Source organism: Coffea eugenioides, chromosome 2 (genome assembly GCF_003713205.1).
Source record: "Coffea eugenioides isolate CCC68of chromosome 2, Ceug_1.0, whole genome shotgun sequence".
NCBI classification, from domain to species: Eukaryota; Viridiplantae; Streptophyta; class Magnoliopsida; order Gentianales; family Rubiaceae; genus Coffea; species Coffea eugenioides.
Window position 1 is genome coordinate 48446673 of NC_040036.1, and position 72089 is coordinate 48518761.

A 72089-nucleotide genomic window follows, 5' to 3' on the forward strand; every position below is an offset into this window, starting at 1 on the left:
AGGGGGTATATATAGATGTTTTTGGCAGAGAATTGTGCTCATAATGTTGTCATAAAGTTGTTCTTCACTTTTTTAATACAAGTTTAGCTGGATCCAACCATATTTTTTCAGAAAAAATTTGTCAACAAAGCAATATAAAATGAGTGCAAGTTGTAGAGCAATTTGTACCAATGGTTCAGAGAAGTGCGAGGTTTACTTCACAAATCACCTCGCAGATCCACTTGCTTAGCAGGTTTGCACTTTTTGCATTAATCTTCAGTATTGTTTTGTTGTTGGACCAACATCAACTAAAATTTTCTTGATGATGGAAGCTGAATTAGCTTTTGTACAAAACATGAAAGTTGTATCTCTTTGAGTTATCTTTCCAATGCATCAAGAATCATATCATCTAGATGTTTGTATTCTAAGAAATGACTAAAATACCCCTAACTAGTCAATCGCCTATTTTAACTTTGGACAACAAATTTGTCTGATTATATTTTGACATTTTGACCAAGGAAGCTCATGAACTAGACTTAGATATCTCTCACGAAATGAAGAGCTATGTCTTAACTTCAAAATGATTTAAGAATCACCTCAATCAAACAGATGTAGTTCAAATTATTGCCGAAATACCAATAGGTGTCAAATCTGTCAAACTTTCCTTCTATTGCACTTACATGATATTCACACTTTGAACATTTTGCACTACATATTCACTTCCAATCATGATTGAGGTTAATTTATCTAATTCTATTAATTCTTGGGTATTAGATATCGGAAGCGATTCTCATTTTTGTTTAAATATGTAGGAACTAAAAGGAAGTAGGATACTAAAGAAGAATGAAGTTTAAATCGAGTTTCAAAAAACTGCCTCCTACACTTTAAATTGAGTTTCAACAAAAAAATGTTCCTTCTACGCCATATGAGATGTAGAAAGGTAGAAAATCAAATCTTTCGCATATAAAGATTTGGTGTTGTCCAACTTATGTGAAGCGAGACATGTCAAATAAGTTAAAACCCAAATCTGACAAATGTTGGGGTATTCTAAAAAAAAATAAGAGGATAATATTTCTGTCACCCCATTGAACAAAAATGTTTATTGCTTAGACTGCTGTCTTTCTAGAAAAAGAATTTATTTTAGAATGAGGTAGTGGGAGTAAGATAGATCTTGAAGAAGTTCAAGATGTGAAGTAGATAACGAATAGTTAATGGAAATGGAGCAAGCTACTCATGATGATCAGGCACAACGGAAAGCTCCGAATACACAAGATCTTCATAAGTCAAATAGAACAAGTCATGCACCTGAAAAATATGATGACTTATTCATCTTAGAGGAAAATAATACTCCAATGACCTACATAGATATTCTAAGGAGTAAAAACTCTAAGAAATGGTTTGAAACCATGAAGTCAGAAATGGATTCCATCTATGAAAACAAGGTGTGGACACTAATTGATCCACTTGAAGGGATAAAACCCATAGGGCGTAAGTGCGTATTTAAAACAAAAAAAAGACTGACATGGATGATAAAGTAGTTACCTATAAAGTTAGGTTGGTAGTTAAAGGTTACAATAAAAAACAAAGTATTGATTTTGAGAAAACCTTTTCGCTAGTAGCCATGCTTAAATCTATTTAGATTTTACTTGATGTAACTGCATACTTTAGTTATGAGATATGGCAAATGAATGTTAAAATCGCTTTCCTTAATGGAAATCTTCAAGGGGAAGTGTACATGACACAACCTGAAAGTTTTACATCTAATGATGCTAATAAAGTATGCAAGCTGCAAAGATCTATTTATGGTCTTAATCAAGTTTTTAGGAATTGGAACATTCATTTTAATAAAGTAATCAAAGGGTTTGGTTCCTTGCAAAATCAAGACATGAAGGTTAGTGCAAGTTTAGTATATTTCCTTATATTATATGTGGATGACATAATAATCATGGGAAATGACATACCTATGCTCCAAACAGTAAAGGTATGGTTGTCAAAGAATTTCTCCATGAAGGATCTTGGAAATGGAATCTTTATTTTGGGAATGAGGATCTATAGAGATAGATCAAAAAGACTACTAGATATGTAGATAAGATGCTAAAGAGCTTTAGTATGAAAAATTCTAAGAAAAGATTATTACCAATGTATCATGGCATCTACCTTTCTAAAAATATGTGCCCTAAAACGGAAGATGAAAGGTGTTAGGCTCGAAAACAACCTAAAAGGGGGTGAATTAGGTTGATTAAAAAACTAATCAGATTATGGGCACTTTTTGCTCAATACGAAATTTACCCTCTTTAAATCAATCAATAAAGGAGCAATATCACTTGAGAGAAATATAAGACATATGCAATTTAAGGATCACAAGCTAATAGATAAATAAAAAGATAGGAAATGCAAACCAATTGACTACCAAGCTCCTCTTAAACTCGAAGATCAATTCACAAAACAAGTTTCTTCAAATTGATGAATACAACCAATCTTGTGTACAAAGGAAGGCTCACTTCCTCCTTGCCCCAAATTTCACTCGGTCAAGTTAGGAAGTTTTACAATCCCTCAGGATAACCCTCACAAAGCTACACTATTGAAGTATTGTCTAACAAATGAAAAGCTTACAAGGAGTCTTACACCACAAAGAGTACAAATGTTTCTTAGAGAGTATTTTCTCACTAAAACTACTCTTGATCTTTTGTATTCTCAGTGTGCAAGCTATTTTGAAGTTTCTGACCATGCTCTATTTATAGGAGATCAAGAAAGTGTTTCATTAAAGCTTCCAACGAATAGAAAGTAGCTGAAGAGTCAACTAGCCATTGGGAGTATCAGACGTCCAATACTTCTAATACTTGCGTCCAAAAACAGATAGAGATTCAATTCTTCCGGACATCCGGTGATGATGTTCTTCGACCGATATGATCGTCCGGTACCTGCCCTATCTATCGACGTCCGGTGTTGTCATTGTGAGCGTCCGATAGCTTTCGACTTCTTTTTTCTTCTTTCATTTGCTTTTTGAATTAAATTTCTTCAGAGTTGAAAAGCTTTCTCATTGAAAAAATATTAGTTTACATTATCCAATTGTTTTGTAAACATCAAAAAATTGGGATCAAGATCATCATTCTCCCCTTTTTGATGATGATGAAACAATGGATGATATTTTGAAAAAAATTTGAGCAAAAACTCCCCCTTACATATAGCATCCATAACCAATTCAAAATCATTCAGTACCAGCATGAGCAAAGTCATAAGCAAAGTAATTTCTATCATAGTCAACATAATATCATCAAAAACTCCCCCTTCCACATAGCATCCATAACCAATTCGAAATCATTCAATAATTTTCCCCCACTTTTGTCATCATAAAATCAGAAAGTAATTGCCATCAAAAGTAACATCATCAGCTAACATCAAAATCAATCAATGGCAACCATCACCAGCCAATATCAACAGAAAAATAATATCAAAGGATATCAATGAACATTAATGATACCAACATTCATATCAACCAAAATCCATTAATGGTAACATTTAAAAATGTCAAAGGAAACACAGTACCGAACATCAAAAACATCAAAAATATTACAAAAGAAAAATTGAAAATGCATCCTAATATGAAGTGCAAATGACCCTAGAGTACTGTCGGACGCCCGTTCATCAACTATCGAACGTTCGATAAAGCTTGACCGAAAAAAAAAATTTTAGTTAGTCTTTTCCAAAACGCCCAATTTTGTCCTTAAAAATATAAACTGATCCAAAGGTAAAGCTTTTGTAAGAATATCAGCAATTTGGTCTTTCGAACAAACATATTTTACACAAATTTCACTCTTTTGGACAAGATCATGAATGAAATGATGTTTTATGTCTATGTGCTTTGCCCTAGAGTATTGAATGGGATTCTTTGTCAAATTTATGGCACTCATGTTATCACAATACATAGGCACACAGTCATACACTAGTCCAAAGGCATTCAAGGTATGTTTCATCCATAACAATTGAGCACAACATGCACCGGTGGCTACATATTTCGCTTCTGCCGTAGATAAAGAGATGGCATTTTATTTTTTGCTAAATCATGATACCAAACAATTACCAAGAAAATGACATGTTCCACTACTACTTTTTCTATCTATCCTACACCCACCGAAATCAGCATTCGAAAAATCACATAAGCCAAATTCATGACATTTAGGATACCAAAGACCATAATTCAAGATTCCGTTTAAATATCTAAAAATTCTTTTAACAACAATTAAATGAGATTCTTTAGGGTAAGATTGGAAACGAGCACACAAGCAAACAGCAAACATAATATCGGGTCTACTTGCGGTTAAATAAAGTAAGCTACCAATCATACTTCTATATTTCTTCTCAGCAATTTTCGTACCTTCTTCATCTTTGTTAAGTTTGGTGGATGTACACATGGCGTTCCAACTTGCTTCGAATCCTCCATTTTGAATCTTTTGAGAAGTTCCTTTGTATACTCTTCTAATGGAGTATTTTCTTCATCTTGAATCGTGAACTTCTTAAATCCTTCTTGAACACCTACATCATCATCTTTACAGCAACTCTTGGAAATATCATCATTAGTTTTATCAAATATGACATGTATGGTTTCTTCTATAACAAGAGTCCAAGAAATAATATTTGGTACCCTATAATATTTTGGGTTCTTGAGAGTTAGCATCATGTCTAACTATCCACATGCATTTTATACCTCTTCTCATGTTCTTCCTCACATAACAATCACTTTTCATGTAACCTTTTTGACAACAAAAACTACACATAACCAAAGAGTTATTTACATGAAAAGGTTTAATAGATCTTACTTCTCTTCTTTTATAAATAGTAAATTTATTTGCACTAGAATTTAACTTCTTTTCATGAGTGTCAAGATGAGGTTTTGATCCATTTCTTTAAAAACAGTTTTATTTTTTATGTTGGAGAAAGTCATTTAGATTGTCCATTCTTCTTTTCAAATCACCTTGTTCCTCCTTGAACATTTCACAAAACCTTGTTTTTCTATCAAACTCATTTTGTAGATCAATCTCACTTTCTTTCAAGTAATCATTTTCAGTTTTTAGCTTTTTGTTTTCTTGAAAAAGACGTGCATTGTCCTGAAGAAGAAAACTAATTTTGTGTTTTAATTCCTTATTTCTAACATAAGATTCTTTCAAACTATCATGCAATTTTTCAATGAAGGATTCAAGATCATCATTAGTTTCATCATCACTTTCAAGTTGAGGGTTACAAGTTGTTACCTCATTATTTCCAATGGCCATAAAAGCCATTTGAGCAGATTCTTCTTTCTCTTCTATTTCACCATTTGAGTTGCACTCATTCCATGCGAATAAGAGTTGTTGAATCTTGGTTTTCTTTCAGCTCTCCTTTCTTTATTCTTCTTCATTAGACACTCACTCATGCAGTGACCGCATTCATAGCATTTGCACCTTACTTTTTGTTGGCCTCTTGCTTTCCTTTGTTTATTGCATTGTTGAATTGATTGGAATTCGAATTGCTAGGTCCTCCTTTTCTGAATCTCCTTTTGTTGAGGATTCTCTTGAAATTTTTTGTGATGAGAGCTAGGTCATTGTTATCAACATCCATATCTTCACCATCCAATGAAACCGAGTCATCTTCATCTTGGGATGCTTTTAGAGCAATGCTCCTTTTTACTTTTGCATATTCTTCTTCTTGTACCTTGGTCTTAAACTTCAACTCATAAGATGTTAGAGCGTTTATAAGAGATTCAATAGACATTGAATTCAAATCTTTCGCCTCTTGAATAGTAGTCACTTTATTTTCCTAATCTTTAGACAAAGCATTCAAGATTTTTCTGTTTTTCTCTCCTAAGAAGTATTCTTTTTCCAGAACCTCTAAATCCTTAATAAGATCATTAAATCTATAATACATTTTATCAATATTTTCATAAGGTTCCATCTTAAACGACTCATATTTAGTAATCAATATAGACTTCTTTTGTTCTCTAACATTCTCACTACCTTCATGAATTTCTCTCAATTTGTCCAAAATCTCTTTAGCCGACTTACAGCCTTTGACACTAATAGATTCATTTGACTCTAAAGTACTATATAACACATTCATAACTTTTGCATTTAAGGTGAGATGAGCTCTATCCTCTGCAGTTAATTCATTTCTTATTTTTGGTCTGGGTCTATGAGTATTTTCATCTTCTATTGAGGCATCATATGGACCTTCATTAACAATAAACCACAGTTGAATGTCAATTTATTGCAAGAAAATAACCATTCTCTCTTTCCAACTCACATAATTTGACCCATTAAATATTGGAGGTCTAGTTACAGATTGTCCTTCAAAAAATATAGCATTGTTGGTTGTCATCTTTGCTCTTAAGCCGCTTGAACTTAATCTCTAGGAGACCAAACTCTGATACCAATTGTTAGACCCGAAAACAACCAAAGAGGGGGGTAAATTAGGCTGATTAAAAAATTAATCAGATTATGGGCACTTTTTGTTCAATACGAAATTTACCCTTTTTTTTAAGTGATCACACAATGAATCAATCAATAAAAGAGCAATATCACTTGAGAGAAGTAGAAGAGATATGCAATTTAAGAATCACAAGATAATAGATAAATAAAAAGATAGGAAATGCAAACTAATTGACTACCAAACTCCTCTTAAGCTTGAAGATCAATTCACAAAACAAGGTTCTTCAATTGATGAAATACAACCAATCTTGTGTACAAAGAAAAGCTCACTTCCTCCTTGCCCCAAGTTTCACTCGGTCAAGTTAGGAAGTTTTACAATCCCTCAGGATAACCCTCACAAAGCTACACTATTGAAGTATTCTCTCACAAATGAAAAGTTTACAAGGAGTCTTACACCACAAAGAGTACAAATGTTTCTTGGAGAGTATTTTCTCACTAAAAGAACTCTTGATCTTTTGTATTCTCAGTGTGCAAGCTATTTTGAAGTTTTTGACCATGCTCTATTTATGGGAGATCAAGAAAGTACTTCATTAAAGTTTCCAACGAATAGAAGGTAGCTGAAGAGTCAACTAGCTATTGGGAGTATCGGACGCCTGATATTTTCGATGCTTGCGTCTGAAAGCAGACAGAGAGTTTGAAGAATTATTTCAATTCTTTCGGACGTCCGGTGATGATGTTGTTCGTCCGATATGATTGTCCGGTACCTGCCCTGTCTATTGGATGTTCGATGTTGTCATTGTGAGCGTCCGACAGCTTTCAACCTCATTTTTCTTCTTTCAATTGTTTTTTGAATCAAATTTCTTCAGAGTTGAAAAGCTTTCTCATTGAAAAAAAATATTAGTTTGAATTATCCAATTATTTTGTAAATATCAAAAAATCAGGCTCAAGATCATCAAAAGGCATGCATGAATAGAACACCCAATGCTTTAGCAATAGGTTCTATCATATATTTTATGATGCGTACTAGGATTGATGTCTCTTATGTTTTAAGTTTTACAAACAGATGCCAGGCAAATCTCCGTGATGGACATCAGATGGCCGTCAAGAATATTGTCAAATATTTGAGAAGGACTAAGGATATAATCTTGGTATATGAAGAAAATAATTTGCAAGTGGAGAGATACAATGATGCCAACTGTCAATCTGATAAAAATGATAGCAAATCTCAGTCTAGAGATGTGTTTACTCTAAATAGTAGTGTTGTGACTTGGAAAAGTTTCAAACAAGAGACCACAACAGATTCTACATCTGAAACCAAATACATTATAGCAGTTGAGGCAGCTAAAGATGCCCTTTAGATCAAGAAATTCATCATTGAGTTTGAAGGGGTTCCATGCATTAAAGATCTAATACTTTTATATTGTAATAATAATGGAGCTATTACTCAAGCAAAGAAACCAAGGTTTCATCAATGGTTAAAGCATATAAGGCGTTTTTACCTAATTAGAGAGATCATTGGTAGAATGAATCCACATGTAAAGATAGAATGAATCCACATTATAACTAATATGCATATTCTTTAATAAGAGATAACATTGAATCACATATTTAACATTCTTCCATTTTAAGGAGATGGATAGTACCAATCGGAATCATCAAATTCTATTCCATTATTAAAGTATTTAATAGGTACTGGGTTTGCATCAAATTCGACATCAGAAAAATAATCTTCGTAATTATTTAAGGAAATATGTAGATTATTTCTGGGAAGTGTGAGATCATTTATGGGGATTATGGGATCATTTATGGGCTCTGATACTATTTCGGTGCCCAAATTTAAGTCCAAATTTAAACTTGGGTTGGCTAACAAGATATTCATATTTATCATTCTAGATGCAAAAGATATTTTTATTTCTAAAGTATATTTAGGATGTGTAATATTTATTGATAAGGTACTAAATGGATTTGAAATATTTTCCATAAAATTTTTTGCAAGAGAATAGAGTGCAAACCATATCAAGACTAACAATTTTTTATTAACAAAAGAAATGGGTCCAACACGCTTCCATACGTTAAATCTGATTTTTTACAGACAAAACTCTGGCTACCTCTCCGAGGACTTCTTACTTGGGCGTTGCAGCCTCCAACCACCAAGGTAACTTCCTTTAAGGGTCGCTGTTTTGCAGCACAGCTTAGTTTCATTTTCTACCTCTAAGCGTACTCAGATGTAAATATAGAAAGTTGTGAAGAAACTTGCTTCTTTTATTAATGAAGAAAGTTTAGTACATGATATAGGCTAAGCACACTACTCTCTCTCTATCTCTTCTTATTTACTAAAGATGAGAGAAAATTTTCAAGACAATCGGTAAGGTTGAGTTGCCAAAGTAGAACTCTTGATTCCTTCAATTGCCTTCTTCATATGGCATGCTCCTATTTATATAGGTGTTTGGCGGACTTCAATGCTGGATTTGAATTGATATTTCCACGGATTTCTACTGGCTTCAATTCCATAGACGGACTTCAATTGGTTTCAATCCCGCGGACTTGAGTAAAATATTTTGGATTCCGGTAGTGACGTAAGTGCCTGCGTCTTATTCCATACTTTGACTACTTGATGTCGTGTCCTTATTTTTTTTTTGGTACAGGCTGAACACGTATTATTTTTGCGCTTTCTCATCCTACACAAAGTTTTGATAGTTTTGTCGTTGGATTTTATTTGACTGCTTTCCAATAAGCATGTCGCGCCCCATTTTTTATAAGAAAAATAAATGGTTTAAAAAGTGAATTTTGGTTTGATTTTTGATTTGAAAAAGGATTTTTGATTTAAAAAGAAAATGGGCCTAAATGGGGTTTGTAATGCGACGATTTAGGCCCAAATTATAGTTTAAAAAGGGTTTTTGAAATAAAAATCGGAGTCGCCACTTGGTATTGAGTTAAGGTGTACCAAGTCACCTAAAAATGAATTTTTTAAAGAAAAAATAGAAAAATCCCTTTTAAACGACTCCAAGTCTACGTAAATCAAAGAAAAAGGTTCGGGAGTCACATTTGAAGAAAGGGAAGGCAAGGATAAAAATCCGAGGCACCCTTTCGACCTAACCAAGGCTAGTTGCGTAATTTAGTCAAAGATTTTCTTATTCTTAACCTAAAAATTTATCACATTTGGACGTACTATATGAATGCAAACCCTAGATGTGACAGCTCCACCTTCCCCTAAGGCGAACCAAAGGGGTTAGCGGACTGCCTGCCCAACTCTCGCCAGGACTAACGGTGCAGTTTAGAGCGATCTATCGCGTTCCGGAACTTATAAACGCGCGTAAACAAGTCAAAATGGCAAAATAACCCAAAATAAAAAAAATGAAATCCGGAGTCGGCCATGAATAGTAACCGACCCGTCAGAACCCAACCAAATAACAAGCAAACATTCACATCTTGAAATTTAGCATTTACAAGCCAAAGTGGCATACAAAAGTATTCAAAAGTGGATATATACACGGTTTGCCAAATCAAAAGAGAAAACTCCCCAAAAGTACATTTAGGGTTTCAATCAATAAGCTATGCAAAAGATATGTCCAACTAGCTCAATTCGGCAATCAACTATCAATTGCAGTGCAAAAGTATTTATTTTCCTGTAAGGAAAACAAAAGGAATAGAGTGAGCTAATTGTCCAGTGAGATAATTGTGACGACCCCACTTCCCCCTAAGGCGAACCAGAGGGTTGGCGGGCCGTCTGCCCAGCTCTCGCCAGGACTCACGCAAGCATTCTAGCTTAAAATCCTCCAGGGATTAACCTAAGCTACTACAAAAATAATTCTTCCGAAATAAATCAATTTCTATCACCTCATTAGCTTCAAAGATAACGGCATACAACTTAGCCAAACGACGGCTCTTAACCACTTCACACATTACTCGCAAGGTTAAAGACATACTATACTAATAAAAAAAACATACAAACCGAATATTAGAATTTGGGATTACATTTTTCCAGCTTCAAGTGGCAACCAAAATAAAAGGTACAGAACTTAACGTAGAATTCATTACAAACCGAAATCTAAATTCAAGCTATTCAAATACATTCATAGGAAATATAAGCAGCTCAAATTCTTTCAACTTCCAGACCTGTAAGGAAAACAAATAAACGTGGGGTGAGCTAAAGCTCAGTGGTGCCCCAAAACATGCAGTCACGCAAGTCAAACAGCGAGTAATAACTTAAACAAATTTAACAATTAGGAAAGCGTATAACAGCACAAGGTAGGATACAGGGGCTCTCAGGAGCCATTTTCCTCGCTTGATCACCATTCATCGTAGTTGACCCTCCGTCAACTCTCACTACTTATAGTCCATGTAGATCCACTCATTTTAATCCTAACCCGTCACCATTCATACCTCCGCTTCGGGCCCGAACTTCGTCTACCGACGCAGTATACTCGAGATATACCCGTAATAGAATTAGTCGAGAGATTCACGAATCGACGTTTTTGTAGTTGATTCAAGTGTCGAGGGATTCACCCAACGACGTAACTACTTTTAGATTCAAGGATTATTGTAGTTGATTCAAGTGCCGAGGGATTCACCCAACGACGTAACTACTTTTAGATTCAAGGATTATTGTAGTTGATTCAAGTGCCGAGGGATTCACCCAACGACGTAACTACTCTTAGATTAAGGATTCACGAGAAAAATGATTCACGCAAGTCACCACTCGAACGGCTAGTGCGATAAAGTACACACTGCTCACTTCGATGGATCAAAAACTCATTTTACAATTCATCACATATCGAGTCAAGAAAGCACTTAATTCAAGTAGGAAAAGAACAGGCAGGGACACTCACCAAGAGTGGAGTTCAGATATCGAGTTGGGAATCGAATTCCGCGTCCTCGCAATATCCTAAAAACCAAAATTTGAAACTATAAGTTTCTACTCAACTTTTAAGCTTATAGACATCGAGGTATATTTAATATACTACTAGTCTACTTTTCCTTAGAAGAATCAAGAGTTTCCGTAGGTTGAATCTTGACGAAAGTAGAAGAAATGTTTATTATAGTTTTCCTTAAGATACTTTTCCTGATAAAAGGTAACTAGTTTTATTTTCTTGAAATAAGTCGACAAACTTTTTAATATGAATGTTAGAAAGTTACTTTGAACATTTCTCTAAAGTTACGGCTTTTGCAAAAATTATCCTTAAAAACTATTTTTCCTAAAATAGGGTTTCTTGCCGAGCAAGTTTCCCAAGCTTTTCACTAAGATTAGTAAAACTCGTATTTTGGAACTTTTCCTATAGTTAACTATCCAAGTGCAAAGCTTAAGGAAAGAAAAGGAATTAAAATAAGACTTAGAGTTTTCAAAAGCTATAGAACTTATTTACTATAGCTATCAAGGCTAGATTGAGCTAAAGAAAATTATCGAGTTGGAAAGTTTTAGGCAAAACACTAGATATGGAGTTTTATAATATAATACTAGCTGGAAAAATATTTTTGATTAATTTGATCACAGTTACTCGAGTTCGCAAGGTCGATACAACTTCCACAGCTCCGATTCCGTTTCGAAATCATAATATGGATCAAAATATGGCAAAAATCACATAGCAAATTACTAGAGCTTCGTCAATCATTAGCCCTAGCTTTCAACAATTGCATTACTGAATAAAATAAAATGATCAACCAAGGCTTCATCAATCATTAGCACTTGGTTTCAGCAAACCCATCATAAGCAAATAAAAATAAAGGTAAAGCCCCAAGACATTCCAGCAATTAACTTCCATCATCCAGTAATACTTTATAAAATCATTCAAATGGCCAAGGCTTCGTCAATCATTAGCCCTTGACAACATCATTCACTTCCAACAACAATTCAATCAAGAATTCAAACCACAAATAAGCTAAATGTTCAATCCAAGTCAAAATTCAGTTTCATAAAGAAACAGGATATTCAAGCAGGACAGTCCACTTTGGGGAGTCACGGACAGCAGTACATATGGAGGAAAAATATGAAATTTCTACAGAACAAAGGCTCATGAATCTAGTTTCAAATGCCACTGACGGCACTTCAATCGGATTTTCCTACACCAAGATATATGCATTTTTCCTAGGCTGGTCAGTAAATCCGAAAATCTGGATGCTCTTGCTCACTTGTGGAAAAGCTCCTTTTTCTCTTTTTAAAACCGTAAGGCTTTTATTCTAACCATCCATACAACTCTTGTAAAATTTTAGCACCACATTTTCCAGGCAATTTCAACCATTATGAACTCAAAGAATAATTTCATTTTCAAGCTGGGGAATTCTTACTCAAACTTTGGCAACTACAAGGAAAATTTCCAGCATTCGTATACCCACGTTTTTGGTTAAATCATTCGTGATATCAAATGTTTCATTGCTAAACAACACGTATGTCTTAAGATACACCATTTTCCTGTGTTTCGAAACCATTTTATGCTAAGGAAAATATTCAAACATCAACTAGTGAAATCCGGAAACAATTCAATATTTTCTGCTCCAACGTTTGGTTAGCTAAATTTTCCAGCAACCATTTATCTTGTATTAAAAATTTTCCTTGGTTTAAACATGGTGTTAGGTACTCAAGTCCAGCATGTAAACACTTAGCTAGTTATCAAAAATTTCCCATTTCAAAACCAGATTCATACAGCAACTAAAATCATCCAGAAAAATCCAGAAATCTGTCCAACTAGTCACGGTTGAACATGCATGAAGAAACTTTCTGTTTTCATTTTATTTTCTTGGTTAAAACATGCTTTTAAACTCTCAACTTCCTCATGCAATTACTTAGCTAGAAAATAAACATTTCCAGTTCAGAAATCGAGTTCAAATCACAGTTATAATTATCTCCAAAATTCCAGAAATTTTCCAGCTATCCTCGGATGATCAAGCATGCAGCGGATTTCTGTTTCAATTAATTTTTCTGTTTTAACCCAATTAATTAACTATATGAAAAGCTTACTTATCTTGTTATTACCCAGCTAATCATGGTTATAAGCTCAGAACAACAGAATTAAACCAATTGAGGCTGCATTATTCAAGTCAAGCACTCGGCTATCACAAAAAAATGCCAGCTGCTAATGGTCATAAGATGTAAGCTTTTCCTTGGCTGGATCATTATATTAGGCACCCAAAATTGACATGCAAGACTAATAAATGAAATCACTATCAATTCCAGTTTAAAACAGGGTCGGTCACCAACAAAATGTATCCAGAATTCCAGAATTAATTCCACTATTCGCTGATGACATGCATGCAGCAGATTTTTGTTTTCCCTTCAAATTTCTGGCTTATACACAACTAATTGATCTCATGCAGGGCTTAATCATCCAATATTTAGCTAGTTAAACACACAACCAAGAGAGTCAAATACTTTTCTAGTAAATTTCATACTACAACATCCATACAATTCCCAGCTCAAACTCACGGCCATCAAAATTTTCCAGAACTTAAATGTTCATAGATCCAATATTTCTTCGGCCAACATAATGTATTAATTACTCAAAATCATCATGCAAAGCTTTAACCAGTTTAATCAGCTAGTGATTAGTTGATTACGCACCAATACAAGCTCAGATTACTATGACTAAACAGGGTTACATCTGCATTTCTGATTAAAGCTCACGGCTATTCCATTTTACCAAGGCAGATTTTTCTCAAGCTCCAAATTTCATTATCCGAATGCTTAATCCAACATGCAAAGCCGTAACCCTCTTGTTTTTACTTGGTTAATCCCCATCATCAGTTTTAGATTATCGTGATATAGCAGGTTAAGGTCTGCATTTCCAATTCAAGACTCGGCAGACCCAAAATTTGTGCACATCAGATTTCTTCTTCTCTAAATTCATCATCCGATGGTTCCACAGTACATGCATGCTTCAAGATAGCTCAAACTACCTCTGATTAGTCCTAAAATGATCCAGAATTTTACCTCACAGCAAGCTAATCTGCACAGAAAGTTGAAGATTTTACTTCCTCTCGGCTTCACGTACGCAGCAAATTTTGGTTGCAGCTTATGGTGTTTGGACTGAAGTTGACGAGGATGATGCTGATCAGCAGCTCCTGCGACTTCCACTAGCTCTTCCTTTCTTTTCTCTAACTCACGAACAGAAATGGAAGATGTGAAGCTCGGCCTCTCGCTCCCTCACGGTCGATACTCACGAGGTAAGTCTCTCCCTCACTCTTGTGTCGTTGATCCAAGACAGAATGGGGTTGTGAAGGGTGGTGGTGCTGCAGTATTTAGGTGAGGAGGTTGAGTGTTAGCAGAGCTTGTGTACGGCAGTGGTGAAGATGCCGGTTGGTCGGCTGGGGTGGTGGTTGATCATGAGGCCCGAGGAGCTGTTTGGTGTTGCATGGAAATGTTATGGATGTGTGGTGATTTTGTGGAATGGTGAAGGGTATTTTAGTCTTTTCACTTTGCTCCCTAATCTCAACTTAAATTCTCAATTCCAACTTAATTCTAAAAATTATCCCCAAGTGTGATTTGAACGCTTAATTACACCCTACTATACCCAAACCATTTTTATCGAATAAATATCGATTAAACTTGAATATTATGGTTCCTAATAATTCTTATATTAATTAGCGATTAAATTAGTTATTAGAATTTCCAATTATTATTGCTCAAGAAATAGAGTTAGTCTAACTCGAAATTTATCGATTTAGTTATGGAAAGTCAAATGAAATAATAATTTAATCCAAGGGTGTCAATTTGCACACAAAAATTATTTTTTTACACACTTATTAGAAAACAAAGAAAGATAAAGATATATTTATCGAAATTTTCACGCATTAAGTATGTTTGGTATATTAGTATCAGGTTTATCTAAAATTCATTGGTTTTCATCTTAACGCGGAAATTTCTATTAACACTTAACATTATTAACGATTAAAACTAGTTATCGGAAATCAAAGAATTTATTTTAAAGTAATAGAATTAATCCAACTCAAGAAATATTAATTTAGTATGGCAAACCGAATAATTCAATATTGGCACAATTATATTATTTATTTCATAGAAATTATCTTTACACTTTTATTTCAAAACAATTAATTACAATACTAGAATTCAAAGAAATTAATTCTTAGATCAATGAAATAGTTTACCATTGAAATATGAAGTTAATGTAACAAAACTAAGAAGTTTAGTAGTTCAGCACAATTCTTTTATTTTGCACCTGACGTTTATTTCTACGTACTCATTTAAAGACAATTGGACTTAGTGCTAAAATTTATTAAAGAATTAAAATGTAAATAAAATATGCACTGATGTTTATATGTCTATTTTCAGGGTTCTCACAATAATACTACTCAAGCAACCAAGTTCATAAAATTATAAAGCTTTTCATTTCAATTCATCAAAAGTAAGCAAAGGCACACATTAATGGTGGAGATAAAAGGATACGGGCGGCTCTCAAGAGCCCTTTTCCTCGTTTGCATTCTTGATCGAACCTCATTGACTCTCCGTCAATGTTTAAAAGTAACCAACCGTAGACTCCACTTTACTTCCATTCCTTCCACCCAACATACCCCTACCGGGCCCGAACTCCAAACACTTGCACTGTGGTATTACTCGAGTATACCGGAATCGAGAGTCTCTCATACTACAAGATTCCATTAACAGTCCCCAAGGTTCATTAATTGGCACGACCAAGCCCTCGCCGGCTCGATTCAATCAATTACCAATGGGGTTGAGCTCAATGGTAACAATCATGGTCGTTGGATACTCGTCCAATCGACACCAAGTCAAGTACTTTTCATTTCATGTAACATTCCATGTAACATTCCAATAACATGAGAAATAAGTGAGAGTGATAAAGTACACCCTCACTTCAATCAATATCGATGGTGCAATAACATTTAACTCATCAAGTTCAAGTATCAAAGCCATATAGTAACACACAAGTGAGTAGTACACTCACCAAGCTTGCAAATGGTGTTTCATGCACTTCCGTCAAAAGAACGTCGTGAACCACCGTCACGCCCTAAAACATGCAAACAAGTACAATGAGACTCGATAACGAGTCATAAACCAATGCCAAACACGACCCCAATAGGGTTCCATAAGCATATACAAGCATTAGGGGAAACCAGAAAATCCGGAAATGGCATTAGCTTTAGCCCTGAAGAAAACATTTTTTGACCTCATTTTACGGTAATGGCACCAAAGGCACTACAATTATCGGATGAAGGTCCAAGACCCACCTTTTCGAAGCTAAGAGATAGGGATACAATATTTCAGAAGGTTACTCAACCCCGTTTCGAGTGTAACCAGGTCAAACATGCAATCTACTATACCAGAACCGCAAAAACAGATTCACAGAACGCATTTTAGTGTAAACATCATAAAACAGCCTAAATAAGTCCAAATCCAGAAATTCCAAAGCCATCTGAAAGCTAAGAAATAGGGATACATTTCATCAGAAGGCCTCAACAACCAATTCGGAAGCATTCCTAACCAAAATAACCAATTACAAAAGAAATTCCCAAATTCGGGTAAAACCAGGACAGCAAGGGTAATTTCTACTTTTCTCAAGCTACGCTACTCCGATTGACCTGAAATTTTGTAGGCACCTCTAAAATATCATTCCCTACAACTTTAATGTTTTAAGACAAGGCCAATTCGGCCTCTAACTATGAGCTACAAAACCGGGCAGAATGTAATTTCATAAACCCTAACTTTCCAAAATTTCTTCCAAAACAGAAATTGCTTGCAATTATCCACTTTTTCCACCTCCTAGGTCCCTTACACACCATTTCCAATCATCATACATAGCCACACAATCATATTCATATTAAAACAGAAAAATCCCCAATAATTACAAAACTTCATCAATTCAACCAAAAATCACAATATAATCCATAAAGTTGCATCTTATACCACCACTAAGCATAAATTAAGCATCATTAGAGGGAGGAGAGTGGTTCTTCATAACTCACCTTAGCAAGACAAGAAAGAGGGTAACTAGTCCTCTTAGCTTTCCAAACAACTCCACCAAACCCCACACAAACACTCACTTAAGGTTTTCTATGGAACAAAAGTAAGATTAAGTGGTTGTTTTGATGATTTGGAGCAAGATGGAATCAAGAACTTGGAGAGTTTCCTTCTTTCTTCTTGAGAGAGAGGGCCGGCCAAGATGAAGAGAAAAATGGTGAATTTTTGGTGATTTTTGTGATTTATTTGGTCAATTGGACAAAAGGTGAATAGTGGTCTTACTTAAGACCAAATCCCATGGTGACACTTGTCACCTTCATTAATGCTTGCCTAACTTTTGTCTCTCTTATACCAATCCACTTAGCATCCTCTACTTATCTCTTAACACCCGTAAATTAATTCCAGTATCCAAAACTTAACCTAGTTGGTCGAATTTTTCTGAACTTTTCGCACTAGTGGGTCCCACGTCCGGTATACGCTCTTAATTTCTTAAAAACTATTCGATACTAGAAAAATCATCTAAAAACTATATCTGCTCCTTAAAAGTATTTAGAAATTTTTCTAATCACGAAAATGCAGAAAACAAGCCATTAAAGAGAATAAAACCTAGAAAATGAAAAAGTTACGGTTCTCACACTAGACCTAGGAGGGTGTCGGGGGGTCGAAATGTATCTTCAAAACTTATTTGGTACCAATCACATTAATTGTGACACCTAATGAAGACTCTTCGAAAAAGTCACGAATAATGCAAAAATATGAGACTCTAAGAAAAGAAAAGGAATAAAATAATTATACAACTATACATGTCTTAAATGAGTGCATCATGTCGGGTACGGGGGACTAATGTTCGTGACTCAATTTTTCCTTTAATAGAGGGAATACGAGTGTGCTAAGACTAGAAAGCCAAACTCGTCCATATCCCATATCCAAGGGGGTTATTCCCTAATCTAATCAAGCAAATGCACTACCCTAATCCTAATTCTAAAATGAAATGCAAATCTAATGTTATGTATCATGCATAGGGGTATATATATATAGGGAAATTAGGGACAAGGGATATACGTATAAGGGGAATATCATACAAAATAATAATAAGACCCTAGAAAGTGAAAATATGCATAAGATGAAGTGATTTTATCATACAATCATGATCTAACGTGCGAAGAGCTCCTAAGGGTCTAGCATTGGACTAGCCCATATTTCTACTTTCTCACTAGCGTTGGACTAGTGAGAAATCGGACAATAGGAACCACAACTAGCGTTGGACTAGTATGGTATCGAGACAGGAATCACAGCTAGCATTGGACTAGTGTGATAACATGCATTTATTACCGTCTAAGAAATCAGATAAAGCATAATAAAGCAAATGAACACATAAATCACATAAAACACATAGCACATAGGCATGATATCTAGATGCACGTCCTAAGAAAGCGGTAACACATAGCATATAAGCATGCAAATCACATCAAGCAAAGAAAGCAAACAAACCCTATCTATTACATTAGGGGGAGGCCCTACTACAATCTAATGGGGGATGAATAAAAAGAAAATAATAAATAAATAAACCCCTAACTATTACAACTCGGCATTTAAATGCCTTTCAAATGATCAAAAAATAAAATAAAATAAATATACTAAATTAAAACAAATAAAGCGAATAAATAAATAAATAAAATGAAAACATTTAAAAGGCATGCAATCAAGCACATAAAGTCACGTAAGGGCGCACATAGGATCAAATAAAGTAAAAATAAGGGATAGAGTGTACCTTCCTTGAGTTGGGGCCCTAATGAAGTGAGATTACTTATTTACCCTCCAAAAACAAAGAAAAGGTCAAGGCATCACAGATAACCACATAAATATGAAATTGAATCATCAAAAGCCTTTAAATAATAAAACAGCCTATGTTCACCAAATTAGAACCCAATTAGAAGGAAAGGAAAAGTTTGAGGGATCAATTTGATTAATTTTTTCAATTGCTTGGGCCGTAGTAGAATTAGACAAGAATCCAGGGGTTGGAATGCAACTATTGGAAGCTTTTCATGCAACCCATGCAATCCACGAAGGAAAACAAGATTCTGTAACTACTTTCTATACTTTTATGCTTCAGCAAACAATGCTTTTAAGCTTCAGCGACTTGCAAGCAATGGCAGATTCACACAACCATCTCAAACCACAAACCCAACCTCAAGTTCTTATCTAGCTTATCATGCATGCAAATGGCAGAACCAGAATGAGGAAAATTTTCATGCAAACTCCATGCAGAAAAACGAACAAAGCTTTCTGCTAAAAATTCCAGCAGCTGATGAAGCTTTCTGCAATTCTAAGCTAGCTGCAACATTTCTCATTCCAACCGAAACACATTGATGAAACAACTCAAACCAAACAAAAATGCAATGACCCCAAGCCCATGTTGTTAACATCAACCAAATGCCATTGTTTACCCCACTAAAATCAAACAAGGGAGCTGAACATGAAAACAACAAAGAAAATGAACTTGGAGCAGCGAAGGTTTCGCTCATTTGCAAAACAATGTCTACCTCTATTGGTGCAACAAGCCAGGAAACTCCCTTTTCCAGAAAAATTATGACTGAACATTTCCTAAACTACCAAGCAATGGTCTTGACAGTTCGACAAAAAATGCAGCCTGGTCGAGTTTTTGATGCAACTCCCAGACGCAATCCTAAATGCACCATTAACTTCTCGACCCAACTCACTTTGAACCAAACAACAAAACCACTAAATGTTCTCCTCATTTTCACTATAAAAACACATGTTTAAGCAGAAAAAAAATAAAATAAAATTCAGACAAAAGATCATGCAAGCATCAAGTAACAAAATTCAGCAATTTTCCAGCTACGATTAGCTACACTTGTGGTGTGCTTCAGATGTAATTTTTCATTCAAACACGGTCAGCTTCTCAACCAAACAGCAAAGCCATGATCTTATCAACAAATTCACAAAACTCACATCCAAACAAGCAAAAACATAGAAGGAAATAATGCAAATTCTGGAAAACTTCATGCAAAATGGTTCGGCAGCAAGCTTGCGGCACAACTTTCATGGTTTCTGATGGAATTTCTTTTCATCCGAATACAACTAATGACTTAGACAACAAAGACTTAGACTATAGTAGCAAATTTTCCAAACATTTTCCAAAATCCTTATATGTAAACACAACAGTTCACAGGAAAAGAGCATGCCCAAATCTGGGAAAATTATGAGATTATGCTGGTTCGACACAATCAAGAGAAACTCCACAGAAGACCAGAAAAACAACTATTGGAGCCCATGAATAAAAAAAAGACAGAAAATGGATCGAGCACAACAAAAGGCAGCGGGCATGGTTCAACAATCCTCGTAGATTCATCAGGTAAGACAGAGACAGAAACCCCAAACCCATTTCTTTACAAAAATCATCTCAAGAACCCCTACCAAAATCAGGAATCATGCATAAACCTCAGAAAAGATAAAAAAAATTTCCTTTTCACTACCGAAAAGGGAAAGAAACAAATAGGTTAAATGACTCTCATTTCAAAGATTAAAGGTAAGAAAAGGGTAAGAAGGCATTACAGTGCTCCTCCAATGATGGTTATCGGCGATGGTGGTGGATTGTAGTGTGGTGGTGGCGGTCGTTTGTCCCTCTGCTCCTCAGCCTTGCCTTTTCCGAAGCTTGTTTTCCTTTCCTTTTGTTCAGCCGAACGCCTCCCTCAATCTCCCCTCTCTCTCCGTTGGTTTTGCCTAAAACCCTCAAGTTCTCACTCAACCATAGCTCCTCCAGTCCGTTACCCTTTTTCTCTCTAGCTTTTTCTCTCAGCCGTCACCTCTCTATCACTCTCTATCCTCCTGCCGTCAGTCCTTCTCTTTGTTTTCACTCTCCCGCCGTCACTCTTATGCTTTCCTTCAAACTTTCTCGGCCCTCCCTAGATTTTCTCGTATGTATCCTTTTATAACGCTATAGAATCCCCCAAAACCTAGAACTAAGGGAGGAGATTGGAGTTGCATTTTTCTGATAGCAATTTTAGAGCCGTTTGATTGTTTTTCTTTTGGAATTTTTTTGGAGCCAGCTGGCTTGGTGTTGGAATGATCAAACGGAGGAGAAAAATGAGTGAAAAAAGAATGGAGAGGAATTTTGCAACTGGATTTTTGTACTCGTGCCTCCCTTCTGCTTGCTCGATTAGAAGAAGAAATAGCGCGCGTGCCGTGCACACGCGCGTGACTCTTCTTTTCTTTTTTTTTTTTTTGATTGATGATTTTCCTTCTCTCTTTTTTCAGTGGATTAATTAATAAAAACAAAAACAATTTTCTTAACAAAAATGAGAATGAGATAAACTAAGCAAGAAATAAAAATAAAATAAATAAATAAACAAAAATCACCTAGAATAAAAAAAGCTAAAATTTTGGTGTCTACAAAGCGTATTTTCCAATCCAAATAATTTATTGCTGCTTCCGGAGTCTTCCCTGCATATGTAGTCATTATTCAAGAAAATGTTCCATTTCCTCCATATGCACGAAATCCTTGTTTGGGGGTATTTTCAAGATTTTGCAAAACAATCCTTATCCCCAGAGCTCTTCGATAATGTATTTTATCTTCAGAAAAATATTCATATTCCTTCCTTTGAGGGTAGACTTTTATCTCCAACTCGTCAAATTTCATAGCTTTGATATGATGAAAGGCATCATATCTATTTGATTCTTCAAAATCTGGTCTAGCTGAAATAATCTTGAGTATTAAAATGTCTTTGGGACCATATGTGGGGTTATTTTGATAAATATGCCTAACTCCTTCTTGAATCCATCGAGGAAGTTTGGAAATTTTAGGAAATGTAGGAGTAGTCGTATAGATAGCATTGATTACTCCAAAATTGTACCATTTTTGAATCAAATTGCTATCACATCTCTGCACACAATTTGTTCGAGGATAGATCCCTGTGAAATCCATATAGTATGTTTCTGTATTTTGAAATGCATATAATTCTCTCATGAGAGAATTGTATTCAGTGTGACGATCCCACTTCTCCTTAGGGCGAACCCTAGGGTTTCGGTGAGCCGCCTGCCTAACTCTCGCTAGGATTCACTACGAGTCAAGCTCTTAACTTAGAACTACTAAAACAACAAATTACTAATATATATATAGAAGAAGTCACTTCCTTCAAAAGTCGTTCAATTCTACACCATAATATTTCCAGAATTACATCAAGCGTCCCAAAATATACAACTATCAAAAGATCAGTTAAATCATTTACATCCATAGTTAAACCAAAATATAGTCAAGGCCAGCTTCTTCAAAAATCTCTCCACTTCAAATTCCTGTTAAGGAAATCAAACTTAAAGGGGTGAGCTAACGCTCAGTGAGGTCAAGAAAAGCAGGCAAGCAAACAAGTACAGCTAGCATTAATAATATGCAAAGCAAGAACGGCAGTCATAATGTTTTACGTAAATTCACAAGAGAAAACAAAAGCACAATCACTGAAGGATACAGGAACTCTCAGGAACTAAATCCATGATTCATGCTACATCGATACTTTTGAACCACGATTTCCAAATGTTGACACTCTGTCAACCAAGCAAATAACAAGTTTGTAGAACTCCACTTTTCACCAATCTCCATCCACCATGACACCCCCTGCCGGGCCCGCACGTCAAACAATATGTGATATTACTCGAGTATATCCAAGCAAGTCAAGTACACGAGCCCAAGGTTCACCAAACTCCTCAACCAAACTGTTGCTGGCTCGAGTTGAATGGCTAGCCATTGGGTTTTGGGGCCCCTAAGATCAAGTACAAGTCGATGAGATTGCTCTCAAATCGATGCCAAGGCAGGCACAAGCACAAGGATAATTGTCAAGTACGAGCAAGTAAATTATCAAATCAAACAGGAGAGGACGAGTGAGATAAAGTACACACTCGCCTCAACAAATTTAATTCACACAATCAACAAGTATCATCAAGAATCAATCCAAGTAGAGTGCAATAGGACATGCACTTGACACTCATCAAAGCCAAAAGCAAGCAAGCAAGCAAGTCCTTTACTGTTCCGTGCCGGGATTCCTTTGAAAATCCTCTTGGACACCTGAAGCAATATCAACCAACCATCACTAAAAGCAAACCATCTTTAGCCAAATCCCCCCCTTAAACCATCACTCACGTAGACCCTAAGTTACTTAGCACACAAGGAGGAAAAATTCATTTGCTTAATCAACTAAGACAATACACCAAGAGAGGTTTAAATCCTTTAAAAACCAAGATTCAAAACAAGGGGTTAAAGTCACAAGAGACCTTGTATCTATCCATTAAATCAACTTGAAACGGAATAACAATTTCAAAGGAAAGTTGTAAGTTCTTAAAAGAGCATTTTTTAATTAAACCACAAAATTCAGCTTTGCGCGATGCTACGTGAAAAATCATATCTTGAGTTTCGTAAGTTCAAAATTTGCAAACTTTATACTGCTGGAAACTAGACTCAAAGGACTACATTTTTCCCAAAAGACACATTTGTTAGACTCTGTCCACAAATCAGTCAAATTCCAGTCTCAATTTGCTGCTTCATCAGGTAGAAAAACAGAACAGGTGTGAAATTTCAGTCAAATTTGGAAAATCATAGATATTCATAGAAATCGAGAAAAATTCTGAAATTTGTACGGTGGAAAGCACTGTGAATCTAGTTTCAAACGCAACAAGCAGAACTCAATTTGGATTTTTTTACACCAAGATATGACTGATTTCCAAGACTGCTTAAAGTCTCCTGCGAGAAAAATTTTTAGTAATCCTTGACCCAACCTTCTCACTTAAGCTCATGTTTTTTGGTTCAAATCCAACTTGAAATCAAAGTTTAATGTCTACACAGTTTGTGGAGCAAGATTTTCCCCAAAATTTCTTGAAAAATAAGGGCTAACAACACTCAAAAATTTCGGCTAGCTTGAAGCTCTCAAAATAAAATTTTTTCCACCACCATTTGCAACAAAATCCAACCAAGATTTAAGCTTTCCAAGAAATATACACACAAGCCACAATATCAAGTTTTAAAGCACTAAAATCTATCACAACATTCATCATAAAAGCACAAGAATGAACCTCAAGTCCTCTACCTAGCTTGCCATGGAGACACAAAATTTTTTTTCTCAAGTCCTCTACCTAAAACAAGGTTTTAAAGAAACCTATCAAAGATTCAACCTTTCAAGATACAAATCTACTAGAATCTAGTCCACAATTGCTTGAAAACAAAAGAGTGAAGTAGATTAATCACTTACCTCTTCAAAACTTCAAACCCTAGCAAGATTAACTCAAGGTGATGGCAAGATCAACCCTTAGGAGCCTCTTTCTCTCAAGATCTTCCAAAGGTGCAATCTGGTTGGTGGAAGGAAAGCTCTTCAAAATTTTCAAGAAGGATGAAATTTCTCTCTCTCTCTTCCTCTCTCAAGTTTCGGCCAGCCAAAAAGGAAAAATGAGGGTCTTTTGGTTGTTTTTGGAGATAATATAAAAGCCACAAGAAGGGTTTGCAATGTCAACTTTGAATAGTGACCAATAGTGTCTCCTACTTAAGTTTTCTTACTATCCACCCTTAGCTCCTCTAACCTTCTTTTAACTCCCAAAAATCTTTTTTTTTTAACTTTACTAATGTCTCAACTTATAGTCTCCTAGGGTTTCGGTCAATTCACCAATAATTCGCAAAATCAACAATTTTCAAGAATTTAATCGCTCGAAAGTTAAAATAAGCAAGTAAGAGAAACTCTTTTATCAATTAACAAGTAAAACACTTAATGAATGCAATTTTTGCAAAAAAACATAATTTAAATAGAAATGCAAATAGTTGGGATGTGGGAAAATAAACTTTTTTTTTTCTTCTGGGTCATCAAAATTCAGTGGCGAGTGGGTGCTCATTAATTATATTATCCATTATGGGTATCCTTTAAAATGTCTGTTTTGACTAAAATCCGGTTTCAAGGATATCCCATCATTGAAAGAATTTTTTCCAGATCTATTAGTCTGTTGACAATCTCCTTATCCCGATGAAGGGGGAAGATTTTCTATTTCATATATTTTGAATTGGTCATATAATAATTCTTCAACCTTATCGTAAAGGCTGATTGTATTTTGCCCTTTTTCGACATGCTTGATAAGAAGTTTAGAAACTTCTTTATTTATATCTTGATAATTCATAATATCCATTACAGCGTTGAATGACGTTTGCAATTGAGAAATTTTCTCAGATAATTCCGAGACTTTATCTAAGAGAATAGTTTACTTATTCATTTGGCCTTCCATCTCTAGTGAGAAAATCTACAAGAGAATTCTCATCAGATTTTATTAGTTCAATTTCAATCGTAAACTCAAATAATGCCATTTGCCATCTAATTAAATCTTTTATTTTGAGGCAGAGGTTTAATATTATTTTTAATAAATGCTCTTACTTGAGAATTATCCGTTCGTAACTTGAATTTCTTGGGTAATAAAAAGTAGTAAAATTTATGACATCCTCTTATTACTGCAAATAATTCTTTTTCATTTGTGTGATATCTTTTTTCTGTATCTGAGAACATTCCAGATGTATATCTACATAATAGATTATTTTCTGTTTTTAAAACTGTACTCCAAACTTCTTTGAAAGCATCAGTTTCTAATATAAGATTATCTTCATCAGATGGTAAAGTTAAAAATGGTAAATTTTTACATTGCTTTTTTATTTTCTTTACTAGACTTACATGGTTTTCAAAGAATTCATATTTATTATTTTTCTTTAGCAATATTTGTAATTATTTTCTTTTATCCGCTAAGTTGCAGATAAAATCAGATGCATAATTTAATGTTCTTAAACATCTTTGCAATTGTTTTTTATCTTCTAATTTATCAAGAAATGCTTGTATTTTTTCTAAAATATGTGGTTGCATTTTTATTCTTTCACCATTTATTTCTAGTCATAAAAATTCAATTTCTTTTAATCATATTTTTTCTTCTTTTCTGATAATCCAATTTCATGTTTTAGACATAAATTAGAAAATATATTTAAATGTTCTAAATGTTCTTCTATTGAATCTGAGGCTATTAGAATATCATCAACACATACATATACGAAAGGATAATCTTTGAAGATTTTATCCATTTTTCTTTGATATATTTTGAGGGGCATTTTTTAATCCAAACGGTATAACTAACCATTCATATTATCCTTGAGGAGTACTAAATGTTGTGTATTTAATACTGTCAGAATGCATTTTTATTTGCCAAAAGCCACTTTTACAATCAAATTTAGAATATATATTTTTTCTTTTACTCATATTTATTAGAGTTTCTTTATGTGGTAAAAAGTATACATCAAATATGGTTTCACTATTTAATTATTTATAATTAACACCATTCTAGGTTTATTTCTTACTATTTCAGAATGGTTTCTTACCATAAATGCATGTGAAGAATGGGAAGAATTACTTTTTCTTATGAAAGGAATTTCTAATAATTCTTTAATTTATTTTTTGAATTCATCTTGATCAATAGGATTATATCTCATGGGTTTAACTCTAGTTATATCAATAGGATTCATCTTGATCAATTGAATTCTCTAATGATTGCATTTAGTACAAGTGGGAGATTGAAAGTATGTATGCCCTAAAAACAATCGTTTTTAGGAATTTTATATCTACTTGAACTATTTATACATTAATAAATGACATCTTTATCATATTGATCGTTTGTATATCTATACTTGTATGATAAAGTCCCTAGAATAAATTTGATCAATGAAATCATAAAGTGTTACGATGGTGATATTCATTTGATAAAATATAAAGTTTATTCTTAAATATCTCTAGTCAAAGTATTAACATAATTGAAACATTGTTCATACGGTTAGATTAGCATATACTATACCACTTCCATTAGGAAAATAGTATACCTCATCTATTGTGGTGTATGAGACATCTAATCTAATATATGGATGCTTGATAGAATGATCAAATTCAATAGATTGATCCACATAGCGATATCTCTAAAAAACGTTTTATGTAAGTGATCCTTTGACTTAAAATTATCATGGTACCTTGAGTATGGATAGTTATACCATATATTATATATTTACTTCCGTAAAAGAGAATGCTCAAAACATTAACATACATGTATATAATTGAAGTACAGAAAGGTAGTGAATAATCTTTAATGATTTACCACCTCTTGTGAAAAAGGACTTATCTCATTTATAGCTAGTTGTAAAAATATAACTCAAGAAATTTTTGTACTAAGTGAATGAGTCCAAAAAAGGTATTTTTAAATACTTGTTGTTTTGGGAATTATATTTTGACACAAAAATAGAACATTAATCATATAATGGAATTGGCACGACTAATTCCATGATTAATGTGAGATAAGTATAGTAAAAAGATATTAATTACATGGTAAACATTCATTAAAAGATGCAGTAATCCACTTGACTTTTCTCATTACATGGGTGGTTATGATTCATTGCTAGATGCCAATTTTGATATATAAGAATGAGTTGATTGATTAGTTGAATCAATAATAAATTAAAGGAGTTTTAATTTATCTAGTTCTTGTTATTAGGAAGTATGACTCATTCTTATTGTCAACATATTTGAGAATCTAATGGGTCCCATACATTAAGAACTTCTTTAGTTGGATTAAATGAATTTCAAGTGGGAACTTGAAGCTGTCAAAATGTTGAGTCAAGCCTTGTTCTACATCAATACATTATTGGTGAACCACCCAGTAATTCTTAACTCATTGGAAGGGTTCGCTCTTGTTAGGCGTGCCCGCGTCTAACTTGATCATATTCTTTACTTTTAGTCTTTTCATAGTTGAGTCTTTTATCAATTGAATAAACTAATTCGATCAATGCTTGTTGGATTCGTTGGATAGTTAGTGTCATTTAAGTTGTTTGGGCCTTTTTCATATAGGGTAATAAAGTCGGCCAGCTTATATCAAAGTTGAGTTCTTAGTTGGTTAGTTAAGTAGTTAAGTCTTGACTTGTTTGGATTTGTACTTTGGCTATAAATAGCCTTACTATAACTTTGAAAAGTTAGACATCGATGAATAAAATTTGAGAATTTTCTCTTTCTTGTTCCTTTGATATAAAGTGAGTGTGTCTCCTTCGTTTTCAAGTTTGGCTTAGCAATCAATGACTATGATTGATTGTGGCGTCTTTCTACCTATACCGAAGTTCACATTCTTTTGAAGGTGTTAGGTTGAGATAGTATCAATAGATTCGCATTTTTGATGATTTATCGGGTTAAGGTTTTCTATCTAGTTATTCTATAACCTGGTCAAGATAAATCCTTCTGCTGCTTGTGTAAATCGATTCTTCAAAAGTGGGAGATTGGAGATTCGAATTCACATCAGGACTTGAAAAATAAGTTTTATAACTTATAGTTTAATTTGTGAGACAAATTAATCTTGAAGGACTTATAGTGGAAATGAGTTTAATTCTTCCAAATATAAATGTTGTATTAAAATAAGAAAGTTGAATTCTATTGGAAACTGGTTTCAAGTTTCCATAAGGGTATGGACAACCTATTTATCTATAAATACTCATTAAACTTTTGCTAGTAAGACTAATCAATACACAAATTATCTTATGAGATTTTTGAAAAAAATCTTGAGAGTAAAATATCCAAAATTCGTCCATAAAATAAGGAAAAAAACCACATCTCTTATTTTTCTCATAGGGCTAGTTTTTTATGATGAAAATTTTGGATTTTTCTCAATCAATTTTTCGGAGGTATCCTAACAATAGCTAACACTAATCTAATTCGACTTTGAAGATTTTGGTTAAAGGGTTCGTGTGGATCACCATTAAAAACCGAACACTTGAATGACTAAGTGAATTTCTCGTCTTTCTCTGCATCAAACGCTCCTACTATTCGCGTATTTCTTCGTTGATTGAGGTAATACATTTGAACACCTTTTTTAATTGCATATGTTTTTATCAAAACTGAAGATCCTTTAACGAATTAAAATTAAATTTTTTCACTGTTTTTATCTTAATGATTCTTTACATATACTGCAAACAAACTATTGCATTCCAGTAGGGAGAGGGATGAGTTGAAAGGCACCGCGGGATAGAAATAAGGCGGGGGATGGGACAGGGGCAAAATATTTCTCCCCGCCTTAAAATGAGGCAGGGCAACATACACTCGTCCCATCCCCCACCCCGTCCCCCGCATACAATAAAAAATATATATATCTATATATATAAATATATCCTATATATATATATATAGGATATGAACATACCACCATTTGTTTTTATTTGTTTTGATTATGCTAACTATCCATGGTCAGTTATACCGCCTGAGCTACCAAACTAACTTGTTTTTACATTTCATTTATATTTTGTTTATACATGGCTGGTTCAACCGCCTATACTAACTAGTGGCAGTCCGACTGCAACCCACTTCCTAACTCTTATGCTTTCATTTTACTTTATTTTCTTGGTTAAAGGGGCTAACCCCTCGTCCCGTCTGGTATCAAAGCCCTAAATTTCTCAAAGTTGCACCCTTACTTACAAGTACAACGCTGGTCAGTGCTAACTGCCACATCGCCACAACAACTGAAGAAATTTCTTGGACTATTGTTGATTTGTTTCCAAGGCCCCCCCTCCCCCAAAGACTAAGCTATCCAATTCCAACCTGTTTTGCTCCTAACCCTTTATTATCTTAATCAGTTCCTTTTCTCGACACTGAATGTAACTTGACTTATTGTACTTTATTTCCATCTTGACAGTTATTTAACGTTGTTTACAATTGTATTATTGTAAGAGAATATTTATGACAAGTTAGTACTGCAGGAGAAATGGAGCGGGAGCGGGGACGGGGGCGGGGCGAGGGATTGGGCGGGGGACAGGGGTGGGGGATCCTTCTCCCGCACCAACCCTGCCCCATTGCCACCCCTAGGTACGAGGAGGGGGAAGTGTAAAAAGAGTTTTCAAATTCAAAACCTTCTACTTACCCTAATTAAACAAAAAAGAAAAAAAAGAAAAAACTGTTGCATTTATACTTGTGAAGATAACATTTAAAAGGCCGACACTAAACATTCTAAAGCTAAACCATCGAAAGTCAAAGATCCACTGATAGATATGATGTCAATAGAAAAGATTAATGTTTCACATTCCACTCGCCTTTGTACCTTGAGCTTGAACTGGGATGGAGATCAAATTGACTTAATCTTTCCCGACCAGCCAGCTAAGAAAATGTTACTCGATCATGACTCTGTAATGCCTTAGGTCATTGGTCCTCCCATCTAAGTCAATTTCCAAGGACCACCCTCGTTGACTGCCCTCGAAATTAAAATACACAAAAAGCATCCACATTAACGTTAGACAATTGAAGAACCATCACAAATTTTTTCAAGAGCACATGCATTACACGTAAAGATCCTGGTACTGCTGACGACAGCTGACAGTTAAAATGCAGAACAGTTCGAAAGCTTATGAAGCATTCCTAATAACTGGCAATAGGGAAAGAGAAAATGGGGGTCATAGGATTGTACAAGACATCACCATGTCTTGTTGCTGAAACATAGATTAAGACAAATACCCATTACGCTTTTACATGAACTCTTCTATAGTACAACTGCAGAGAAAAAACAAATAAACAACTAAATAAACGAGTTGAAGGGTGCCAGAAGGAAAGAGCGATTGTGGGGTAGAATATTTAATACTGTAGAACAATTAGATATACTACAGTTCTTAGCAAAGCCTACAAGGTACAAAATGAATTATTAACTCCACTTGAAATTTTTGAGAAAAATAGCATCTGTCTAAGTGGCAGATTTTGGTATCCTGTAATGTTTCTTGAGGAACTGAGAAGCTTCTGAATCACCCCTATGACACAAAATCCTCAGGAGGGTTTTCGTATCTGCACCCAATTTGCTCCTGCCACCCTGCAGCTCTAATTCACTTGCAGATTTTAAGTCCTCGATCAACTCCCGCGTCTGCAATTCATGAAAATGATGAACACAGAATTCTATTAGACAAGGAGAATCAGCAAGAAGTTGATAAAATAGCCTAACTTGACTTTTCCTTTTTTTTTTGGGTGAGGGAACTTAACCACATTTGGCTTGAGCAGACAGTACTTGTAGTTCATTTTTTGAACTCAACACTAATAACCTTGAAAAGGAATAAGTTTCATTAAGAAAAGGAAACTTTATTTTTACACCATACAGCATAGCGAAGTAGTTGAATTATTCATGTCGACCTTGCAATGGTATATTCTTTTCACAAGATTCCAACTTCCAGTCTTTAGACAATCAAAGGACCTAAATTTCTTATTAGTCCAAACAATTGAACGCAACTGTCTCCTACTAACTAAGGGAAAAAGAATCTCTGGATCTTATGTCTGATTGTTATTGTAAAACCCATATCTTGTAAAAGAATTTCAATGAGGTACATAAAGAAAAGATTATGCACTAGAGCATAAAACAAGGAATCAAGTGACACCCATTCTTCCGCATTATGAAACTCCATGGATTATGTGATTTTGGATTCCCACAAAACCTTGGTTCCCAGACAGCATGAATGAAAAGATGTTTGAAATTTACACTCTGAAAAGTTAAATTTCTTGTGCTAAAAGTCTCTTATTTTATGATCTTTGAGAAGGTACATAGCTAAAGTATAGGAAGATGATAGACAATTCAAGGAACTTCCATTAGCAATATTATCTATAGTACTTTGAAGTCCAAGAATCTTGCAAAATTCCAAATCTCAGGAAAAATAGAAAACTGATAAAAATTGACCAACACGGAAATCAAATTTCATCTTATGAATTTGTAGCTACTTTTTCCTGCTCTTAGTGTATTGACTTCACAACAAGCTTTATGATTAATTATGGAGACATCAGATAATTCTTTATTATGACTGACAAAATTGAATGGATTTTAGCAGCATTCTTTACTACACAAGGTCCTGCTAGAGCTAACCTCATAACCAAGCAACTTTATCACCTGCCGTACGCCAGCTACTTGATTTTCAACTCCTCCACGAGGAAGCCCATCTCCACCAGAGATGAAAAACTCCTACAAGATAAATAAGCTCAGTTGGAGAATAGGCAGCCAAAATTGCTTATTTTTCTCAATTAAATGTTCCATCTATCTATCCTTGAAACAGCGAAAATGTTGTAATACAAGTGAACACATATATGTCCATTTTTTTATTAGCCAAAGACAACTCCTCCATTTGAATCAAAATTTTCCTTTATCACCTTTAAGACCTCTACATCTTCCTCCAATAACTTAGCATCAGCAAGGGTAAAAATGCGTGATGGGCCTCCATCCAAAATGACGCGGAGTAAGCCATCCTGATGCAAGGAAATTAAAAATAAATTAAAAAATTTCAGCATTTAAAGATGAAAGTGAAAGGATTTAGCACATACCAGTGAGGCTTGGAGGAGACCTGTTACAACACGATCTCGGAGTTGCTCCACAATTATATCACAAAGTTGATTGAGTACCTGCAGATGGAAAGTAGATGTATTCACATATGTTTGACATAATTATATTATCTATTAATGACAAACAAGTACTACTACGTACACATTTTCTTGCAAATATGACGTACACATTTTCTTGCAAATATGACAAACTTCATTCTACTGTGCAGAGAAGGTAAAAAATTACTGAAGTTTGAAGGCTGAGCAGAAATTGTCACGACAGACAGCAATTATCAACAAAAAGATGTTTAGATTCATGCTTCACCATACAACTGGAAGTGGGACAAGATAATAAAACAAGGCTTTGAATAGTTTTGAATATCATTGCATGTGGGGAAATTAAAAGACATATCAGGCCAAGTTGAGAACAGATCCATGTATCTCAAGAAATTTCTACATAAAACAGGGTATGCCTAGAAAAATCACTCCATTGCAGTCCAAATACCACAAGTAGACAGACTACGTACACTAGAATGACTTAGTCTGGCAACTAAACACGAGTTCAGCAATCAAGACGGGAATTAGCCTGATTTTCAAAAGTTCCTTTAGACTAGCTATATTTTGCAGTTCATACACTATTGGTTTAGGCACGACAAAAGATAAGTTGGATTCACAATGAAATGGCCATTCTTTTAATAGTCTAAGCTATATGGGAAAAGGGTTCTATTGAAGGACTCACAGAGATATGAAAGGTAATTTGCAAAATCCATTGCTATATCAAAGGAGAAAGAGAGAGATGGTCAAATTCTTCAAATAACTCATATGGCCAAACATTCATTGGTCCTTTTCCATTTTCATTTCATCTGCTGATCCTACATATCAATAGGAAATAGCACAACAGAGACAAGGGCATACCAAATCCAGTTGATCAATCAATGTTTCAAACCTACACTGAGAAACAGTTGGCTTATAAAGATTGTCAATAAAAGACTCTCTGAGGTCCCAAAAAATTATTTTAGTTCCTGCAAAAATAGGAAACAACAAATAAGACTACAGTCTACAAAGTGTGGGTCATAACCAAAAGCACCAAGATGCTCACCAGTGAACTCACAAACTCGGTTAATAGCAGCATTTATATCTTTTCTACTGCCATCAAAAGTCTCTTTCTGTGTGGAACTTCTTAAATTTTCTTCTGTAGGTCTCCCTACCATGCCAAACCAAACATAAGCATAAATTGCAAAAGAAAAACAGAAGCAGCAGTATGCATTTGTAGCAATTGCAGAATACACAAGGTCTGTAAGCCAGAAAGGTTGTTTAATAAACCTAACAATTCTGTCATCTGATAAAACCACTGATTAAAAGTACGAAGAGAAGTCTAATAAGAAATACTCACTTATTGACTTATCATGGTAGTTTTTCCTTGTCCATCTCTCCCAAATGCTATCTTCCAACTTATTCAGTTGGCTAATTGCATACTATGGACAGTGAAAAAATCAGATACTGTAACTGATTAGGATTATTGGAGAGTAAGGGAAAACAAAATCAGAATTATAAGGACAAGCAGAAGAGCAGCACAGGCAGTAGCAGAAAACAAACTTGGAATAAATGTCCAATTAGGTAGCAGTTTCCTCATGCTAGATTGGATCTTCATGAAAAATCATCTACAAAAGGAATTTACCAGGTGCTTTCTGAAGTCTTAACAGTGGCAAGCCTAAGCATCTTATCAGGACATAAATGTACACAACTCGCAGCTCTGAACATATGGCTTTACTTCAACTTAGGTTGACATCTTGGCAAGTTTACCAATCTCAATTTTTTCCTTTTTTTTTTTTGTTTGGTTCCAAACAAAAAAAGTTGAACTTAATTAGCAGAAATTGTTTTTTATTTCACAAGCTTTACCGACATACACTAAACTCTACTAATTGGGGACTAAATAACAGTGCCATTAAGAGTTTCAATAACGTGCTGCACCCATATCAATTTCCCCCATTCAATGACAAAGATATATTGATGAAGTTACTGAAATTGATGCTACCTGTCATCTTATAAACCAAGAATGTATTGATCGAGTCACATTACCAAATTCATAACAATTTGTAGACTATATATGAGGAGAGATGGGGTTAATTTTAGAAGTTTGTTGCTCATGAGCAATCAGGTAAAACTGTTGAGAGCAATTGCTTAGCAAGGAATCCCCAGTATGGATACATGGCATGTGGCTGTCTTGGAATAAGGGATCTGAGTTTTCTTGTCTTTTACTTGGTTCCATGGCTTACCAAAACTTGAAAATAATTGGACAAAATTTTCTGCAAATAATTGGACAAAAACTGATATGTAGTTAGACTAATATGCCACATATCATTAAATGGAACAATCTGAAGTTCTAGTCAGAATTGAATCGAGGACCTTTTACTCCCTGAACCTCAAAATTGGCAGCTTTAAATCACTGGATTAAGACCTTTTGGGCTGGGAACTCCGGTATAAAATATCTTGACATACTCAAATGATGTCACAAACTATTTGACCCTTGTACTCTAAGGACCTCAACCTTGGCTGCCCTTCACAACAATATCAAGACCTCCTTGGGATGAGACTTATAACCTCTTGACAATGTCGCTAGTTGTCACTTATTTCCATTGTTATTGTAAATTTGAATCGTTTTCGAGGAGTATAAAAATTTTACTTCGGGAGATCTCTAGGCTTTTCTGCAAAGCAAACTCCTTTTTAATTTTTATTTTTTGAAAGATCTAGATTCGAAATTTATCTTTTAATGTAAATTTCCACAAAGCAAAAAGACCAATTCATGGTTTGGATTAGACTCAATATATGAAGCAAGAGCAAGAACATGCAGAACCAAGGATTGATTGCTTGGAGGAATTTTACTAGGAAACAATAAATTACTGTACAATGTAGGGAAAGATATACATTACAATGTAATAGCAGTTGATAATCATGGTGAAGGATACAAATAGACTATTACAAAATTTTTAGGACAGGGTGTAGATTATAAGCCAAATGTGTCTTGTAGGCCATTAAAAACTGCGGCAGGTTTTATCCCAGAAGATAACAAAGAACATGACAAAGTGGAAAACAAGGCTAGAAGAAGAGGTGTTCCTGGAACTCACGTAAAGTGTATTCAACTGAACACAAACCGTTGGTGTTGTCAAAGCACTATAATCAGTCGACCTTTTCACATCAGGTTGCCTTGGATCCCTCAGTTCCTTTTTTACTAGTGCCTTAATTCCACCTTCTTTAGAGTAACGTGTAAGAATCGGCACAGGAGGAATAACATCTTCTTTCTTGGCTGCAAGGGCAAGATAGTAACAATAACCATGATGGCAAAGATATAAACACAGACAAGAATAACAAAATTGGTCTTAAGAATTGTATGGATAATATAACATTAAATTCAGAAGCTTAATAATCAGAGCAAAAATGGATAAAATATTGCAACATGCTTAAAGATCATTTTGCTTCAGTTCAATGAACAGAAATAAGGGTGATATGGAAGTCATAGCCCGGAAATCTTCTGTAAATTCATCCCCAAACAATTCAGCTGGAGACAACTACAGAGGCTTTTTTTAATCCATCCTTCTGTGCACATGCAAATCCATAATCTTCAGCATAAACAATTGGACAAAGGGCATCCTGGTCTGCTGAAATCGATCATAACTTAAAAGCCAAGATAGTTTTAGTAGCTTCTTGACACTACATTGTTATCTTATATTGAAAACAAAAACTCTTATCTTATGACGCTAATGTATTGCAAATGTTATAGTCACAAATGTCAACAAAGGAGAAACATGAATTTAGGTAGTTACGAAATAACTTTCAACTACAGTCTAGGTGGCAAAAATCAATGCATTTTTTGATATAAGATCCAATTGGCAGCTATCAAAAAGTTCAACTTCCAACTAAAGCCAATTGGCAACAAAAGGAGTGGCCCAGGATCTAATTAATTTAGCTGGAAATCGTTGCGAAACCATTGTGGGGCATATTGTCCCTTTACAGCCTCTCTCACACTTGACTTCGTACTGGCCACAGCCATTGAAATTTGAAGCGGGCTCATGAAACATTGTTGACAACATAGGGCTTGAGGGTATGGGTGATTGAAGCTCTAGAACTCCTCTAGGCCTGTAAGAAAGAATCGAGACATGGTGAACTATAAGAGGGTTGATGAATAAATCCCTCAAATACCATAACTAGGGGTGGGCACGGGTCGGGTACCCGTCCCTAACATGATTTGGCTGATCCGACCCTGATATATCGGATCAGCCATTTTGCGACTCTAACCCGCTCCTAATGTCTTCGGGTACCCAAAAAAAAGGGGCAAATCATAGGGTACCCACCCCTAAAAAAAAAACTATTTTCCAATAAAAAAATTGCTTTTCACTTAATATCAACATGTTTTCCAATAAAAAAACTGCTTTCCAATTAATATTGGTAAAGATATTGTAATCAAAATCCATACATCACCATTCTCACACATTTCATCCAATAATCAAACCGATCTCATAAATTTAGTACATATTAGAATTATAATATCTAATAGACAAAATGAAGTTTCATGATAATTTTGAGTACATCACCATTCTCATACATTTCATCCTTCTACAACATAACAAACACAAGGATAATAAGTATTTGGCAACTTTCCCAGCTTCCTTAAGGATGTTATGGTACAAGACTGTATCCCAAATGAGTCAATTGTGGAATCAAGTCCGAAAAAGAATTGAACAGAGCTAATAATTTTTGGAGAAAGTATAACCAAAATAATCTTGAAAATTTTTCCCCAACTTGCTTACATCTTTGGAATAGACCTTATGGCATTAAAGGTGATGAAAAAGAAAAATAAATTTCTTGCACTAAAATAAAGGAGACAAATTTAAGAGACATAATTGCAATAAAATAAATAAACAAATGAAAGACACAAATGTTTTAATTATCTAGTTAACAGAAAATTGGAGCTCCAAACACAAATCTTTGATTGAATTGATGAAAAATTTGCAGGAAAGATCGATGGAGGTAGAATAAAAATGAAAAAGGATGAAAGGGATGAACAATTTTTATGATAGAGTTTCACAAAATTTTCTTTGTTTTGTTCATTTGGTTCAGGTTTCACCAAGAATATTCGCTTTTTTTAGACAAGATGAGGAGAGGCGGATCATATGGGATTAGAATATGAGGTTGTGTGCCAATAATGAGCCCTAATTTTTTAATATTTATATAATATACCCTGCAGGTTGAGTACCCACCGATTTTTATTTTCCTGATCCGTATCCGTATCCGTCTTTTGCGGGTTACCCAACCCGCATCTGCCCCGCTAAGAAAAATCAGATCGGATATCCTATTTTTCGGATTGGATCGGGTTTATCGGGTTTTTGGATCGGCGGGTTTTTGTGCCCACCCCTAACCGTAACAAAGAACTTGGGTATCCATCTCAAAACCAATTGGTGATGACTGAAGTTGCCTTATTAATTTAGCTGAAAACCCTTGGAAACCAATGTGGGACATTTTGTCTCTCAACAGCAGCAACAGCAGAAGAAACTAATTAGTGGTGGGTGTCCAACAGTGGTGAGGTCATAATTAGCAGCACTGATGTAGATTAGGTATGATTCTAGAGGTACCCAAACCCTGGAGAAGAAAGAGGGAACAGTAACTAGGGTGGTATTGGGTGCTACTGAATTAGGGATAGATTTTCATACCTAAGGCTATTGTAAAACTAGAAATGTTTAACAATTTAAAATTTGCAATTCGTGGAAGAAAGAATTAGGACAAAAAAATCTGCACAACTGTGCAAAACATTCTCTTAAAATATGTACATCCACTTCAATGTGTTGGATTATACCTAGTTGATTCACCACACTCCTTGCATACACTTGAAATGCATTGTCAATGCCACGAAGGAGGCTGCTTAGTTCACTAGACCTCATTGGGACTTTCAGAGCAAAAAATTGATCAACTGTCTGCAATACAAGAAGAAAGTAATTGGTTTTCAGTATCTGATCTGTTAGGATATAACCAAAGATGTATGTAGTAAAGCATATTAAATGACTAATGGGAGAGAAAGTCTGAGATAGCTGAAATCTTCAAATTCTACTGCTCTGTGGGCCTTAAAATGACCACATACTTTTGTTCAATGAGGCACAGCAATCAGAGTTCTGGTTAAACAAGGCACATTGCTGAAAGAAGTTTAAGACTTTGAGCCTAGAGTGGCTACCCATGTCTTGACAAAGAAAACAGTAATTGTATCTATTATTCCAATGGAAAAGCAAGTCTAGTTAGCAATTTGCTTTATGTTTGGGCAATGACTCATTTCATGCAGTGTACTAAACAAATTTCAGCTGTGTCTAATTTCTTTTTTATACTTGCAATTGCTACAGATAAAAATTTTCTAATCATTTGAAGAGTTGATTATTGCAGGCCTTGTTGCTTTTCATTTGTGCTTTTGTTGTTCATTCGTAAATTATCAGGCCTTTGTGTTTCTTGTGTGTATAGTACCCGATGAAGAAAAGTAAAAACTGTGGAAAATCAAACTTAATCTGCAGTGCCAAAATGAAGCCATTTTGTTTACCAGAAGCCAATTAAAGCTTCTATTCTCTCGGGAAACTGTAAATTGCAGTGATCTCAAAGAAAAACGGCGAAGGAGCCTTGCAGCTATCTTGATGCTGGAAAAAGGATGTGTATAAATGTAAATTTGTCAAGGTATTAAAGGATTTGTATAACCTAACATTGAAAGAAAAAAGCATATCCCCTTTTGTCCATTCTGTGCCTGGCAAGTACAACTCATAGTATCCGTTCTCAATTTCTTATCATATCAAACTACAAAATCCAGCTAATAACAGGAAAGTGCTCCATGTTGGTAATGGAGGAGTAGACAAGAGGAGACTATCTACATAAATAAAGGATGACAAGAGGGAACCTCTTCCACAATTCTGTAGACTTCAACAATTGAACTTCCATGCCTTTGTTGAGGTGACACAGGGACCCATCTCTGAAGAAATCTTAAAGAAAATTACTCCACACAAAGTAGAAACTTCAGGAAAAGAAAGCGGCTAACAGAAATAAACAGTTCATAAACAAAAGCAAATCTTTAGGGGAGTATTTGATACATTTATCTTTGGTTTCCCTGTCAATGCTTAAGAACCATTATGAACAAAACCAAGAAAAACAAAATAAATAGGGGATTGTTGCTTGAGCATTGATTTTAATGTCTTCAATGAGATCCCTTCCCCAAATTTTAGTGACAAACATCTTAAAGCATTGAATGAAATTGTTTGTTAATTGGGGGATTGTTTCACAAGTATTGAAATTAATCCCCAATGAAATCCCTGCTCCAAATTTTTCTCACGAACTCTGTATTTTCCTTCTGTATGCATGTATACAAACCAATAGGATCATTATGACTACCTAGTCCCACCCCTCTGATCGCACCCTCTCCAGACGTCCAGCTATTTCTCCCTAACCACCTTCCCCTGGAGTTTGTCAAAGCCTCTCTTCCACCCCATTCCAAGCTCCAACTTCCCCCTCCCAAGTACCCTGCTAGACCAAATCACAGCCTCCAGAGTCTCCCTCCCTCCTTGTCACCAATCCCTCTTCAGACACCAAATTGTGATCTTTTCCTCTACTCCCTCAAGATCACTTACAAAGCTTTTCGCTCATAATCTTGAGATATGGAAAGAAAGTTCTCACCAAAGATTTTCTACTGCCAACTTTGCCCAAAAAAAGATAGAAGAACAAATTACTATTAACTCATGAATCCAAAACAAATTACCATTATCTCTTGAATCCAATATTTCCTTATTTCCTTAACTTTCAACCAAAAGGAAAAGGAAAGAATCTTCTCTTTTCGGTGATGAAAAAAATTTTTTAGGCTTTTTTTTTTTAAGTTAATGCGAGGACTCCCAACCTTACAAGGGGGTAGGGGCTGATCATATGTTTAGTAACACTGATAAAAATGCACCTAAATAATAACTCCCATATGACATATGTCAATAAAAGTTTCAAGAATGGAAATCTGCATCTCTATGTTAATTGCCCTTATTGACATAAATTAACACCATTTTTTCCCTGGCCAAGGAGGAGCATCAGCCAGAACCACAGTTTTTCAAAATCAACTACCAACACTTGATAAAGCCAAACATTTGGCTTAAACATCACACTTTGTCCCCTTACCTGCTTACAAGTTATGACTAAACATGAAGTAGACAGCATGAATCCAACAAATGCATCTTTTAGAAAAGGAGACAGACTATAAATGGATCACCTCTTGTTCAATAGCACGCTCAACCCAACTTAAAATTCTCCCAAGTTGCGAATTCACCCATCTCAGCACCAGTGTCCCAGATATAGTCTCGATCTGGACAGAGTAAAGGAAACCATATCAAACAGTCAAAAGACAAGACTGCAGAAGATCAATAACCACAACATGGAAAAGAAGTTTGCTCATATGGGAAAGCATCAGAAGCAACATTCTTTCAAGCAACCATTAAGAACACAGAATAAACATCAAATGGGAACAGAAAAGGCCACAAGTACATTTTTTCCCTTTATATGTACTGATGTCTGGATATGCTCAAAAAATTGTGCAAATACGGTATGCAATTAAAAACTGAAGTAGCCAATTTTTTTGACTAAGTAGTCAAGCACAATTGATTAGGAACAGATGATGCTATAAGCCGAAGATCATATTACACTCAGTTGACTATCAAATCATGCCTCTAATACTGACAAGTCATTAGCAGCTGTTAAGAGAATATAAGTATTCTTGTAGATAATAAATTAGTAAGGGTATTCTTGTAAATAGTTTGTTAAGTTTGTACTTCTATAAATACTAGTTGGTCACTCATAATATACTGACTAGATGTTTTCCTCCCAAAATACCTGTTAACATGGTATCAGAGCCAGGTTCTAGGATTAGGGTTAAACATCTAGCAAAGTACTGTTCACGCTGTTACTGTTCACGCGCAGTACTGTTCACGCATACTGTTCCACGCTGTTACTGTTCATGCATACTGTACACGCGCACTGTTCATCTCGAGTTTTGACCCTTTCTTTGGTTTAAAGTGCTATTCGCTATGGTTGAAAGGTTTATTAATGCGGTTACCACTGACCAAGTTGAATCGAGTTCCCAGAAGACTGTTACTATATCCGAGAAAGATTATGTTAAATTTCTACAGTACCAAACTACAAATCACGCATCTCTTCCCTCTGCTTCTTTAGCACAAAAAGGTAATGACTCATGGATTATTGATTCCGGGGCTACTGATCATATGTCAGGTACCTCTAAAAACTTTTCTAATTTTCAAGAGTCTGCTTCCTTTCCTCATGTTACTTTAACTGATGGATCTACCACTAAAGTTAAAGGACTAGGCACTGTAGAAATTAATCCATCTCTTCTGCTGTCTTCTGTTCTTTACGTACCCGATTTGCCCTTTAATCTAATGTCTGTTAGTAAGCTCACTAAATTTCTACAGTGTTCAATTACTTTTTCTCCTGATTCTGTTGTCATTCAGGATTTGAAAACAAAGAGGATGATTGGTGGAGGGCATGAGCATAATGGTCTTTATTTTCTCAACTCTAATAGTCCGATTGCATGTTCTGCTACTGTTTCTCCTCTTGAAATTCACTGTCATTTGGGTCATCCGTCTCTACAAAATTTGAAAAAGTTAGTTCCTACTTTGAGTCAGTTGTCTTCGTTAGAATGTGAGTCTTGTCAGTTTGGGAAGCATCATCGTGTTTCTTTTGCTCCTAGAGTCAATAAACGGGTTTCTGAACCCTTTTTGTTAGTTCATTCTGATGTTTGGGGTCCTAGTCGAGTCACTTCAAAGTTAGGTTTTAAATATTTTGTAATCTTTGTTGATGATTTTTCAAGAGTTACATGGCTTTATTTAATGAAAGATCGTTCAGAACTATATTCCATTTTTTGTGCATTTGTTACAGAAATAAAGAATCAATTTGGTGTGCCTGTACGTATACTTCGCAGTGATAATGCGAAAGAATATTTTTCCACTCCTTTTAATACCTTTATGACTAAATCTAGTATTATTCATCAGTTCTCTTGTCCTCACACTCCACAACAGAATGGAGTTGCTGAAAGAAAAATTGGACATTTAATCGAAATTGCTCGAACATTGTTGTTGCACATGAATGTGCCCAAACAATTTTGGAGTGATGCAGTTCTAACTGCATGTTATTTAATTAATCGCATGCCATCTAATATTCTTGGAGGTCAATTACCTCACTCCATTCTTTTTCCTCATGAACCTGTGTTTAAATTACCTCCTCGTATTTTTGGATGTGTGTGCTTTGTTCATCAGCTTACTCCCGGGGTGGATAAATTAGATTCTCGTGCTATTAAGTGTATTTTCTTAGGATACGCACGAGCGCAAAAAGGGTATAGATGTTACAGTCCAGTTTTAAATCGATTTTTTACTTGTGCTGATGTTACTTTCTTTGAATCTACTCCATATTTTATCAAACACAGTATGCCTTGTGAGTTAGACCAGTGTCCCTCTTTTTCTTCTCCTGTTTTACCAGTCCCTTCCCCTTTATTACCTGAGTTATCTAGTCCACCAGATTCCATAGCTCGATTATCTCGTCCTCATCTTCAAGTTTACTCTCGTCGTTCCATGGTTGAGAAAGTTCCTGATATGCCACGCACTTCACCAATTAACTCTCAATCTTCAAATCCAGGTATGACGCCCTCCTCTGAGTTAGATCTTCCTATTGCTTTACGCAAAGGTAAGAGACATTGTACTTCCCATCCTATTTCTAATTTTGTTTCTTATTCTCGTCTCTCTATGTCATATTCTTCTTTTGTTGCTTCCCTTGATTCTATCTCCATTCCTAAGTCTATTACCTATGCTCTTAATCATCCTGGTTGGAGATTAGCTATGCAAGAAGAGATGTCTGCTTTGGAACAAAATGGTACTTGGGATCTTGTCCCTCGTCCTTCAGGTAAGCCTGTTGTTGGTTGTAAATGGGTGTACACTATAAAAGTGCAGCCTAATGGTTCTATTGATAGATTGAAGGCTCGTCTGGTAGCTAGAGGATTTACTCAGGTGTATGGAGTAGACTACTTAGAAACATTTTCTCCTGTTGCAAAGATTACCTCTGTTCGTCTTCTTATCTCTTTGGCAGCAACTTATAATTGGCCATTGCATCAGTTGGATGTGAAAAATGCATTTCTGCATGGAGATTTGGAAGAAGAGGTATATATGGAACAACCTCCTGGATTTGTTGTTCAGGGGGAGAATCCGCGGTTGGTTTGTCGTTTGAAAAAATCCTTATATGGATTGAAACAGTCTCCGAGGGCTTGGTTTGGCCGGTTTAGTAGTGTTGTCATGGAGTTCGGTCTGACAAGATGTGGAGTAGATCACTCTGTATTTTATCGGCATTCTAATGCTGGTAAAATTTTATTAGTTGTTTATGTGGATGATATTGTGATTACAGGTGATGATGTTGTGGGGATCCAGAAACTTAAATCCAATCTGCAGGCAAACTTTCAGACAAAGGATTTAGGTCATCTACAGTATTTTCTGGGTATTGAGGTAGCTCGGTCTAAATATGGGATTTATTTATGTCAAAGAAAATATGTACTCGATATGTTGAGTGAAGTTGGGATGTTAGGTTGCCGACCTGTGGATACTCCTATGGATCCCAATGTGAAATTAGCAAGGAGATCAAGGTGCATTACTTGATGATCCTAAGCAATATCGAAGACTTGTGGGTAAATTAAATTATCTCACTGTAACGAGACCTGACATTTCGTTTGCAGTGAGTGTTGTGAGTCAATTTCTTGATACCCCTCGTACTAGTCATTGGGATGCTGTTATACGGATTCTCAGGTATCTTAAGAGTGCTCCTGGAAAAGGGTTGCTGTATCAAAATCATGGACACACTGATATTGAAGGATATAGTGATGCAGATTGGGCTGGTTCTGCCTCAGATCGAAGATCGACCACAGGATATTGTGTATTTGTTGGTGGTAATTTAGTGTCGTGGAAGAGTAAGAAGCAAACAGTTGTCTCCAGATCAAGTGCAGAATCTGAATACCGCGCTATGGCTCACACTGTGTGAGTTGGTTTGGTTGAAGAGCATGTTACTTGAAATTGGGTTTGAGCATAAACAGCCTATGAATTTAGTGTGTGATAATCAGGCAGCTGTTCATATTGCGTCTAATCCAGTGTTTCATGAAAGGACAAAACATATTGAAGTTGATTGTCATTTCATTCGAGAGAAATTGCTTGACGGAGTCATCAAGACATCTCATGTACCGTCTGTAGATCAATTGGCTGATGTGTTTACCAAGAGTTTAGGGGGTTCTAGGGTGAAATACATTTGTAACAAGTTGGGTGCTTATGATATATATGCTCCAACTTGAGGGGGAATGTTAAGAGAATATAAGTATTCTTGTAGGTAATAAATTAGTAAGGGTATTCTTGTAAATAGTTTATTAGGTTTGTACTCCTATAAATACTAGTTGGTCACTCATAATACAGTGACTAGATGTTTTCCTCCCAAAATACCTGTTAACAGCAGCAAATTCAGCATCAGTTCATGACATGCACATAGGCATTAACTACATACTAGCTATCCTTATTCACAAAAGCAATTGTTTGGAAAACCCTACTGCATAGTTTTGATGAAAACGAAAAGGCTTCAATACAAGCTCTTTCACAACATAGAACACTTATTTTTTATACAGAATACCATATTTTTATAAAAAGTAACAATGTGAATGGAAAACAACAAAAGCAACACACAGAGTACTCGGGAACCTGTACCAGGAAACAGCAATCTCCCTACTCATCTGAATTCCTTAGTCTAAATTCAAACATTTAACTACAATAGATGTGGACATCATTTTCTAAATTGCCCATTGCATTCAACAGAGAGCATTTGTGTGATTTACAGCAATCACTCATCTGAAATCATATCATCTGACCTACAGTTTTTGCATACCAATAGCAAAACAAAGAGCCAACCAAACAGAGGCATCAAAGTCCTTGAGTTGCCTGAGATGCTATCCAAATAGAATTATGTTTATCAGCATATATTACCAAAATTTTGGACAACTAGACAAGTCACGTGACTCTGAATTACATACTCAGACTCTACAATTTTTTGTTCAGATCTCAAAAGGTTATTGTTACTCTCTCCGTCTTGTCTTATTTGTCACGGTCAACTTTGTACACAGTTCAAGACATTTGATGCTTGACCAACTAGCAATAAACTCTTTCCATGATAGCACCTAGATTTATATTCAAACTTCATTAGTTTCTTCTGAATTTTTTAACTATTAGAGTATTAAATGTTGGAATTTGATTCTAATGCTCTTTTTAAAAATTTTTGCTTTTGACATTTTAAATTTTAGAAAGCTCTGTTAGAGTATTAATAAAACATGACATCATTGCTCTTTTAGGAAAAGGTACAAAAGGTAACAGGGGGAAGCTGGTCCTTCTTTATTTCCTTTTCAGACCATGACAAATAATTTGGTACATCACCAAAATAAAAACCATAGCTAATGAAATGGGACAGAGGGAGAAGAATGTTTTAGAGAACAAGCATTGCTACTTCAGTGCACAATGAATGCATGTGTCCTTTATCAATTAATTTCATTTTTCTTTTTAATTATGAAGGTAAGAGGGTGTTTCTAATTTTTAATATAAAACAAGAAGATTTTTGAATGATGTACTTAAGCTTTAAGTGGAATTGATGCTTTTAATAATATGAAGTCAGCAAAGGGTTTAATTTGTTCAATTAAAGCAATCTTCAGTTGCTTTACCTAGTAGCAAGTGCCTCCAACAATAGAATTACATATTTCTGGAATTGTGATTAAAGGAGTATTTGGTTATCCACTTCATATTTAAATAGCACTATGAATTATCTTATCCAGATGAAATCTTTACTGCAGTGGGACTCCCGTTTAGATTGAATGTGGTAGGAATATACTGAATAGGAAAGGGCTTTGTCCAAAAAGTAATTGGCCCCCTTGTTTCCCAACTGTTTGCTAGGATAGGAAAGCTCGTCCACTTTAGTGCACAAGGTTGACGGGCATGACTTGTAATCTTCTTTTTTGTTTTTTTTTGGAGGAATGGGTTGGGGGGGAAAGGGGGGGGGGGCATTTAGTGAATAAAATTTTCGGAACATAGCTTACATTTTACAAATATATAACGAGAAATTTCCAATTCTACAGGCAACAATATAATAAGTTTGAAAAGTGAAAATCCATGACTAGTGCCCTCCCACCCTCACCCACAAAAGAAAAGGTACCTCTGCCTCATACCAAGCATTCAAAGGCTGAGCTACTAATTGCGAGTATTTAAACCCTGAAAAAGTACTACAACTCTATGAAGCTGCCTTTCAAAACTTCAGAAATGAGAACTTAAGAGCAACAGTAATCAAACTTGTCCACTTAAAGGTTTTGGCTTTTAGCTCAAGACTACATCTTGAGTTCTTTTAGTATGGAAACAAAATCCTATCAGATAGTAAAACACCAAAATACTAATCAAACCAGAAGAATTTTACTACTACTTCGCTGAAACAACATACTTACCTTGTATAAATTTAGTTTCTTGCAATACATTTCTCCAGTTTCTTCGTTGCAGTTTGACATGATGACTTCTATTACATACTGCTCAAGGCTATTAGCAGCAGGAAATACAGCTACAGTATCTTCAGTGAGATGTTCAACACTATCGAGAAATGGTTTCTGAAGAAAGTAATTGTTAAGCCTCTGTGGTTCCAGATGCATAAAGATATATGCTACCATAGAACATTCATATACTAACTATGCATCAGCTTACCAATTTGATTCCAAAAAGCTTGTGAATGAGAGAGGCAGAAACAGCAGTTGCATTTGAGTGCCTCTGAGATAGGATAGGCATATACATAGTTGCATCTTTTTTCAAAAGTTTCTTTGTTTGCTCTGCAAGTGATGCCAACGGATGCTCGTGTGTTACATCAGACATCGTCTCAACATCCTTAATTATCTGCATAAAAAGTGACAACAGACAATTTTGTTTGGTACCAGCCAATTAGAGGGCATTCTTCAGTGCACTATTTTTCTGATTCCAAACAAAGCCAGACTGTCATATAAAAGTCATGTGCAAATAAACCTGACTCAAAGGCTGTTTGATCACTCATCAAGTGTTGAAACCAAAAAATGAAAGAGGGAAACACTACGCTGGTGAAATACCAATGGGTATTGGCATCTCTTAAATTCATAAATTTCTCTTGAAACATGCCTCTATTTTCTCTTTAAACATGCCTCCAATTTTCACTTATCGACAAATGTAGAACGTGCAAAGCAATGATTTCCATAAATTTCCATTCTTTAGACTTTCAGCCGTAATAACTTCCTTGTTCAGAAGTCGGCCAGTGTGTTCCCTTCTTTCAAGCAATTTGAAGCAACATCCTAGTGCCTAGCTGATTTTCTGCTATAACCTATCATCCCATTGTGGCCTCAAACAGGATACAGAAGGGAACCATACAAACGACCAGGGTCCTTAACTTTAGGATGGCCAAAACCCACCCATTAATCCCATCTCCCAAAAAAGAAAGGAAATAAAGAAAACAACCCGACTGAAGAAACCAGACATATTTCAGCTGAAAATTGAACAACTCACCCTCACATATGCACTTTTAATGGATGACAAAACATATGATTCTATCTGCTCAGTATCTGCGACAGGTCCAGTGTACATTGCCTGCAGGAAGTGCCAAAAAATTGTCAAGTGCTTCTAGATCCAACAGGTTGTATTTGCAACATAAAACTGTTCTTCAGCTGATTAATTTTGAACTCAATCTTTGAGAAACATCGTGGACAAATACCATTTCAGGTTCTTCACAAAGAAGTCTTCGAACAACCATTGCTGCAACTAATACACTCTCCATCATTGCTGTGGCCTAAAAGGTAGAATACAAATGTAAGTTTTTTTTTTCAGCAGTGAAAATAAGAGCATCTGAAAATGCATAGAGAAAGAAAAGCACTTTTCCAAAAAGAAGATTAGAAATTAAATACAACAAGAACAAACATTCTAAAAGTCTAATTGTGATTGAATAAGATTAACGAGAAATGTCAATACATGCATCAGACCTGGAATAAAGAGTTAAGATAGGAGATAGAGAATTTAATCCTAAAAAGCTGTCACTTTTTCTCCATTGAATGTAAATCATTTCAAATTGACAATGATCACACTTTGTTTACCTCGAACGTTAAATGTTTTTCTGAATAGAAAATAAAAATGGTCAATCAGTGCTTCAGCTTCAATAGGTGGTAACTAATACTCAGAAAACAACTTCTCTGTTCTTGATATATCATTTTCCTCTTTTCTTTCTACAGTATGGAAGAAGGTAGCAAGTCTCATGTTTTTTTTATAGTCCTAAATGAAATTCCAAAATTGGATCAAAAGACCAACCATATTTTAAGAACCAGTCAGAAAACCCAGAAGAATTGTTTAGTTGCTAATGCTTCAAACAGTGAAAGCACCTGCTCAAGCAACAACTATCACAAAGCATACGAACATAATGTTGATAATTGCTGATGAAACAAAGATATCAGAACTATCAAATTTTTCTTATCACGTTCCTGACAGCTGGTATTAAATCTGAAATCCAATTTGTCATTGTATTCTTAAATATGAAAGAGATACAACTAAAATTAATCATCAAAAGAAATTATAGATTAACTTTTCAACCAGTATATGCCATAAATGAGGCATGATACTTGCTTTAATTTCAGTTAGAACCAGATCTTCTAAATCCCATCAAAAGCCTTCTCCCCCACCCCCTCTCTTCTGCAATTAAAAGAGACATGCTGCTTTACTGCTTTTTGCATCTATTAAATTATTTTAAACCTACTTTGAAGGTGTACAGTCATCAAAAGAAAACTTTATACTAGCAAATGTTCCAGACCCTGAAGCTTCTGCAAAAACATAGAGAAGAAAAAATATAAAATAAAGATTAATCGTTTATGCCAACTTGTCATTTAGAACTTCATTGACAATATGAATAGATGAATAGGCACATTGGTTACACAAACAAAAAAGAAAAAGAATGATGTGAAGGATCAAATGATTTATTAGCACACCTCAGTATAATGATGATGGTAATCTCCGAGATGCTTATCAGTCCATTTCTGGATTGGTAGTAAGAAAGATTGTAAAAACGTCATCTCTTGAACTCCATTCTCACTTTCAACTCTTCCAAGCAAACTTTTCAAGTGCAACCTCTCCTGTGATCCTCGCTGCTCCTTCAAAGGGATTTTCTTCAATTGTTCAATAGAATGTTGCAACAACCCTCGCTCGCCCGTGAGAACAAACTGTAATGCACAATGAGGTGTTTTAGACATTATGGAAACAAAACACTTTTACAAGTTACTAAGCAACATCTTTTCAGGAGGGTGTCAGGACCAATCAATCAAGGGTAATAAAAAGCACTGATGTACAAAAGCGGAAATGATTAACAAAAAGACAAAGGAATTTGCTACAAACTTGTCATAAGAAGTTAATGATATATTCAACAATATAATCCTGTTTTTATCATGCATTAAATGATTTGCAAAATAACTTGCATTGTGAAAGCTCATAGATGACAACGGCCCAACAACTGCTTTTGTACTTCACTAGCAAAACAGGAAAGAAAGAGCTAAATCCATCTTATGCATGATCAACAATTTGATGGACAAAAAATTAGTGGTTAACCATTTGGCCAAGATGCAAATGACTATTCAAGGCCTTGCACTAAGGAAAGAATGTTTAGTTTAAAAACCTGACGAAACAACACCCATGCATAGCAAGTATAATGGATGGTTTCTGTGATTCCCAGAATTCGCCAAGTGGACTTCAAAAGCTCCAAGATTTCTTCCACTTCCTGAAGACAAGATAATGCATAATCAAATAATCAAATTAATCTTCAAAGTCATTCTAGGAAACTACAGATAAGCAATTTGCATCCACCTAATGTAGGACAAGAAAGGTGTGATCTAGCCTACTAGCGCTAGCAGAAGAATGAGAGAGTCTTGGGACTATTTTAGGGCTGTAAACGATACCCATGAACAGTGGGGCAAAAAAGGTAAGATGGGGTTTTGGATTTTGAGGAAGAAGAACGAAAAAACTAATAAACAAATAATTCATTCTTTACCATCATTGTCTCTGCCTACAATAACGTATAAATATCAAAAAGCTGTAAACGTTCCTAAAGATGTGGAACTTCCATTTCTTGTTATAAATAGAAAAGCAAACTAGTTTTTAAATTTCCCTTAACTGCTACCTACTCCAATTAATTTCCTGATGTAATAAGCAACTAAAAAAGACTCAAAAGACACAATTGCTGCAAATTTCCTGCAAACAAGTAACAGACTAAAATACTCCTTGAAACCTGAAATTTTATAAAGTACTAAATCTCAAGAAAATGAAACTACAATGAACCTAAACAAAAACATTTTGCATTTTTGCTCCTAATTAGGCTGCTTATCTTCAAGGGATGCATAGTTGAAGCTTTAAAGAGGGAAATTTTTTTTTTTAATTTTATATATCCTGGAGCTGCTTGTTGACTGCATCGTCACCATAACCTAAATTTCCACAAATCAATTATAACTAGATATAGGAACATAAGTTCAGCTAATGTAAGAAGTATATATGACTAAAAAGGAGACGTCAAAAATTGTACAGTTTCTGGCTTTTAAAGAATCCATTTACCTCTGCAAGTTTTCCTTCGTCAAGAATGTCAAATACGCTGAGAAGCAGTTTTTCATATAATCTAACATTTAAGTGATAACCATCTGCCCAATGGCATATTTCACCAGTTAAGTCACCTCGAGCAGGCCTCTCTGCAAGGGGAGTAGCAACATCTCTCAGACATCTTAAACATTCTGTCCGCTGAAGCTCACCAGCAGAGGGTGTAAGCATCTGATACAAAAGGAAATACACTAGAGTTGAATACCGAGGCATACGCCGGTGATTCATTATGTTAATTTATTCATGTAGCTAGCTACAAGTATAGAGAGACAACTACTTGTGTTTTTCAAAGAACTGGATGGAAATCGCCTTTAATTTAAAAACAGGGTTCTACTTTCACAGTTGAATGTAAGCACATAGCTTGAAGAAAAGACTTTCCCTTTGCATGCAGATAACCTGAAAGCTATAACTCTTGGGGTTAGGCTGAGGGAAGCTGATGAGTCATAAATGGATCATATGAAGAGTTTTAATAAGAAGACATTTGATGTTGAAGATACAAGACCTCATGGTAATGGCTAACCAACATATCCAATATTTAGGTGGACTAATACTTGATGATCAAGAAACTAATCTTTAGACAGAAGATCTGAATAGCTAAGAAGGTTATTGCACAGGTGGAGCATTCAAGTTTTGAAAATGGGAACATAAAGAATGGTCTTGTTTTGTTTAAGAAACTAACTTAAGCGGATGCAGGTACCATTAGTAGTAGTAAAAGAATGTTTAAAATAGAACTAAGCATAAAGCCAACTCAATAACAACTTTTCTCATGACAAAAGAGAGTAACCAAAACAAACAAACAAACAAAATAGAGTAAAATTTTTCTGCCATTGAACACTAAATGCGTACCTCAGATTCCTCAATCTTTGCCAACAGCACCCTTAACTCACTTGCTTTGCGGCCAGATTCTCCAAATCCTACAGCAGGATGATTGATAAGGCCTTCCTCCATCACATTTAGCTGAACTGACACAAAATTGAAAATAACAAAATCTTGATGTTAAATAATTTGAACATCACAACTTGCGCCAACTAAATAAACTGATTTGAACTGGATCTCTGCACATGTATTTGAGCTATATCCGGAATTAGACAGGATGCGTGAGAGAGAGAGGGGGAGAGAGAGAGGGAGAGAAAGAGAGAGAGAGAGAGATTACTTGTCTTTTTTGCCATTTGATATATGACTTCTTGTCAGAAAACTCTGTACGTGATATACAACACAGCAATTCCAGTGGAATCAAAAGAGCATCCATTCTTTTCCCAACTTTTCCCACCATTGCATTCAGAAGGCCAATTCTTGTTCTAACATCCATTGCCTCAGTAATCTGTAAATGTCATGAAAATGGACAAAAAAAGAAAAATAGCAGAAATAGCAGAAATCTCATGAAAGTTGCCTCTGATACAGATGGCCACACAGAAAGTAATGTTAATATGATTGTTATGCAGTTTGAGTCACAAACATAACTTTTGAATAGTATTTGCTTGATTAGAAGACAAAGCTTGAATCTTTAAAAATTGGTTCGATATTTTGCAGCAACGAAGTTCTAAGATAGCCAAGAAAGATATATTCCTAACAACATTTGTTCGACTAGAAACAAGATGTATAATTTCAAAAGCTGACATAAATATACCACGTCAATGACGTTTTAGGTGGTTAACGAACATGTATTCCATAGCAATTTCACATATAAAAAGAGATTTAACAACAGTTGATTGCAAGCCCCATATTTTCAGCTTCTCCTGCAATGCAGGAGAAATAACATGTTTGAGATCAATATGGGCCCTCACCACCCATCAAGCGAAACAAAGATTAAACATCAGGTGAGGAGTTTGAGAATAATCTAATGAAAACTACTTACTTTGATCACCAAGTGCAAAGCTTAATCTTGTAAACCCAACTCCATCACAAAAATAAAAAGCTGAAGCCTATGGAACAACTAGATTGTCTTCTAGAGCATGCTTGAACTAGACTATATTCCTAGACGTCAATCTTTACATTGCATGGGCATATCTTAGTATCTTACTGTAGCGAGACTGATGAAACAGTATACTAACAGAAACTTTGATGACTCAGAAGTCTTTATAGAGACTCTGACAACAAATAAATGGTCATTCTAACTTCCCCAACTTTGTTCCCATATTCAAGACTTTTTAGCTATTCAGTACTTATAAGTCCACCTTTTCCAAATGTTTGCAAGTGCTTACTCCAACCATACTGAGCGTATACACTTGTAGGTCAAATCAAACACAAATTTCAACAAACTTTTTTATTTTACGGGAGCCCCTTGCAAACATGTTCAACATCGCAATTGTTCAACTTCCGAATGCAAAGAGAGGCGTAATCATGTGCACTTCCACAAAGGACAGGAACTATGTGAAGCAGATAATGGCATATTTGCCTAGATGAAGAATTAGGGCAATAAAACACAACAATTTTACAAATTGAAGACCTTTCCAAACAATCATTTCAAAAATTGAAGACTTTCTCAAAGAGGACTAAAGAAAATGAGAATATTGAACCATTTAATCAAAGCAATACAAAGAGATTTAAACTGTTTAAGAGTAAACCAGACATCGATAGGGGTTGCACTGCCTTTTGTTTAATTTTTAGACTATGAAAACACATTATGGATCTTTGATAAACATCATCCCATTAACTATAAAGGCAAAGCTTTTGATGTCAACAGCACTCATACATGCACTGCTCAATTAAGCAGCTTCTAAAATTCCCAAGGGGGAATAATAGATGAGAAGTGTTAGCTCTTTGATCAGTCTTTAACACAATATATGACTTCATTACACACTATTTATCTAGGAAGTGCCAACTATAAATCTGTGTTCTTTGTAGCTGTCTAACCAAACTTCTTTCACAGAAGCAACTCAACATTATCACAATTACAGAATTATTAGGTACTTTGATGAGTAACTTTTAGCAAGAACAGGAGATTTTTACACATTCTTTTATCCGGCTTCTTTCATATCAGAAGATGGCTAATACAAAGAATGCTCAGTAATATTGAAATGCCCAAACAACAGCTACATTTATGGATGGGGAATGTACTTATCCAACAGGAGGAAAGTAAGCCTCAAAAGTTCACAAGATGTTTGAGTGAAGCAGTTAATCTTTACCTCCATTTGGACACGCATTGTCTCCAAAAGACTAACTAAACCAGATGTCTGCTGATTTTGTGTCGCAACATGTTCACCCTTACTGCGTCCCAACTTCCTCATCAATCTTGATTTTTTATCTTTCTTTTTTTCTTTGACAGGAACAATGAGGCCCCTGTTCAATAAATGTTCCACATATGAAGCCAACCCATCAAACATAACTATCACATCAAATTGAATTACTGGAAACAAAGTACCCTGAAGCTCCAGCAGAAGCCAAGAGAATCTCATATGCAGTTTCACGGAGATCATCATCCATAATACCTGAAAAGAATTGCAAAGCAGTTTATATTGACAGCAGCAATCATAGCCGCAATTTTTTTTTATTTCTTGTTTAACAGCATAAAAGTGACCAAAAGAAAGTTCTTCACAATTCTTATACTAAACCCCCATATCTGAATCACTTTCGTCAACAGCACAATACTTAAATCCTCAATTGTTTACAACATGAGGGTTTTTTGGCCCGTAAAACTTAATCATATTTTACAAGGAGACATGAATTATGACTTCTAACGACTTTGATGCACAAGGCACAAGAGAAGGGACCTGGTCAAGGAACAATGGACAAAATCCCCCATCAGCTTCCCAAGGAATTATAGATTCGTTAACACGTATCTTGGACCACTTGACTTATTGCCGATTGATTTTGAAAAGATCCAGTTCTTCATTAGACACTTTCATGATGTTACATGGACAAGGATCTTATGCAAATTTTCTAAGTATAAGATAGCATATAACATCATATCCATCCAGGGTGTGTTTCTTTTGGTTTTAGTTTCTGCTTTTAGCATATTTGGCAAATTTTAAGCTGATATAAGCTGATTCTGCAAAGTAGCCTAGAAATGCTTTTGGAAATGGCTTTGAGCTTTTCAAAGCATCTAAAACAAAAAGGGCTTTTCATTTTTGCAAGACTTTTCAATAATTATTTTCTGATAATCAGTTTTGAAATAGCACAACCAACAGCTAACAAGCCCAAATACTTTTTTAAGATTAGGGTTATGACTTAGTTTTGCAATTGAATGGCAATGAATCGGATATAGCATATGCTGCCATATAATGTGGTTATTTAGACTTCAAAAGTATTCCAAAATGCATTTCATGTCAACAGTCATATGCTTCTAATTTACACTTATCTATGTCTTGGAATCCATACATTACAAAGTGCTCTTGCAATTCAAGACCAGGTCAAGGGAATCAAGTTTCTATCAATTTGTCAAAAGCACTTATTGCAACAAACTAATCCTAAAGACAGTAATACGGCTAAGATGATATTGATCCGGTCTCTTCTGTCCTTTCTCTCATCCATCAAACCTAAAACAAGCCCATGGTACAAGCTAGGTACTATTGAGGAATTAGCTCGCAGTGCATATCTTCCTTGATTTGCTGATCCTTTGGGAGTAATTGACATATTCCTAAGAAAACCTCAGAGGAATTTCTAAAGAAGAAGAAAAGGGAAGGAAATGGCAGAATTTCTAAAGCATTACCTCACTTCCTCACCTACGAAGCTTAATCTTTTTCCTATAAAAAGCCCAACCACAAGCCACCAAACAACATAAAAAAACCAAAGATGTGCACTCCCATTAATCTCAGTAAGCAGCTCCATTTAGCAATCATTTCCAAGAAAAACACAACCAGAAAGCACCAAACTCCATAAAAAGGCCAAAGATGTCCCATCTAAGTACTTACTAGAAGCCCCAGTTTAACAATAGTTTCGACCTAATACCTTCTTCCCAATTAACACACCCCTCCAGGGGCTCCTTTTCCCATCGTCCCACCTTTTGGCCCTGAATTTGGCACTATCCCCACAGCAAGTAGTTTTCGTTGTTGTCTGTGGTATGATAAAGCTACTCCTACACCAGCCGTACAATAAAACTATTTAAATTATCCATCACAAATTTGTTCTTTTCCTTAGCTAAAGAACTGTACTTATCACAGATCCACCATCCCCTGAATATGATTGAATCAAATAAAATGATTACCATACTTTCCTCTCAAACAACATACGGTGCAAACAGGTCGGCACTTTTAACAGCATAATCAACATTATTCGAGTCTATTTTGACAACAGGTCCGGAAAGCAAAACTTTTGCCATTCCTCTTTTGCATATTGACCAGAAAAAAATCACTGATACTGCACTCTTCAAATTCATACCCAACATGACAATTACACGGAAACTCAAATTGGGACCTTGTGCCAGGCAACTTCATTTGTTGAAATAGATAAAAGTTGAATGATTCAGATAATTTAAGACAGCAGCGGTGATCACTTTGAACAATCCAAATAAAGCCACAGCAATAATTTATTTTTCACAGTTATGAACACAACTACACAGAACAAATTCCTTCTAAAAAGTTTTGCAGGAATGTTATAAATTTTGTTCCAACCCAAAATGTAGTTAAAAAGGATGCGGCATCTCATCAAGAATTTAACTGGCCAATGCTGCCATGCTCAAAACTCAAAGGTGCAAACTTTAGTAACATTTAACCTCCAAATCGCATAGCGCCAGACTTTTTAAAGTCGCAGGTAATATATCAAGAGGAAAACAGATATATCTTATGTAGTTTTGAAAACGCTTTCAGTCAAAAACATCCCTTCCAGCTTAATAGCTGCACAAGAGAACAACTAAACTAACATTTATCAAGCTTCAGTTCTAAACCAACCATTTAGAAAACAGCCAAAACCACCAATATCAAAAAACACTTTCAACTAAAAAGATGCTGCTTTTAATTTAGCACTGCAGAGACTGATTAAGTAAGACAATACCAAACATCTTGCAACACGGGGAGAAATGCAGATATCAAAATTGATTTTTTAAAAGTAAAATATGCGGCATTGGCTACCATGAACAGACGAGATATTTGTTTATTTAACATCAATAGGCACAAAGCTCTTGGCGGATTCTTGTACTTTCATCTCTCCACCATGCACTTTAATTTTGTGTTCAATCAGCACTAACCAACTTCAGCTGAAGACAAGTATTGACTAAACTATGCTGACAAGTTTTCAAGAACATTCATAAATCATTAACCTGTGGCAAATGAAGGCAATCCAAGCTCCAGATCAGCAGCATCATTCAGAACTCGTCTAGAGTATCGCTGACTATCAACTTCTTCCAAATCTTCATCATCATCAAAATCATCAATGTCATCGATAGTCAACTCTTGAACTTGTGTGGAGTTAAGAGACTGGGACTTTGATAGATTTAACAAATTTTCATCTTCTGCAGAATCAAGAGTCTCTGGAGTTGCTAGACTTGGCAAAATGGGGGATGGCATAATACTGTGGAGAAGAGGAGGTTCCCTTCTTGGAGGTGAACCTGAAGAAATAGGATCCGTAACCAAAAAGAATTCATCGGCAGGACCTGCTTTATTCTTACTCAAAGAAAAAACAATAAATATAAAACTCCATATTAGGCTACAACCGTAAGCAGCTCAAATCAAAATGAAAAACACTCAAAAAAGAGTATGAAGAGTTTAAAATTTCAAGCTTTACCATATTTGGGAACAAAGTACTGTCATGATACTCTCTAATAGCTTCTGAGAGGTCAAGCATTTCTCCTGCATTAATTTAAACAGCTTGCTTAATTCCAGTCCTCCCAATGAAAATCAGGGAACAAAATTTTTAAGAATACTAATTAAACATTTCAGGACCTTTCTTGGCACAATTCAAAACATGGTCAACACTGACTTGATCCAGATCCACATCATCCAACGAAACTGCTCCTGGGGGCATTACCACCTTCTTGATTAAGCTACCAGATAAAATGAAACTCAGCAGCACTCTCCTGTCCCGCCTATATCGCTGCAGAACTCCAACCACACCCTCCCTATTCAGATTTCAACAAAAATAGCTATCAAAAGTCAACTTTCTCATAATGGATCACTCATTAAACCTAAGTTCTATCCCTCACCATAATTTAACACCAAAATTTTGCCAGATACATCCATAAATCTTAAACAACTCGTACCACATTCTCAAGAGAAACAATAATCTGTTTCTCTGTTTAATTAAAACATCAAAACTTCCTTCCAACTAATCAGCAACATTACCAATAACACCAATAATATTAACAGTAGTAATAATGATAATGAGAGGAATTTAATAGCTCAATAATGCAATACACAAGTAAAGAAAACCAGTGCAATAGAAGTTTAGCTGCATTGTCTCCTCATCACAACAGTCGAAGCAAATCTTACTACTATTTTACATTAATCACCGCCATTAAAGCACATAAACAAATGAATTACGCCGGTTTTACGTACTCTTCCATCTCAAAATTGAATTGGTCGAGCTGAAGAGAACTGCTGCACCAGTAACTTCACTTTTGCTTTGCTTTCGACTTTGATTAACCGCCCGGCGATGAAGAAACAGCAGATTTGACTAGGATTGGAGTGAAATTTCTCGAAGTGAGGAAGGGAAACTGGGTTTTTTTTTTTTTTTTGGCTGTGAATTTTGAGCTGAATTAATTGGATTTAAGTTGTGAATGGGATTTTCACATTTCTTTTCGCTTCTTGCGATTTCTTTGCTTTATTTTATTATTTTCCTGTCTACTTCTACGAGTAGGGAGTGGCAGGAGTGTCAACGGGTCGGGTTTGGATTCGGACCCGACCTGAATTCGATAAAAATTTTCTGACTTTGGATTGAAAAATAATTTTGATACTCGAACTCAAATTTAGACCCGTTTACTCTAACAAAAACGGGTCGGATACGGAATATAGGATTCCTACCCGTATTCGACCCGGATCCGACCAATATATTAATAATTATAAAATACAAATATTTTTAAATACATTCTTTTACTGTTTTAACAATTTAGTAATGACTTTGTAAATTGATTTATGGTTAGTTTTGAATTGACTATTGTGAGTTATTTGTTATTTAGTTTTGTAATTTGATTTGTTTAAGTTGGAGATTGGATTTGTGATTGGTTTTGGATTTAATTTTGGAATATTTAAATATGGACGTTTTAGATCCGAACCTGTCGAACCTAGTTCTGAAACTCTAAGATCAAGACCCGTCGGATATACAAGTCGAGTATTGAAAATTTCAGATCCAAACCCGATCCACTAACACCCCTGGGACTGGAGTGAAAGGGTAATGTAATCTCAACTGTATCATTGGGCTTGTGAGCATTGCAGATTCTTTCAAAATTCCTTTTAAATATTCTACCCCCTACTGCCCCACATGCATGTATGTGTATGTATATATATATACCCTACTGCCCCACATGCATGTATGTGTATGTATATATATATATATATATATATATGTAGAAACACACGTGTGTGTTGGTGGGGCCTTACTGGTAAGCTGTGACAGCCCCACTTTCCTCAAATGCGAACCAGAGGGGTTAGCGAACTGCCTGCCAAACTCTCGTCGAGACTCACTACTATCCATAATTCAAAAGTTAGAAATACTTCAAATATTTTCAATATACATTTAAAGTATTTCAAAACATTTCATACTTAAAATTAGTTAACTTTCAAGTTTAAATACAACCTAAAAAATATGTACTACAGTCATTTACTATAATACAACTTAAAGTCTCCAAAAGAAAATAACTCAGTACTATTCGTAAGCACTCTCGGTCTTGAACCATGTTGAGGAAAAGAAAAGGAGTGGAATAAGCTAAACAGCCCAGTGAGGTTCCAAAACACACAAGCAGTTCTAACAAATCAAGTAAATTAAGCATAACGCACATATGGTTCAAAATTTCACATTGGCACATTAAAATGAGACATTTACCATTTTACAGAAAGAAACACACATTAAAAGGATACGGTGTTCAAGTGGAACTATTTCGATCAGTTTCACCTTATAACTCCAATAATTCCCTCGGTTCGTTTGGTCATCGCCTTATTCCTCCAGTAGTAATACTCGAGTATACCAAAACGGTGACTCAGGATTCCAACCTATTTGACTGAACCCAGTTCTGGCTCGAGCAAGTTAGCAACCAAGGGCAGGGTCCAGTTTAGCTAAGAGCTTACAACATGCGCAAATAATCAAATAAACCGGTAAATGGTAGAAATTCACGGTTAAATTGTAGAAATTTGTTATTTTAGTAGGTTGAGTGTGAGAACCCTCACTTTAAAACACAATTTTCCCAAATTACTTGCCTTACTCTAGGATGTAAATCACTTATTATATGCCCTTGCAGTATATTCTACATGTGTTACAACATTTTCCATGCATTACATTTCATTTCCTTTTACTTGAAGTAAAACATTTTCTTGAGTTGGTTTTAAATAATTCACCACTTGGATTTTTTCAAGTGTTCTTTTATTTGTGGTAGGGACTTTATATGAGGGATTAGAGGTGTTAAATAAGTATTGGTACATTTAGAAGGGTTGAAACATTATTAGTCAAAGAATTAAGAGAAATTTTGGATAGGCCTGTCAACGGGTCGGGTCCGGGTCGGAATTAATAAATCCGGACCCGGACCCGTTATACTGCATTAGTTCCGGATTCAGCCTGAATACCCGACGGGTCTTCTAATCTTTCTACCGGATCCACACCGACGGGTCCCAGATCCGGGTCAGGCCTACCCGGCAAAAAAAATGTCTTGCCTGCCTAATGTTGATCAACTTTGTTTAAAAGTTTAATGTTGATCAACCCAGTGCTGCTTGGGTTGGTTTTATTTACTCAATACGTTGGTTTTTGGCAAGTGAAGTGTACTTACCATATTATTATTTGGCCAAAGAGGTGCTGGTAAACTTACAAATACAACAAACTACCAGTCATTAGTCAACAACCCGACTTTAGCAGCAGTCCCGAGGTTCACAATCTTGAGTTAAAACTATTGATGATGATGTAGAAAATAATCATCACAAGCCAAATACACACAGGATAGTTGTATGAACTCAAGGGCACACGGACAAAAAAGATTTGAGAGCCATAGCAAAAGAAAATTCAAACTGAGTAAAATATTATTGATGAGCGGACCCCTACTATCCAAACACTTATATTTAGTTGCTCCGCCAGCTAATCAGGACAACACGGTACTAATACTGAAGAACGAAGGAGAATGAAAGAATACACCAAAACCATAAAAAGTTGGTGGCCAGCGTTGGGCTTGCTGCAACCGTCAGGCGTCACAGCGGACTAGCGGAGCCGCGGAGGTAGAGCAAAAGAGGAGAAGTCTCACAGAAGAGCTGGGCTTGCTTCTTTGGAGCTGGCCAAACCCGGCGATTTCATTGGAGCTGGGGATGGAGAGCAAAATAGAAGCGTCGCCGGTCCCGGTGTCTAGTGACTGGCGGAGGCGGGACTCGGGGGGCAGAGCAAAAGAGAAGAGAGTGCGGCGGCGGTGGGTATTAGGGTTGAACAAAATTGGGAATGAAAGTAAGTATTGATATGAATAATTATTACATATAGGTATATATTTTTAATTATTAATTAATTAAAACGGGTCCGGGTCGGCGGATACTGGTCGGAATGGTATATTCCGTATCCGATCCGTAATTTTATTAGATAATATGGGTCCGGGTCCGGGTCCGGGTTGCGGATCTATATATCTATCCGTACCCGACAAATATTGGCGGGTTTTGAACAAGAAGTGGGCTATGTGGCAAAACCCTAACCAAGTATTTTGTTTGACCAAAGGTTAGAAGACAATTTAAACTAAGCTTAGCCTTTTCTTTTCTCCTTGTGGCTGAACTCCTTGAGGCTTGTCAAGGAAGAAAGAGAACTCCATATTCTGGCTTTCTAACCCTAGTTGATCAAGAGCAAAAACCAAAAGAGAAAGATCTTGAGTTAGTGAGAAACTTTCCTCCAACCCTAGTGCTTGATTCAAGCTTGAAGCTTTCATTTTGGTAGATTGATTTGGTGGTTCAAGCTTCTTACATGAGAGGTAAATATTCTTTAAATGATAGTTTTATGGTGTTTTATCATGTACTTTAAGTTTTAATGGCAAACTACAAGTTGTTTTGGTTGAGATTTGGGGTTAATCTCTTGAATTAAACAAGTAGTAGTTGAGTTAGTTAGTATGCCTACCAAGTGTTTGATGAAATGTTTGAACCTTGTTCATGGTGGTTTATGAAGTATTAACATGTTTTAAACCTCTTTTGAGTTAGATTTAACACTTGATATGTTGTTTAAGTGAAAATCATTAGAGGATGAAGGTTGGATGAATAGAGGAAATTGTGGACTGTTTTCATCTCCTTGACTGACCGGTATGAGAAGGAAGGGTTTCTTCTTGATCTTTGTGGTTTCATTGTACCCTAATCAAGCCTAATAAACATGGCTAGACATTGGTTAAATTCATGTATGAGTTGGAATGAAATTTGAGCAAGTAAAGTGGTGGTTTGGTCTATAGTGGACTGGTTTGGTTTTCTTGATGGCTAGACTGCTATGGATATTCTTAATCATGTTTATGTGTTACATTTTGAAATCCAATGGTCCTAGGTGATGTGATTCCCTATATATGAACACTTGAGGACTAATTTGGGTGAATTTGAACCAAAACAAATGAAGATAGCACCAAGAACTAATGTAGTTTTGCTTGAGGTTAGGGCTGATCCAGAGTTGGAAAATCAGCCGACTTGTCCGAGCTACTGGTACTGATAGGAGATGAACTAGAGTGTGTATTTGGTACCGTTGGAAAGCCCTTCGAATCTAGTTTCCAACGCCACCAACCACACCTGATTCTGACCTTCCTAAAGTGAGTTATAGCCGTTTTACCGAGACTGCACGGGCGCGACTGTTTTACCCGCGAAGAACATTCTAAGCTTGAATGAGACTTTTCTTTTGCCCAACTTTCATGCATTTATTAAACTTGTTTTCTCATGAACTTTTACTGCATTTTGGACCTCATTTGCATGATGAATTGAATGGCTTTAACCACTCACTTAGTCTCTTAATGACCCTACAATTGAGTGGGAAATGAACTTAATTTGTTAACGATTTCACTCGTTGCCCTAGGATTGGGAAACAAAGGTGGTCGTAACCAAGATACTTGACGTTTGACTACTACATTGCTTGACAGGTGAGTGTTCCACTACCTGCTACCTGCTTATGTGAAATATCTGAATACTTGATTTACGACTGTTTGAGACAAACCTTGTTTTGATAAAAATGGAAGTGAGCGTGTACTTTATCGCACTCGACCTCCCTCACTTTCCACTGAGGCTCTGTATACTGCTATTATGAGATGTGATTTCTCTATATATGACTGTACTTGAGTTGTCTGGGTGATACCCCATCAACTACTACTACTGTTTGGGTACCCAACTTCATAGGTGAGTCGGTTCTATCGAGCCGGTAAGGACTTGGTCGAGAGGGTCGATAAACCTTGGGGACTGTTTACTGAACACTGGAAACTGGTATACTCGAGTATTACCTAACTACTGTTTATGGAGTGCAGGCCCGGTAGGGGGTTGACTGGTGGACGGAAATTGAAGAAAGTAGTGTTCTACGGACTTTATATTCTTTAAATACAAACGTTGACGGAGAGTCAACGGGCCCCGGTATGATCAAGCTTAAGAGGATTTGGCTTTTGGAAACCACCCGTATCCTTAAATTGAACTGCGATTAAATTGTTATTGTACTATACGGTATTTACTTGGTTATTTTATGCTCTTATTTGGCTATGTGCTTACTTGTTTACTTGGAACCTCACTGAGCTTTATCTCACCCCACTCCATTTGTTTTCCTTAACAGATCGGGGATGAACTAACGGTCAAGAGCTTTCTTTGCTTTATTTTGCTTGAACTTGTAACTTTTTGTTAAGACGACTTTACTTTTGACTCTTGTAAGTTTGAATTCATAAGTTCGACTTATGTTATGTAATTATAGTATGGAGTGGTAAGTGTGACTTTTAGCTTGACATTTTAAGTTTAAAAAGTTGGCTGGACAATTATTTGCCATTAGGGTTTGTACGTTTTAATTTGAAGTTATTTCACTGGTTATCTTGAGTTGCTAGTTCTTTGTTCGGCCGAGCCTCGGCGAGAGTTGGGCAGGCAGTCCGCTGATGAGCTGGGCAGGCAGTCCGCTGATACGCTGGGGTTCGCCCTAGGGAGAGGTGGGGCTGTCACAGGTGGTATCAGAATCTAGGTTTGAATTGGCCTGGATGAGTTAGAAATTTTCTACTTGAGGATTATATTGATTATTCCCTTTAAGTGTACTTAAGTTTATCTACACTTTTGTGTAGGATGGATGGATCTAGTGGCCCTAGCGATAGACCGATTGGCGAGACGCCCCGTGGAGTACTCCCGATGATTAAGTATCAGATCCGATCAAGAGGGGCCACTGTACGTTGGAGTCCAGCCAATCGTTTTCGGCGTTGCGAGTGCCGCCATACTTATGTCTACTCCAATACCGTAGTTTTGGCCGTGGTAGAGGAGAGGGAAGCCCTAACAAGGGACAATACTAGGCTTGAAACCGAAGTGAACCAACTAAAGGAACCTAATAAGATGCAAGCCGAGTGGATTAAGGAACTCGAGTATGATATGGTCGAGGGCCAGGAGAGGATTGATGATCTTTGCGCACAGCTTGGAGAAGCTCAGGAGTGCATGGTCAAGAGGGCCATGAAAGTGAGGATTAGAGCGGAATCCAGTCTGAATGTTTGTGATAACCTACTAGGAGAAGTGAGCGATGTGGCTTCTCACATTGGAGATGGTATGGGAGCTGTACCCACCGAGGTTGGGGGGTCAGCTAGTCCCACCACGGACTAGGCCTTCACTATTAGGTTAGGATTGTGAGAACCCGTAAATTTTCTCATTTTCTAGATTTTATTCTATTTAAGTGCATGCTTTTCTGCATTTTCTTTATTAGGAAAATTTTCTAGATAATTTTTATGAGTAAATATAGTTTTTAAATGATTTTTCTAGTATCGGTTAGTTTTTGAGAAATTAAGAGCGTATACCGGACGTGGGACCCGCTAGTGCGAAAAGTTCGGTAAAATTCGGCCAGTTAGATTAAGTTTTGTATACCGGATTTATTTTACCGGGTGTTAAGAGATAATTAGAGGTTTCCAAATGGATTAGTGTGGGAGAGACAAAAGGATAGCTTTGCATTTAATGAGAGTGACAAGTGTCACTTGGTGAGTTGATCTTGATTTTGACCACTATTCACCACTTTACCAATTAAACAAAAATTGACCAAGAAAGCTTCATTTTCTTCACTCCTTTGGCCGGCCTCTCAAGAAGAAAAAGAAAGGGAAAAGCTCTCAACTTTCTTGCCTCAATCTTGCTCAATCTAGCAAATCAATCGTTTAAACTTCCAATTTCTCCATAAAAACCTTTAGTTGAGTAGTAGTGGGTTGATTGTGAAGTGGTTTGGAAGCAAGAGGTGTTAAGTTGGTTCCTTTCTTGAGTTGCAAGGTGAGTAATTAAGGAACCTCTCTTTTGTTCTTAGTAATGTTAAATTAGTGGCGTGTGTGAGTAAAAGAGATGGTTTTAGGTGTTATTTCATGACTTTTGGTTGAGATTGGTGAATTTTATATTTATTCTTGATTTTTTTTATTTTTATATGTTTAGTATTGTGTGGTCATGGATGATGGCTTGGGATAGTCTAGAATGAAGCCATAGTGCGTAAATTGTAGCTAATTGCGGAAAATTTCCACTTTGTGCGGAAAATTCCAGATTAGGGTTTCAATTAACCCCATTCTGCCCGGTACTGTTTGGATAGGAAGAAAGCCGAATTAGCCTTGGGTTAAAACATGAAAATTGTAGAAAATAATGTTTTATAGTTGCCTGTAAAATTTCAGCACAATCTGAGCTCGGTAGCCTGAGAAAAGACAGAAATACCCGGACTGCTGTAGGTAGAGTTCGGTGAACAGGGTTGACATTTCACCCGATCTGGCCGTGTCTGTTTAGCTTGATGCGTACTGACTTAACCTTTGGTCAAAACACAAAAGTTGTAGTGCTGTGTCTTAGCTTTCCAACGCCCTTGAAAACGCCCCAATTGGACTTCGGTAGCCTGAGTTATGGTCATTTAACCAGAATGCGGTTAGCTAACCTGTTTGTGCGATTCTGGTTTGGTACATTGAAATTTTGACCTAGTTACACTGCAAACTGGACTGAATGACCTTTCTCTTAGGTTCGAAACGGTGTATATTGCACCTCAATCCGACAAGGGTAGCTTCAGTTGTGTTAATTCCGCTAAGCAACAGCAAATCTGCCTTTTGTTTTCCAATCTAAACTTCGTTTCCGCACATGTCCTAGTTTGATTTTTGCACTTATACGTTCCATTTGATTTTACTCTAGTAATATGTGGATTCGGTTTATGACTCGTATTCGAGTCTCATTGTGCTTGTTTGAATATTTTAGGGCGTGACGGTTATTCAAGACGCTCTTTGGGCGGAAGTGTATGAAATTTCATTTGCTTGCTTGGTGAGTGTACCACTCACTTGCTTGTTACTATGTGGCTTTGTTACACTTGAAATTGATGCCTTGAATGCTTATTTGCACCGTTGAAATTGGTTCAAGCGAGGGTGTATTTGATCACTTTCACCCTTTATGTCTTACGTATGACTGATTACTGTGTTACTTGAATGGTATATGAATATATTGGAATTGGTGTCGTTTGGACGAGTATATAATGGCCATTACTGTTATCACTGAGCTCAACCCCATTGGTGGTCAATTGAATCGAGTCGGCAAAGATTTGGTCGTGAAAATTAACGAGCCATGGGGATTGTTATATGGAATCTTCTAGTATGAGACTCTCGATTCCGGTATACTCGAGTATTACCAATTTTCCACTGTTTAGAATTCGGGCCCGGTAAGGGTATGTTGGGTGGAAGGAATGGAAGTAAAGTGGAGTCTACGGTATTGGTTACTCCTTAAGCATTGATGGAGGGTCAACGAGGCGAGATCAAGTACGGCAAGCGAGGGATAAGGGCTCTTGAGAGCCGCCCGTATCCTTTTACCATTGTTATTGATATGTGACTTTATTTAGCTTCCTTATTGAATGATTTGAGATTGATCGACTCCATGCATAATTGAACTTCCTTGCTTGAGTGAAAGTATCTCACTGGGCGTAAGCTCACCCTATTACTTTTGTTTTCCTTACAGGGGTTTGAAACTTTTGTGAGACTAGGACCTTTGGTTGCCGAGTTAAGCTTGAGTAAATACATTTTGAATAGCTCCTTATTGGGCAAAACCTTAAGTGCAATTTGATCCAACCTTTGCGTTTGAGTTGTAATTTGCAAACCGGACTTGTATAAACTTGTTAGATAACTTTTGTATGCTATTCTGACGTGTCCGGCACTGTTCATGTCGGTTCCGATTTTCGTTTCTTTTATTTGGTGATTTTGACTTGTTTGAGCGCGCTTTTATTTTCCAAAATGTTTTAGATCGTGTTTAACTGCACCGTTAGTCCTAGCGAGAGTTGGGCAGGCTGTTCGCTAACCTCTTTGGTTCGCTTTAGGGGAAGGTGGGGCTGTCACAGGTGGTATCAGAGCCTAGGTTTGAATTGGCTTGGGTGTGTTAGAAATGCTCGACTTGAGGATTACTTTGATTGTGTCCCTTAAGATTATTTATGATTATTTACTCTTTTGGTGTAGGATGGACGGGCATAGTGGGCCTAGTGGTAGCCCTACTGGTGAGCGACCCCGTGGAGTGCTCCCGATGATTAAGTACCAGATTCGGCCAAGAGGGGCCGTTATACGTTGGAGTCCGGCTAACCGCCTCCGACGTTGTGAGTGCTGTCACACTTACGCCTACCCTAACACCGTAGTGTTGGCTGTGGTAGAGGAACGAAAGGAGTTTGCGAAGGATAACGCTAGACTTGAGGCCGAAGTGAACCAACTAAGGGCAGCTAACGAGAAACAAGCCGAGCGAATCAAGGAGCTAGAGTACGACGTGATCGAAGGTCAAGATAGGGTGGACGACCTTTGAGCCCAACTTGTAGAGGCACGTGAGTGTATGACTAAGAGAGTTAGGAAAGTTAGGGTTCGAGCCGAGTCGATTTTGAACCTTTGCGACGATTTGCTCGAGGAGGAGAGTAACGAGGCTTCATGTGCGGGGGGCGAGGATGGAGGTGAATCCACCTCGTCGGGTGGGTCCACTTGCCCGACGACGGACTGAGCCGTTATTCTTAGGGTTTTGGATGATTTTGACTATTGTGTATAGGATGGATAGGTAATGGTAGACCTGGAGAAGAACCTTTAGCTAGCCGTTTTTGTATGTTTGGACTAGCATTGTATATATAACTGTTGATGATGCCGTTCCCTTGTGGATTGTCTTTGTTGTACTTGACGGACTGTTAATATGTGCCTTGTTTGACTTTATTTTGGTGACTTTGCTTTGGAATGTGTATATGCTTTGTTGTAAAAACTTTGTATATTTGGACTAGCATTGTATATATAACTGTTGATGATGCCGTTCCCTTGTGGATTGTCTTTGTTGTACTTGACGGACTGTTAATATGTGCCTTGTTTGACTTTATTTTGGTGACTTTGCTTTGGAATGTGTATATGCTTTGTTGTAAAAGCTTTTGGTTTCTTACGTACATGTATTGTTATTTTATTGTTCTAGTTACATTTGTCTAGATTGAATAGATTCTATGGAGGGCACCCGTAGTGGTCGGGGACGTGGGCGCGGGAGTAGGCAACCCACGTCGGACAGGGGCGTTGGGGACACTTCGTCTGGACCCAACCTTGAACCTGGGGTTGACCCTAACGTTCAAATAGCTGCTGCCATGCAGCAAATAACTAATTTATTGGCCCAAGTGGTGCAGCAACAGGGTCAAAAGCCTAATTCTAACCCTGGAAACCCTAGTAACCACATGGAGAGCGAAGACAGAGCTCTCGAGAGATTCCAAAAGTTTGCTCCACCAAAGTTCATTGGGGGGTCCGATCTAGATATAGCCGAAAGGTGGCTAGAGAAAATGGTGGATATTTTTGCTGCCTTGCACTACATCGAAAAGAGGCAGGTGACCTTTGCCGTCTTTCAGCTAGAAGGGGCGGCCCGTTCCTGGTGGAACGTCATACGGCAGAAGTGGGAACGAGAGTAAACGCCCCGGACTTGGGTGAATTTCATGCGAGAGTTTAACGCTAAATTCTTCCCTCCTCTAGTCCAGAAACGGAAAGAAGATGAGTTTATCCGACTTCGCCAAGGGGGCCCAGTTTTTAGTGGAATACGAGAGTCAGTTCACCCGCCTATCCAAATTTGCTCCCGATCATGACCGAGCAGCGGCGAATAAGGCGTTTTATCCAGGGCTTGACCGTAGAAATTCAGAAGGACCTCGTGGTGGCCCAGATTAATGCTTTTAGTGAGGCCGTGGAGAAAGCCCAACGGGTGGAAAGCGCTAGGCTACAAGTAAGAAACTTCCAGGCAAAGAAGCGAGGCTTTCCTGGGAGCAGTTCCGGGCAAGGGGATAAGAGTGCCCCTCCGAAGTACGGACGGGAAGCCGGAGGTGGAAGGTAGTCGGGCACAGGTAGAGGGGCTCCGTCTAGGGGTGGCCCAGTTGGAAGAAGCCATGGAGGAAGTTTCCAGCGAGGTTCGGGTTCGGCATCCCGTGGACCCTGTGGGTATTGCGGAAAGCCGAACCACACAGAGGACAACTGCTGGAAGAAGGAAGGAAAGTGTCTGCATTGCGGAAGTGCAGACCACCAGCTTGCCACTTGCCCGATTCTAAAGCAAGATGGAAAGGGAAGTCAACCACTGCCAAAGACCAACGCTGGACCAGCTAAGGGAGACGGGACGAAACCCAAGGTGCCGGCTCGAGTGTACTCCCTAGAGCCACAACAGGTCCCTGACTCTTCCGAGGTCGTAGAAGGTACGACCCCTGTATTCCACCGCTTTGCAAAGGTCTTAGTAGATCCCGGTGCCACCCATTCCTTCGTTAACCCTAATTTCATGTGTGGCATTGATATAAAACCTGCTAGTTTACCATACGACCTAGAAGTTAGTACGCCTACGGGAGATCATCGTTTGGTTACTAGCCTGGTTTATAAGGACTGCGAGGTTTGGGTAGGAGAGAGAAAGTTGTTAGGGGATTTGATAAGCCTGTCTATTAAGGGGTATGATGTGATTTTGGGCATGGACTGGTTGGCCAAGTATAACGCCCAACTAGATTGTAAGAAGAAGATGGTAGAATTCCGCATTCCTGGAGAGGCGACCCTAAGGTTGGATATAAGGGGTAGGTTAGCCTCATCTGTTTTGATTTCGGGCATTCGGGCTAGAAAACTGCTAAGTAGAGGGGCGCAAGGATTTTTAGCCTTTCTAGTCAACACCCCCACGGATAAATTGAAGGTAGAGGATGTGCACATAGTACGGGAATTTTCGGATGTATTCCCTGATGAGTTAGTAGCCCTACCTCCGGAAAAAGAGATAGAATTCAAAATCGACCTGTTACCGGGAACGTCGCCCATCTCGAAAATCCCGTATCGGATGGCCCCTGTGGAACTTAAGGAGCTGAAATTGCAGTTACAAGACCTTTTGGAGCGGGGGTTCATTCAAGAGAGTAGGTCTTCTTGGGGAGCCCCTGTATTGTTTGTAAAGAAAAAGGACGGAAGTTTGAGGATGTGTATCGACTATCGGGGCCTGAACAACGTGACGATTAAAAATAAGTATCCACTGCCCTATATTGATGAGTTGTTTGACCAGTTGCAAGGAGCAGTGGTCTTCTCGAAATTAGATTTTCGACAGGGGTATTACCAACTGTTGATTAGGAAAGAGGATATTCCGAAAACTGCTTTCAACTCAAGATATGGGCATTACGAATTCGCAGTTATACCCTTTGGACTGACCAATGCCCCTGCCGCTTTTATGGATTTAATGCATAGGGTTTTTAAGCCCTACCTGGATCGATTCGTCATTGTCTTTATCGACGACATCCTGGTCTACTCCAAGACTCGTGAGGAGCATGAGTAGCACCTAAGAGTCGTTTTGCAAACTCTAAGAGAGCATCGATTGTACGCTAAGTTCAGTAAATGTGACTTTTGGCTGGAGAAAATCTCTTTCTTAGGGCACGTAATTTCTCTTGAGGGCATCTCGGTTGACCCGGCGAAAGTAGAGGCCGTGACCAATTGGAAGAGGCCAGAAAACCCCACGGAGATTCGTAGTTTTCTAGGGTTGGCGGGGTATTACCGACGTTTCATTAAAGACTTTTTCAAACTAGTCGGTCCTTTAACCGACTTGACAAAGAAGCATGGTCGGTTTGTGTAGGATGCCAAATGCGAAATAAGTTTTCAGGAGCTAAAGAAAAGATTGACTATGTCACCAGTTCTAGTCTTGCCTAACGAAGTAGACGGGTTTACCGTTTATACCGACGCGTCGCGGGAAGGTCTGGGGTGTGTGCTAATGCAGAACCGGAATGTGATATCCTTTGCTTCTAGGAAGTTGAAACCCCACGAACAGAACTACCCAACCCACGATCTTGAGCTAGTCGCGGTTGTTTTCGCTCTGAAAAAGTGGAGACACTACTTATATGGGATAACGTTCGAGGTGTACTCAGACCATAAAAGTCTTAGATACCTCTTCTCGCAGAAGGAATTAAACATGAGGCAGCGACGGTGGATGGAATTTCTGGAGGATTACGACTGCACTATCAACTACCATCC

At 36.6% G+C, this 72089-nt stretch overlaps 2 protein-coding genes across 2 annotated transcripts; one reads left to right on the plus strand and one right to left on the minus strand.

The window, feature by feature from the left end:
* Positions 1–7396: 7396 nt before the first annotated feature.
* LOC113759843 lies at positions 7397–7738 on the plus strand. Its single transcript, XM_027302423.1, has one exon. The coding sequence runs from the start codon at positions 7397–7399 to the stop codon at positions 7736–7738; it is 342 nt and encodes a 113-aa protein (XP_027158224.1).
* A 23151-nt stretch (positions 7739–30889) lies between these two features.
* LOC113762420 (protein unc-13 homolog) lies at positions 30890–59073 on the minus strand. Its single transcript, XM_027305869.1, has 26 exons — positions 58849–59073; positions 58237–58412; positions 58079–58143; positions 57615–57957; positions 54783–54849; positions 54547–54700; positions 52575–52742; positions 52268–52378; positions 51383–51592; positions 50454–50555; positions 49774–50004; positions 48516–48590; positions 48311–48391; positions 47489–47674; positions 47239–47394; positions 40945–41037; positions 39601–39672; positions 38527–38644; positions 35804–35982; positions 34072–34153; positions 33778–33882; positions 33594–33700; positions 32682–32759; positions 32511–32606; positions 32230–32325; positions 30890–31245 (listed from the first exon to the last, which is right to left on the minus strand). The coding sequence occupies exons 1-26, from the start codon at positions 58854–58856 to the stop codon at positions 31072–31074; spliced, it is 3333 nt and encodes a 1110-aa protein (XP_027161670.1). The 5' UTR covers positions 58857–59073; the 3' UTR covers positions 30890–31071.
* Between the last annotated feature and the right edge of the window lie 13016 nt (positions 59074–72089).

Coding starts and splice junctions, on each gene's coding strand:
- LOC113759843 (XM_027302423.1), top strand. CDS start 7,397: ATGCGTACTAGGATTGATGTCTCTTATGTTTTAAGTTTTACAAACAGA.
- LOC113762420 (XM_027305869.1), bottom strand. Junction 58,144..58,236: donor TTTGAATTGTGCCAAGAAAG/GTCCTGAAATGT, acceptor AAATTAATGCAG/GAGAAATGCTTGACCTCTCA. Junction 33,883..34,071: donor CTACCATGATAAGTCAATAA/GTGAGTATTTCT, acceptor TTGGCATGGTAG/GGAGACCTACAGAAGAAAAT.